Source organism: Phyllobates terribilis, unplaced genomic scaffold, assembly GCF_046119375.1.
Source record: "Phyllobates terribilis strain yellow unplaced genomic scaffold, ASM4611937v1 Scaffold_2__4_contigs__length_985480577, whole genome shotgun sequence".
NCBI classification, from domain to species: Eukaryota; Metazoa; Chordata; class Amphibia; order Anura; family Dendrobatidae; genus Phyllobates; species Phyllobates terribilis.
Genome location: NW_027362762.1, coordinates 736,121,653 through 736,193,741, shown reverse-complemented (window position 1 = coordinate 736,193,741; position 72,089 = coordinate 736,121,653). Strand labels below are relative to the sequence as shown.

Here is a 72,089-nt window from a genome sequence, read left to right as displayed (position 1 = left end):
GGCAGGCAGGTAGGTAACGGAGAAGCGCTCCCAGGTGAGCGGGCAAGAGTCTCTGAGATAGCTGGTGGTCACAGCACGTGACAACGGAGCCTCCGGGCTGGCAAGCAGGCAGGTAACGGAGAAGCGCTCCCAGGTGAGCGGGCAAGCTGGTCCATAGACAGACTGACCGGAGTAGTAAGGCAGACCGTCGGACCTCAGGCAAGCAGGCAGGTAACTGATATGCGCTCCCAGGTGAGCGGGCAGGCTGGTCCTTAGACAGACTGACAGGAGTAGTAAGGCAGACCGTCGGACCTCAGACTGGCAGACAGGTAACAAGTATTCAGGCAGGAATCAGGCAGGTAACTGGCAGGTAACTGGCAGGTAACTGGCAGGTAACTGGCAACGGGACCTGAGGGCTGAAGCACAGGTGAGACACAGGTGCAAACAACATTGCTCGGGCACCTCCATTTTGGAGGAGGTGCCTTTTATATGATGAAGTCCTCCGGCCATTGGCCGGGGACTCTTTAGGGCGGCGCGCGCGGCCCCTTTAAGAGGAGGGGAGCGCGCGCGCGCGCGCCCTAAGCACAGGGGCCGGGAAGGAGCGCGCGCCGAGAGCAGAGCGGGGAGAGGACGCCGGGCACGGAGCAGAGCGGTGAGGGGAGCAGCGTCCCTGCCTAGCAGAGGGCAGGGACGCCAGCGCTACATAAATTATTCTAAAGATCTGGAACAATTTTACCTAAACACAGTGTCAGACTAGTGAGGGCGGTATATGGGGACCCCCTGAGATGGCACACTGCATACAATCCTACCACTATAAACAATAATAATGCAAGAAACTATATCAATTGCTCTTATTATTAGGATATCCGGATATCTTAAAGTTATGGTACCGTTAACCTCGGATGCAGTCTATCACAGGCCTGTGAATCGCGGTGGCTGCAGCTAGTCCCGAAAAACTTTGGCGCCAAAACAAAAACAAAGTTCACAAAACAGCAAAAATTCCTTGTCTTGGCGGATGCCGAGCCCACACGCCGGGGACTTAAGTCCTGTAGCCTAAGATTAAAGTCTGGGAAGATTTCTTCACAAAGTCTTGTCAATATCCTCTCAGTGGAAATAGCACCAGAAATCGTCTTTCCTCCCGAAGTCTCTCACTGTTATCCAGTACACCATACACGTGTTCAGTCACAGAGATGGATTGCTCAGCCTCTTCATCACCCGACAGTGACTCCCTCAGCACAAAGTCTATAATCCACTCAGCATGGACTTTCACAAAACTCCACAGAGCCACACAGCTTCCCCAGCTCAGCACTTGTTCTTGAACAGGGATAGGGGTCAGCAAACTCCACACAGAAGAGAGTAAAGACAGCATCTTCTTGCAGCTCCTTCTCTCAGACTTCCTGTCTAGACTCACACATCAGACGCTCTCAAAATACACACAGTTTCTAGCCCAGCCCCTCCTCTGAGCCCAGCCAGGCAAAAGTCACAGGGTCCTAGAGCTCTCCAGCTGTTATCACATTTCACACTCTCACATCAGTATAGAAGGACTAATAGAACAAGTCCCACACACAGCTAGAAGCCCAAATATTTTTTCAGAGGTAGATGCAGAAAAAATTATATTCAATTTGCAACCTGATGGAGGTCAGTATAGATGGACTAATAGAACAAGTCCCACACACTGCTAGAAGCCCAAATATTTTTTCAGAGGTAGATGCAGAAAAAATTATATTCAATTTGCAACCTGATGGAGGTCAGTATAGATGGACTAATAGAATGATGCTATGCCCAAAAGATTTTACTTCACTAGGTGCAGTAAAAAAATTGGTATTCTATACACAGGTGGTGTAGCTTGCAACACAGATAGGCTACTCCACTGACTAACACACTCTGCAATAGGCCAAAAAGGATTAGCTTTGCTAGATTTAGCCAAATGCTGTGAAAAAAACTTGCACAGCACTGGCACAGACCTGCCTGGCAAAAACTGATAGGAACTGATGTAACCTAGTCCTGAAAAGGACTGCAATTACAATTAGTCTTTACTCCCACAATCTATCTATTTAAGAGCACAGACCTGCCTGATAAAAGTCGTAGGAAATGCTGTAACCTAGTCCTTAAAAGGACTGCAATCACAACTATTCCCTACTCCCAAGCTATCTGTAGATTTGTGCGAAAATTGGCTTGAAATTAACAAGGTATACCGCACACAGCAACAGCGGTGCCGTCTAACACGCAGCTGCAGCAGTGAGAAAATGGTGGCGACGGGGAAAATGGCTGGGTCTTATAGGGCAAGGACATGTGACATACACTGCCAATGACACATGCCCTTGCTTGTGTGAAAAAAAGCACTTCGCTCCGTGTGTGCGCTGCTGATAGGCTGACAGATTGCACCTCCCCACTGTAAATGCGGGAAAGAGAAAAAAAAATGGAGATCTTCATTATTCCTGCAGAGATCCATCCCCTGCCCCTCCCCCCGCCCCGCTGTACACTCAAACTGCGTATTAACATTAATTTTCAACATTACTGAGAAAAAATCCAGTTATGATTTTGGTGCACGAACAGTTATCGAACAAAACCTTGAACAGCCGAATTTTTTGCAAATCGTTCGGGTTCGTCGAACGGCTCGAACACCGCCCAAAACAGCTCGAATTTGAGATTGGCAAACAGTTCAAGTCGAACACCGCTCATCTCTACTCACGATCTATTTAGCACCCCGTACAGCATGTATTGATGGAAATGTACTTATGCTGCATGCATTGCCACAGATGTTGTTTTTCACGATCTGTGCCCGTATTGTACCTGTTCTTGAAGCCCACCCACAGATTTAGCAGTACTTGGTCTATCATATTGGATTTTCCATAGGGATGCAGCAGGTGAACCTAATGACTTGTCAACATACAAAAAAAACAACCAGTTAAATGATAATTTAAAGGGGTTGGCCACTGCTTGTTTATTGATACCCTAGCCTCAGGATAGGTTAACCCAACCTTATTTTCTCTCATCCGAGAAAATCGTCCCGATTTTGCCAATCACATTCTGATCAGAGTGTGATCCGATTCTCTCAGATGAGACAAGATGGAGATTTTTTTTTTCTATCTTCTCCATTCTATCAGTCCGTGAAAATCGGACCGCACTTGGATGTCACCTGAATGCAGTCCAATGTTATTGACTTGCATGGCAGAATGCGATCCGATTTACGGATGCAAATCATTCATGCTGTGATTTTTTTTCTCAGACAGACACGGTCCGAGGAAAAAAATTACACATGTGCATGGCCCCATAGAATAACATTGGTCCAAGTGAGATTCGATGTTTTGTTGGATCGCACTAGGAACGAAAATATGGTTTTCTGAAAAAGCCCTTAGGATAGGTCATAAATATCTGATTGGCAGGGGTGCCAGGTGTCTCACCCCCACCTATCAGCTGTTACTGGCGTTGGATGGGAGTTCTCGGATAGGCAGCTTTGTTCAAAACATGACATACCAACAAGAGACAAAAAGTGCATGTAAAAAAATGCACTTAAAAAAAATGAATGAAAAATCATAAGTAACCTAATTTACTTAATAAGTGCAGAAAATCTGCAACATGAAAAACTCACCTAAAGCTCATTGTAGGAACATAGTCTGAATGAGCGCTAATCAAGGTATAATGTGTAAAAGGGTTTTATCCGAGTGGAAATACACCTTATCAACACAGCATATACAGGTATGATAATGAAATTTACAGTTGTGCTCAAAAGTTTATATACCTCGGCAGAATTTTTCCTTTCTTGGCCTTGTTTCAGAGAATATGAATGTTAGCAAAAAATTTTTCTCCACACATGGTTATTGGCTGGGTGAAGCCGTTTATTGTCAAACTACTGTGTTTTCTCTTTTCAAATCTTAATGTCAACCAAAAACATCCAAATGACCCTGATCAAAAGTTCACATACCCTGGTGATTTTGGCCTGATGGCATGCACAGAATTTGACACAAATGGGTTTGAATGGCTACTATAGGTAACATCCTCACCTTTGACCTGTTTGCTTGTAATCAGTGTATGTGCATAAAAGCTGAGTGAGTTTCTGGGATCCAGACAGACTCTTGCATCTTTCATCCAGCCACTGACGTTTCTGGATTGCGAGTCATGGGGAAAGCAAAAGAATTGTCAATGGATCTACGGGAAAAGGTAGCTGACCTGTTGAACACTTTGGCCACAACTATAAACGTTACATTTGGAGAGAGGTCAACAAGGAACACCATTCCTACAGTAAAGCACGGAGGTGGATTGCTGATGTTTTGGGGATGTGTGAGCTACAAAGGCACAGGAAACTTGGTAAAAGTTGAAGGAAAGATGAATGCAGCACGTTATCAGCAAATTTGCACACATCAGCCTGGAACTTGTGCATGGGACGTACTTGGACTTTCCAACATGACAACGATCCAAAACACAAGGCCAAGTCGACCTGTCATTGGCTACAGCAGAACAAAGTGAAGGTTCTGGAGTGGCCATCTCAGTCTCCTGACCTCAATATTAGTGTTGAGCGAATTTGTTTGGCATTTCAAATTCGGGTTCATGGTTTCGGCTTGTTCGCGACAAAAAAAAAATCGGCTCCGTCCATGAACATCCCTGACTTGCCACGCTGTCACGCAGATAACATCTGCGTGACAGCGTGGCAACTCAGGGATGTTCATGGGCGGAGCCGATTTTTTGGCTCGAACAAGCCGGAACCTCCGAACACGAACCCGAATTTGAAATTCCGAACAAATTCGCTCAACACTACTCTCTATCTTTGAGCCACTCTGAGGAGATCTCAAGCGCACAGTTCATGCTAGACAGCCCAGGTATTTACAGGAACTGGAGGCTTTTTGCCAAGAAGAATGGGCAGCTTTACCATCTGAGAAAATAAAGAACGTCATCCACAACTACCACAAAATACTTCAAGCTGTCATTGATGTTAGAGGGGGCAAAACACGATATTAAGAACTGGGGTATGTGAACTTTTGATCAAGATCATTGGGATGTTTTTGGTTGACATTAAGATTTAAAAAGAGAAAACACAGTAGTTTGACAATAAATGGCTTCACCCAACCAATAACCATGAGTGGAGAAAAAGTTTTTTTGTTATCATTCATATACTCTGACCAAGGCCAAGAAAGGAAAAATTCTGCCGGGGTATGTAAACTTTTGAGCACAATTGTATTACAACAAAACCACCTATGCATCCACAGTGTAAAGGATGGGATACACAGCAGATTTTTTATACAGTACAGACCAAAAATTTGGACACACCTTCTCATTTAAAGATTTTTCTGCATTTTCATGACTATATGAAAATTGTACATTCACACTGAAGGCATCAAAACTATGAATTAACACATGTGGAATTATATACTTAACAAAAAAGTGTGAAACAACTGAAAATATGTCTTATATTCTAGGTTCTTCAAAGTAGCCACCTTTTGCTTTGATGACTGCTTTGCACACTCTTGGCATTCTCTTGATGAGCTTCAAGAGGTAGTCACCGGAAATGGTTTTCAATTCACAGGTGTGCCCTGTCAGGTTTAATAAGTGGGATTTCTTGACTTATAAATGGGTTTGGGACCATCAGTTGTGTTGTGCAGAAGTCTGGTGGATACACAGCTGATAGTCCTACTGAATAGACTGTTATAATTTGTATTATGGCAAGAAAAAAGCAGCTAAGTAAAGAAAAACGAGTGGCCATCATTACTTTAAGAAATGAAGGTCAGTCAGTCCAAAAAATTGGGCAAACTTTGAAAGTGTCTCCAAGTGCAGTTGCAAAAACCATCAAGCGCTACAAAGAAACTGGCTCACATGAGGACCGCCCCAGGAAAGGAAGACCAAGAGTCACCTCTGCTTCTGAGGATAAGTTTATCCGAGTCACCAGCCTCAGAAATCACAGGTTAACAGCAGCTCAGATTAGAGACCAGGTCAATGCCACACAGAGTTCTAGCAGCAGACACATCTCTACAACAACTGTTAAGAGGAGATTTTGTGCAGCAGGCCTTCATGGTAAAATAGCTGCTAGGAAACCACTGCTAAGGACAGGCAACAAGCAGAAGAGACTTGTTTGGGCTAAAGAACGCAAGAAATGGACATTAGACCAGTGAAAATCTGTGCTTTGGTCTGGTGAGTCCAAATTTGAGATCTTTGGTTCCAACCACCGTGTCATTGTGTGACGCAGAAAAGTTGAACGGATGGACTCTACATGCCGGGTTCCCACCGTGAAGCATGGAGGAGGAGGTGTGATGGTGTGGGGGTGCTTTGCTGGTGACACTGTGGGAGATTTATTCAAAATTGAAGGCATACTGAACCAGTATGGCTACCACAGCATCTTGCAGCAGCATGCTATTCCATCCGGTTTGCGTTTAGTTGGACCATCATTTATTTTTCAACAGGACAATGAACCCAAACACACCTCCAGGCTGTGTAAGGGCTATTTGACCAAGAAGGAGAGTGATGGGGTGCTACGCCAGATGACCTGGCCTCCACAGTCACCAGACCTGAACCCAATCGAGATGGTTTGGGGTGAGCTGGACCGCAGAGTGAAGGCAAAAGGGCCAACAAGTGCTAAGCATCTCTGGGAACTCCTTCAAGATTGTTGGAAGACCATTTCCGGTGACTACCTATTGAAGCTCATCAAGAGAATGGCAAGAGTGTGCAAAGCAGTCATCAAAGCAAAAGGTGGCTACTTTGAAGAACCTAGAATATAAGACATATTTTCAGTTGTTTCACACTTTTTTGTTAAGTATATACTTCCACATGTGTTAATTCATAGTTTTGATGCCTTCAGTGTGAATGTACAATTTTCATATAGTCATGAAAATACAGAAAAATCTTTAAATGAGAAGGTGTGTCCAAACTTTTGGTCTGTACTGTACACGACACACACAATTAGACAGAGTTGTAATTTTTTGGCATACGGTAAATATATTAAAAAATATGGTGTGCAGATATAAGGGCTATTCCCTCCACACTCGCAGGAGGACTGACCTCTACTTCATTGCTTATCTATATGCTTCACTCCATTTATTGTCTATGGGACTGCCAGAGAAAGTCAAGCACTATACTACACTGTGTTTCGTTCGTATGGTGAGGTGGTATGGATTATCTCCCCTAATATTCCAGCAAGCTTTCTTCTTGAGTAATAAGTTCTCACGCTGCGAGCGGTGACCTCAGTAAGGTTACCACAGTTCAGTGGCTGTGACCTGCAATAACCTTACCGATGTCACCGCTCGTCACAGCAGATGGGTTCTCGCGCTACGCAGCATGAGAATCGGCAGTGGCTGATGCTTCAGTCTATGGAGTTGGTTCTCTGAACAGGGCTCCATAGACTGGATAAAGAAGATGGAGATCGTCGTCGGACATCCATATAATGGATTAAGCCAGTTCCCTGTGGATTATTTTTGGGGGGTAATAAATGGGTAAAAGAGGGTAATTGTTGGGGAGTGCTTTTTTCAATTAAAGGACTTTTCTGTGTGTGTGTCTATTTTTTTTGACTATAGGGTTAGTAAGGCGGGTGTCTGACAGACGCCTCTCCATTACTAACCCCTGGGCTTGATGTCAACGGATATTACACAGCGGACATCAACCCCAAAACCAATACTCCGATTGCCACCGCTCCAGGGCAATCGGGAAGAGCCGAGGCTAAGCGCTAGAATTGGCGCATCTATTGAATGCACCATTTCTGAGACATCTGAGGGCTACCCTTATAAGGTTGGGAAAGGGCCAATATCCATGGCTCGTGCTAGCCTATTAATAACAGCCTGCAACTGTCTGCTTAGCCTTTGTTGGTTATTAAAAATAGGGTGAGACCCCATTTAATTTTTTTTAGGGTAGCTCCAGCCTCTAATAGCTGTGGGTAAAGCCTGTGTTATTGCTATATAAAGTATAAACGATCAGACAATTGCAGGTTCAAGTCCCCTAAGACGACTAATAAATACAGTAAAAAGAAAAAAAAAGTTTTAAAAAACGTGAAAGTTAAAAATCACACCCAAATTCCCCCTTTAAAAATAAAGATAATTAAAAAAAAATGCACATATGTGATTAAGATAATTAAAAAAAAAAATACACATATGTGATATCGCTACGTCCAGAAACATCCGATCTACCAAAATATAAAAATAATTAACCCGATCAGTAAACATCAGAAACAGAAAACATTTCAAAATACCAAAATTATGCAATGCTGCAAAAAATGCTTGAAGAAGCGATCAATGTTGTCGTATCCCCCCCCCCCCAAAAAAAAGCCATCATACCTTCATTGACCAAAAAAATGAAAGAGTTATAGGTCTTGAAAAATGGCAAACACAATGAAAAAATTTCTTTTTTTTTTCACCACTAAAATAATAGAAACACTGGTCAAGTTTGATATCGCCATAATCGTACTGATGAGGAGAATCATATTACAAGATCATTATTAAAACACAATGTACGCCGTAACGGCTCATTCACATGTCCGGTTTTCAGGTAGGAATGCTATCCGTGGTTTTTATGGATTACACTCATACCTATGATATTCTATGGTTCTGCGCACATGTTCGCAGTCTGCGCACTCGGACCGAGTGTTCCACGGAAAATATTGGAGAAATGTCCGATTTTGATCTGAGGGTCGGATCAAAATCGGCAATGCAAGTCAATGGATCTGTGAAAAAAATCGGACTGTACTTGGATGACATCTGAGTGCAGCCCAATTTGCATGGACAGACTGAATAAAGAAGGTGGAGAAACTTTTTTTTTTTTCTTATTTCTCCACGTATGAGAAAACCGGATGACCCTCGGACCACATTCTGTTCAAACTCTGATGAAAATCAGAATGATTGGTCCTTTTTTTGAACGTGGAAAAATCAGACACGTCAATAAGCCCTAAAAACAGTTCCCAAAAAACAATGTAAGAATTTTTTTTTATTTTTCGCAATTTTACCGGTGGTGTTATTCAAAAGTATAACACATATAGACAGATAAATAAAATAAGTTATGTCTCTTGGAAGAGGGTGAGTAAAAAACAAAAACTTAAAAAAAAAAAAAGAAATTGGCAATGTTGGGAAGGTGTGAAATGAATTTAAATTTATACTGTGTTCATGATTAACTTCACATTTCTAAAGTCCTGATGCCTCTTTATCTGAGGCTATGTGCCCATGATGCAGAAAAACTGCATATTTTTTCCGCTTCTCCCTGGCAGGAAAAACGCATGCGGATTGTACATGCATTTTTCCTGCCAGGTAGAAGCGTTTGTCAAGCGTTTTTGCATGCATTTCTGCATATGGGTTATCAAGCGCTTTTCCAAGCGATTTTAGCATGACTTGGAAAAGTGCTTGACAACTTGTTCACACTTTATAAATTCATGCAACTGGCAATCAGATGGCTGAATGAGCCCCTAGGCATGGTTTGTGACGCGCCCCTGGGCCTGCTGTGTCGCGCAGCGTCTCGCGCACGGGGGCTTACCCGGAACCGGATCAGATGAGGGTTGTAGTCTCCGAGTGGCGGGGACCCGGTCCGTGCCCAGGGAGTCAACTCAGTGTGTGGCAGTCTTGATAGATGTTATTTGAGTGTCGACTACGCCACCCGTTGATTTGCAGCTATGGAGCTGCCGCTGCAGGGCAGACCGCTGAGGCCGGTGTAGAATTGTGCAGCGTGATAGTATAACCCCCAACGGGAGGGGTATGGCCTCAGGGCAGCCGACGTGGAAGATGAGGGTAGCAGGAACCACTCAGAGACGGTGCGGTGTAATTCAGGGTCTTTACTGGTAACAACGATAGACCCTCCCGGAGTACTTGCTAGCGAACGGGGCCTGGTCAGTCCTTGAGCAGATGGGATCTCCCCTGGCCAGGCGGAGTTGTAGGCCTCCCAAACTGACTGTACTCTTCTGGCTACCTTGCTAGAAGCGGATATAAGTAGCCCACGTCCCTGAGTGTACCGTGTGGTGCTCACCCGTATGGCCGGTGACTCGGGGCCTTCTAATGGCTTCCGCTCCACGATGGCGGCGCTGGTCCCACGCGTGTGACCGTGCCTTCGGGTTTCTGGGCCTGAGGACCTGAAATCCCCTGCCGGTCGGCTTCTGCTGCTGGGTAAGAGTTAGTCCCCACAGCCTCGGACGCCGGGTCCGGTAAGAAAGCTTCTCAGTCAGGGCGAGCTCTGCAGCTGCCAGCCCCTGACTCGTAGTAGTATTGCTCCCACTGAGCTCCTGCTGTTTCTTCCTATGACTGTTTCTTGTCTCTACTCTCCTTGACTCCTAACCCTGCTTCAGCCCCGGGTTTATATAGGGGAAGTTCTTCCCCTCCCAAGACTGGGCAGGAGGTGTGGCATGCACAGGATCCCTGACCAAAGGACCTCCCACCTGCTCTCAGACATAACATCTCTATCACTGTGGCAAATAGACCCCTGGGGTGTCACATTTGCACGGCAGCTTTACCCACAACACACGTTGCGTGGCAAGGATCACACTATCCTGTTCCTGCATCGCAGCATAATGTAAATTAATACGGTCGACTTGTGTGTAGTGATCGCAGCAACTTGCACAATGCGACCACATTCAATTACATTATGGTGCGATGTAACAACGGCACAGAGCGATCTTTGAAAACCTGACGCGTTGTGACCAAACAAAATAATTTGGGGTATTTGCCAAGATCAAATACAAAGTTTTATTCATGCTCTGAAAAGTAAATTATTTGGGACTATCACAAAATCCCAACACAAAAAAACAAATACATTTACTCTAATTATTGAAAGATCCAAATCATCGGCATGTTATTTTATATGTCCTTATGAGGGATTGTTATTGTTTCTCCTGTCAATTTTAACCTTGAAAAACAGAACGGTACTTTATTTAACAAAACTCTGCTGCAGTCCTATGTAACGTAAACCCCAAATATTCGACCACGGCAATAAATCAAATCCATAGTACATTATCAGAACTTACTGTAAGCTCCTGCAAGTCTTCAGACCCATGTGTACATGTCCGCCATGTATGCAAGGAGGAAGCTCAATAATGGGAATAGAGTGGAATGCTCCCCTCCCGCACCAAGCTGGACACACAGGGAGGCGCCACATCCCTCCCTATTCCCTACAATTACAGAGTGTCAGTCAGCAGCGTAAAGCACAATAGCTTGGGTAGATCTGGAGGCTGTTTGGCACACTCAACGGGAAGAAGGTGAAATCACATTATATAACTGCCATTGCTTCATTTTTTATTAATGCAATGTGGCAGTTACATTTTTTTATAGAGCAACTAGGATTATGTAAAAGCGTAAAACTATTAGCCGCAGTAAACCTATGGTTAACCGTTAAAGTAAAAAATGGCAAAATGTAACAAAGGATTTTTTACTGTTTAGTTACACGTTTTTGTTTTTTTTTGTACAAATGTACTATTTGTGGAACAGATTTTGAGTTCTGTAGCGGATTTCTGCTGAAATTGCTGCCGATTTTACCAATTTAAGAATGAAATATACAAATTTGGTTGCAAAATTAACGCTGCAAGTTTATAATCATGGTCTAAAAATAAAGCTGGAATGCTATGGTGCTATGGTTATATATGCTATGAGTTTATATACAGTGCAGGGTAGATATTATAAAATAATATTTTTGGACCATTATAATCAGTGGGATACCAGTTGCAAGTTTAGGAAACATGGTGGGGTTAGATACTCCAAACTGGTATAATGCCATTACAGAGTTAATCAGGGACGTTCTATCTCACATTGGGGTCTTCTGAGTTATCTCAGATCAGGAGACAGTAACGTGGGATAGGCCGAGTTCAGAATGGCATCATTTACGGTCCATAAATGAACCCCAACACCGAAGCTGACCATAGCTTTTCCAACACAAACTTACAGTCTCATAAATGTTTCAGCTTGAGGATTCAATTCTGGAGACCCTAACTCAGTGCGGACTATGCAATGTGTATAGAGATAAGGAAACGCACCTGTCTGAACTTGGCCATAGAAACTGCCAGCAGTACAAAGGTCCATGATGCAATAGGCTGGCTTAACACTTCATCTGAAAAAAAGAATGTTTCTTGACTAGCCTTAAAAGGGTATTCCATCCTTAACTATTATTATCTACCCACTAGATAGGTGGTAAATGCTCGATCTGCTGCCCCCAACTGTCAGCAAGACAAGGGGGGAGTGGAGGGTGAGCGGGGTTAAAATGATTGGAAAAGGAGTATTTGCCCTGATGCTCCATTAAAATTCTTTGGAATGAACTAGTCAGATAGAATTTTCTTTCAAAATGGTTATAGCATTTTGTTTCCAAAGATGTCTTTATAGGATTTAATACCTTCCCAACTGGGCAATTTTTCCCCCATTTCTGCCCATTTGTTTTTTAACTTCATTACTTCCAAGAGCCATAACTTTTTATTTTTTTTCATCAATGTAGCCATATGGGGGCTTGTTTTTTGTAAGATGAGTTATAATTTTGAATGGCATCATTTAGACATGGGAAAATAAGTTGACAAGACTCTGGTCCATCGACTAGTGTGTGACTTCTGGTTGGGAGGCCTGCAAATATTCTTACTGTCCTGTGTTTCCGACTTCTCTTTTGAGTCAAGGCTGGTATCATATGCGCCAAATCGAAATGATGATATCACGCCAACCCGGCTACCAGAAAAATAAATCTGAGTGCAATTTAAATTCTGAGTGTGGTGAAATTGCGATAAAAACAAACAAAAAACCCTGCGCAATTTTTTTTTTTTGGGGGGGAGCTTTGTTTTCACAATTTTCATTGTTGGGTAAAAATAACTTGTGAACGTGATTCTCCACGTAAGTAGTATTATGGAGATACAAAACGTGTACAGTGTTTTTTTTCACATTCACCCAAAAAAATAAATTCGGTTTGAATTGCTATTTTCCAAGACCCGTAATGTAACGACCAATGTAACTTTTTAGTCGATGGAGCTGTGTGAAGACTTGTTTTTTCGAGGGGTAAGCTGATGTTAACATTTATACCATTTTTTGGATTCGTAAGAAGTTTTGATCACTTTCTATTGCATTTTTTCACGGATTTGTGGTGACTAGGGATGAGCGAGTATACTCGTTACTATTCGGTACTCGCCGAATAGTACGGTACTCGGGCTACTCATTACTCCCCGAGTTTCCTTGTGATTACTCGCTAGGAGTAACGAGTACAATGTAAGTCAATGGGAAATGCGAGTAAGGCTATGTGCCCACTATGCAGAAATGCTCCAGATTTTTCCTGAGCGTTTCTGCATCTCCCTGGCAGAAAAAACGCATGCGGATTGTACATGCGGATTGTACATGCGTTTTTCCTGCCAGATACATGCGGAAGTGAAGTGTTCTTCACTTGCATTTCCGCATGCAGGTTGTCAATCGCTTTCCAAGCGATTTTAGCATCACTTGGAAAGTGCTTGTCAACTTGGTCACACTATATAAATCCATGCAAATGGCAGGGATTTATATACTGTGACCTTAAAGAATGGTTAAAAATAAAAAATAAATCTATACTTGCAATCTACACTTGCCGGCAGATCGTGGTACAATGCACTCAAGGACCTGCCGTCACATGACTATGACGTCAGCGCAGGTCCTTCAGTCCATCGCGAACTGCCGGCATGGGAGGACGAGCGCACCGCGGGCCATCAGAAGGTAAATATAATATTTATTTTTTATTTTACTCTTTTTTTCACAGGTTCTAGGGTACCCGGGTCCAGAGGAGAGTCTCCTGTCCTCCACACCTGGGTACCATCCGCACATTTAAATGCGTGGAATGCGCATCTACATATGCAGTGATGCGGAATCCATGCGTGTCAATGGCGGCGAAAACGCAGCACTTCCGCAAAATAATTGGTAGTGTTGTGTTTTTTTCCGCAATGATAATCCGCCATGAATTTCTAAGTGAAATATTAAAAAAAACACAACACAGAGAAATAATTTTTTTATTAGAAATTTAAAAAAAAATAATTAGAGACTCCATCTTTATTAAAAAAAATTATCTTCTGTCCGACATAGTCCAATGGAGTCTTCTTCTTTAGCTCAGCTACATCTCTGGAAGAGATTCTCTACCAGAGGTGTAGCTGAGCTGTGCGGCCGTGGGAAAGTTGATGTGAGTTCATGCAGTCAAGCATGAACTCACATGAACCCTCTGAGGGCAAAGCGGCTACTTCAAATGAACAGCTGATCAGCATCAGCTGATACCTCAGCTGTTCATTTGAAATAACCAGAGGGAAAGCCGGCAGTGAAAAACTTCACCGCCGGCTTTCCCGTTCGGTGCTGTGCTCCCGCTCCCTGATGTACGCTCCCCGCTACCCCACCGCCTCCCATCCCAATCCTAAGTTAGGACCGGGTGGGGAGCGAAGCACCAATGAGCAGGGAGCGTACATCAGGGAGCAGGGAGAGCAGCACAGAACGGGAAAGCCGGCGGTGAAGTCTTTTCACTGCCGGCTTCCCCGCCCGGGTCCTTCGCTCCCCTCCCGGTCCTAACTTAGGATCGGGATGGGAGGCGGCGGGGGGAGCGGAGGATCGGGATGGGAGGCTGCGGGGAAGCCAGTATGGGGCTGAGTGATTTTTAAAAGCCAGCGGCTTTTTACCGCCGGCTTTTAAACAATCATGCATCCATTTCAGCCTTTTCCTCAGCCCCCAGACCACTTTATAGGCTCCAGCAGACAATTACTCGGCTTACTCGCTTTTCCCATTGACTTTCATTGGACTCGCTACTCGTAACGAGTATCCGAGTATTGGGACCTACTCGTTACGAGTATAGCGAGTCCAATTATTTCACTACTCGCTCATCCCTAGTGGTGACCCCAAAAAATGCAATGCTGGCATTTCTATCCCTGTTCTCATTACAGTGTTTACCGATCAGGTGTAGTATATATGTTATATAATTTGGTAGATCAGATTTTTTTGGACACAGCGGTACCACGTGTATTTTTTTTAAATTTCCTTTTATGCTGGAATTTAAATTTTATAGTTTTTATATTTTTCAGAACTTTTTATTTTAGTCTGTTACACCACTTAAATGACTTGAACCTGCGATCGTCTGATCACTTGTACTACAATGTATATACTGTAATACCACAGTATTGCATCAAAGTGTGGTGCAGGGGTTAAAGGAGATTGTCCCATGTTCTGTCTTCAGCGGTGCTCCACTTCTCAGCCTCCCGACTTAGTACTTACCAGAAAAGGGTTGGCGTGCTCCAGATGATTGACAGTTCATATTAGCGGCATAGCTCCACCTCTAGACCAAACTGTGCACTCTCCGATGCTGCTATACAAGGCAGCTTTGTCTCTGCAGCATGGGAAGAAATGTTGGGGCACTGAAGCGCAATGGACCCGGCAGACTTAAAGGGGTTATCTGGGACTGGGTTTTCTGCCTATGGGGCTAAGAACTTACTGGCAGGATGTTGCTAAAGACCTGCCTGTTCTTCCTGGCGACAATCTCTCCCAGCTCAGGCAGTCATTATCCTGCTTTCTTTGACCTCACATCAACAGAGCAGCTCTTCTTTTTCCGGGCTGCTCTCTCGACGGAGTGTTGCTGCCAACATCTATCTGATTGACAGTCGGCTCCCTGTAATTAAGCAATAGGGAGCCAGCTGTCAATCAACATGATATTGTCAGTGACGCTTCATCAACAAAATGGAAGAGAAGGAGCTGCTCTGTCATGTGCCGTCACCAGAAGGAAAATTGCCAAAGTAAGTGGTCATTGATCTTTCTGTACCAGAAAAGAGGGCAGAGTCGCAGGGAAGAGTAAACAGAACTCCCTTCTAGTAAATTCTTAGCACCATAGGAAAAAAAAGTCCTGGATAACCCTATTAAGAGAAGTGCTCACAATCTCTATTGGAAAGAGTTTGTAAGCACTACACTCCTTGCCTAGGAGATTGAACACTGTGGATAGCCTCTATGGTTGGTTGGTAACCTAGGTAAAGAGTATTCTAAAATAAAACTACTGTAAAGTGGCGCAGAGTGGTAGTTACGACCAAGCTGCTGTCCAGTTTTGCTCTGGCACTTTACAGACAAGGGGTGTCCCTGTCCCAGTGTGCTGTAGGGTGTGGGGTGCATCATACTCAATTGTAGGCCGCATGGCTTTGCTGTCTCCAGGCCTCCATTCTCAATGACTTTGTAACAGTCAAACATTTACTATACAGTCCAAGTTCATCAGGTGGGTGCAAGTGGGATAGGGTACAGCAATTCACACTTCCTACCTCCTTAGTACAACTCTTCTTCAGCCCAGTCACCTGTTTGTCCTGGACTACCCACAAGCCCCCTGACTCTATTAGCCTCATGGATTCGTTGTCCACTTCGTCAGTGCACCTGGGACCGACCACCTGCCCTCCCATATAATTCCACGTCCACCGTCCTCGAGATGTCAGAAGACCAAGTCTGCTCCTTGGTACTCAACCCAAGCCCTAGGCTCCAGCTCTGTAGGAATGTCCATCAGGGAACTCTGTTTGACCTCCACTGCCTCGAACGGTTGGCCCATGCTGTCCCTAGCAGCCGACCTCACTTCACTGACACTGAACGTCCCCTAACCAGGAAGTGCCCCGCTGGGTTAGCCCTATCCTTAACCATTTCCTACCTTATACGCTAAACCTATATATCTTATGCTATACTCACACTTGTACAGTATGAAAAGTGTTAATGCATAACACCATAATACATTACATTGGACACATGTTACTTTTACATATAAAACCGCACAACAGTATTCACATGGTGCATCTGTTTATCTTCAGAGGTAGGAACAGGGTAAGACAATCCACTTCCCTACATTACAAATCCCTCTTTATTTGAGAGATTTTCAATAAGAGGTAAATACATGTATTAAAATTGAAAAAATCACAACGCTTTTAAAAAAAGAAAGAAAAAAAAACGTTCAAAACCCAAATAAAGTTGGCTTGAAAAAGCAGCAAACGACTGTGCATTCATTCTCTCTTGTGCAATATGTTCCAGTTACAAAATTCCAAATATTGAGGGATAATTGCTGAACCTGTGTATTAAAATTGTAACACAAACCTCATTCCGATTAGTAAACGAAACAAATGAGAAAATCATGTACAGAGTACGAGTCACAGCATAAATTCTTTTTTTATTAGAGGTCACATGCTAAGAAACAAAGTAATAGAAAATTGTGTGAATTGAGATTCTTTGCTTTGAGAACTGGGCGAGGAGGTTCTCCCTTGTGACTGAGTAAAGTAGGTCCATAGTAGACATTACTGTAGTCGGTATTGCTCCACCTACTGGTTATATGCCAGTGCAGCATAAACATTAGATTTAAAAAAAATGTACCTCCAGCTTACTGATAGTTCCTAGCAGCTTAACAACGGTTTGTGTGGCTATATACTGTATCTCCACTCGTTAGGAAGAGCCACTAACATATCAGTGATTATTCCTGTGTATAGAGTAATCAGAAGAGATAGCTGTTGTCCATTTGACCAAAAGTTACCTAAGGTGTACAGGCACCTTTATTCTATATGGTTCTGAATTTTAAAGGGGTTGTAAAGTTTCACCATATTCCCAACTTTGAAAAATAACCAAAACACATACTTCAGCTTTTTATTTTACACTTAAGCTTTGTGCCCACGATGAGCTTTTGGTGCGTTTTTGACACTTCGTACTTCTGCTGTGTCAAAAATGCAGCGTCTTAAAGTTCCTGCATAGTGGATGGGATTTATAGAAATCTCCTGCCCACTGTGCTTCTTTTTAACGCACGCTGCAGTGCTTGTTTCAAATCTGCAACCTGTCAGATTCTCTAGCGGGTACCCTGAGTTTTCTGTGCGGAATTTCCCCATAGATATGCATTAGGTGCGGAAATTCCGCAGGTAAAAAATTAGCATGCGTTTTTTTAACACGTTTTCGCGGCATAAATGCATGTAATCCACATATAAGTATGTCAATAAAGTTTTCTCAAAGTCAAATATCAGAAAGTTTCAAAAACAAAGAAGCTTTGTTTAAAACATGACATACCAACAAAGAGACAAAAAACCGTAGTGTCAAAAATGCGATAAAAACCCTTTAAAACAAGCATACAAAAACGCAATAAAAAAACGCAAGTAACCTAATTTAAATAAGTGCAGAAATTCTGCAACATCAAAAACGACCAAAAGCTCATCGTGGGAACGTGGCCTTAGGCCTCATTCAGACGTCCGTGGGTCACGCATGTGTTGTCTAATTTAGAACACATACCCATTAAGATCCATTGGGCGATCCGTGAAAAATCAAACAAGTCACAGGTCCAAATTACCCATGCAAGTCTGAGTCCTAGAAAATCATTAACAACACATGGATGGCATCAGTGTGCAGTCTGGGTGCTGTCCGTGATGCAAATTGCAATAAATACGAGAAGCTTTGCAATTTTTTCATTGATGAAAATCACTGACCAAACACTGATGAAATGCTAATGCAGACATCTGAATGAGGCCTAAGCCGGGACCTTAGCCATTCACACCATGTTGTCCTCCACAGTGTATACATAAACCTCTGCTACAAGAAAATACATATACGCACACTCACTCAGCTGTGACACACACACATCTTGTTTGCTCCTCTTCTCTGTTCTTTGTGCCAGTGATGACCTGACAATATCAAATAACCAAGGTCCTGACATGATCTCCAGTCTTTTCATAGATTGAATGGTGGAGGAAGGACCTGTTGGCTCTCTGCTCCACTGTTATATTCAGCTGTATCTGTGCCCTGAGAACCACACACCTTGAGGATTCTCCAGTGTTGCCATTGAGAATACATTTTCAAGCAGAAAGAAGAAAGGTGGCACTCGCCATAGGTATGCAGGAACAACAGTCTTTATTGGGCTAAAGACATACAGGAGCAGCGGTTAGAGGAGGAGGAGGAGTGCAGGGGCGCGTGCAGGACTGCGGCCGCTTTGCGCTGGAATGCTCTTCTACGGGTCCGTGTGTGTGGGGGTATGCTGCCCATGTGATATCGAGGTAAGCAGCGTCTCCACACCTGTAGCATTGCTAATACAAATGCAGTTAATGCAGCGTTTAAAAACGTTACAATAAAAGCTATAGACAAATAGAGCTAGCAAACACACATTATGAACATCAATGGTCATTTCTTTAAATTTCTTCTTTGTTTAAATAAATACCGACATGTCTATTTTATAATTTAGTCCAAGGGGACCTAAAACATTGCTGTCAAGAATTAATCTACCTTCTTTCTGTAGTAATAATAGATTATGATTACTTCCACGACGTGGATATTCTATTTAATTAAACCAGGAAAAAATATATTTTTTTAGGGCCTGAATTATGAACTTCTCTCGTGTTTGATTAAAGATGGTGCTCCTTTTCCTGCAATAATACAGCTACAATGTTCACGGAATCTAACAAATACCGGTCTAACTGTCTTGCCTATATAAAAAAAAATTGCAAAGATGGAACAGGCCATATACTACATGAGTTGTTTTACATGTTATAATTGCGTTGACTTTCCAGGTGATAGAGCCTCATTGGATGTGTACAGTGACATGTACGTTCGGAAATTTTTTTTGGCTTTTTTTTAAGCAAAATACATTTCTAACATGTCCAATCCAAACATCAAACATATACATATGTATTCACGTTACGTGGATGACTTGTTTGTTGTATGGACTGGTACGAAAATATATTTAGAAAGAATCAGTAGTATATAAATATATACAGCATATAAAAAAATTATTTAGGATGAGTGGTCCTATGTTGTATAAAAAACCTGTGGTAATAATAATTCAGTATTGTATAGTACTTCAGCACTAAAGGTGGTAACACTCAGCAAAGAGTTCTCATGTTCTCTACGGTAGAGCGGAGTAAGCTCTGTTGAAATCGGTGGGTTTATAAAGCAGGGCCCAGAATGCAACAGTGGAAACAGGTGGAACAACAGTATATTTCTTTTATTTAGCAACTAATATTAATAGTAAAACACATATTATTTGGTAACAATTTCTTTACAATGTTTAACAGTAAAATAAGCAGTAAATGACATTGATTCTGTTATCAGAATACACTAGAATTCAGGGGCTGGTAGTATAAAGTGATATACTGGAGGGAAGGGGAACTAGATTGTCATTAACTATACTGGGTGAGGGGCAGTCTTTTAAATCTTTGGCAATGCTCTGTTCCTATCACAACTTGCTGCCCCTTTCCCCTGTCAGTCTCTATCCACTTTCGTGATACCGCTCTGGCGTCTGCTGGTCTCCGTCTGACTACTGTCTTTCCCTCTATCCGTGCCCGATACCGTATGTCCCTGTCAGAGGTAACGGCCCAATTCGCGCTTCCTTCCTGGTCACCGACTCGACCGTAAATCTCCAATCTGACACCTCTGGAGCTTCTGCGAGGTCCTGTCACTGGCGCACACATCTGAGAACTGTGCTGCTGCAACCTGTTCCCGTCCTGTCAACCAACGTCACCTGGGTGAGTAACCTTGACTGGGGTCGCTCAGATCTTTGGGTCATGAACGTCGACTTCTGGGCTGGGAACCTTGACTGGCGTCGCTCAGGTCTTGACCGTCGACATCTGGGCTGGGAACCTTGACTGGTGTCGCTTGGGTCTTGACCGTTGACGTCTGGGCTGGGAACCTTGACTGGTGTCGCTCAGGTCTTGACAGTCGATGTCTGGGCTGGGAACCTTGACTGGTGTCGCTCGGGTCTTGACCGTCGAAGTCTGGGCTGGGAACCTTGACTGGCGTCGCTCGGGTCTTTAGGGTTTGACCGTCAACGTCTGGGCTGGGAACCTTGACTGGCATCGCTCGGGTCTTCGGGGCTTGACCGTCAATGTCTGGGCTGGGAACCTTGACTGGCGTCGCTCAGGTCTTGACCGTCGACGTCTGGGCTGGGAACCTTGACTGGCGTCGCTCAGGTCTTGACCGTCGACGTCTGGGCTGGGAACCATGACTGGCATCGCTCGGGTCTTGACCGTTGACGTCTGGGCTGGGAACCTTGACTGGCGTCGCTAGGGGCTTGACTGTCGATGTCTGGGCTGGGAACCTTGACTGGCGTCGCTGGGGTCTTCGCTGCTTGACTGTTGATGTCTGGGCGGATACGCGGCACTTTTCTTCCTGACAGGAGCTCTGGACGCTGCTGTTGCTCCTCCTCTCTCCTCGGTGCCAGAATCACCTCAGAACTTGCGCACGAGCTGTTTTTCCCCTCAGCTGGTTTCCCTGACAATGCTGTACCCAGAGCCCTGATCTAACTCCTCTCCTCTGTTACTCATCCACGCTGTTCTGGTTTCTCAGTGTCTTGCCTCCTTACAGGTTCAGCGTACATTATGTGTAATAGGACGTTTGGGGCTTGTTCACATGTTTTTTTTTTTCTGTTTTTTTTAAGTATATCTGTTCGTGCCCAAAAAAAAAACACTGAGCATTTTCCGATATTAAAATGAGATTTCTAAAAGCTCATTCACACAATATAATTTTTTCCTTTTTTTTTCTACTTGTGGTGCAGTTTTGAAAGCATTTTTTTGCTGTATTATTTTCCCCCTCACACTTGCGTAATACTTTTACAAAGTACTTTATATATTATAATGCTATATATGGTAACTATATTTTTTTATAATTTGGATTAGATTTCGGCAAAAAGCTGAAAAAAGTTTAGAGGGACAACGGGTAAACTATAAGTACATCAGTAAGTTCTTGCAATACAATGCTTGGGCTTGAGATAAAGGGTTCACTTCTGGAGGCAGGCGGGGGATGGGGAGAGTGGCAGGAGAGCTGTAAGTGCAGTGTCCACTCCTCTGTACCCGCGACTCTTAGCATATAATCTCAAGTATAGATTCCTCTAAAACGGCAAAACTTATTTCTACAAGAAAGGTAAGGATTTACTCAGCATTAAAGAGCCTTTACATACCTGCCATTAGCATGGGGTATAAAATCCTGATAAGTTCTCTTTAAGTGAAAGGCCGGCAGTAGCTCCCTACATAGCGCTGATGTGCAGGGTAAATCTATGAAAGGAATGCATCGCCCTGGGTCCTTCATTCTCCATATCAGTGGAGGGTCTTCGATGTCAGATGCTTAGTAATATGCCATCACTTACTGTGTTGGGAATTCTCCTTATAACAGTATGTAGTTAGCGCCCTCTAGTGTCAGCGGCAAGTAAATAGTCCGCTATATTTTAAATGTAGAACTTTAAATGCTGTAAGAATAAATTAAGAAATTTTTGCTAAATCTTTCAACCCTGACTCATTGGTTTGTTTAAAGATGGCGAGGAATTTACAAAGTAATGACCCATACATCTTTTACAAAGTCCAGTAATATATATTCTATATAAAATATTTCTATAATTATTTATTATACACATTGGGAAAAACTCGACTGTCTTAAAGGGAGCACAAAAATACAAGTATGCTGTAATGATGAAAAACAATCTGTAAGAGCTACATACAATGGCAACATATATAAAAGAGGTTATAATGTTACATAATCTATTTGCCCTGAGTGCATTAATATTGAAATAAATCGTGTTGCAATTGCTCAAGACAAGTAATAATTTACGTATTAATGTTTAGCATCTGCAAGAAAAATTGGCATAATTCACCTAGATTTCATTAACAAGGTACAGATATAGCAGAACTATAACTCTGGTATGAATATTAAGTTGCTCGTAAGCAGTTTATTATTTTTTTCCTAGTCATTGATTTGCGATGGCTACTGCCATGCATCGCACGCTTCCCACTTGTTGATTGATACCCAATGCAATTGAGCAAGAGTTGGTTAAGCAACATCTTAATGGTTAGACTCGGGCGCAGTGTAAGGATGCATGCGGAAATACAGAAGAGAACTATGGCAAAGCTACAGGGCGTATAGAATAATCGCGACTAATCTATGATTGTCTTTAAACATCTGCTCAGTTACTTAACTGTATGAGATTCCTAGAGGTATTGAGAAGATGTAGGCAAATGTATGGAGACTGCTCACCCCTAAAGTTATAAAAAAAAAATGCTGTAATGCTAGTTTTATCTGATCTTTGTGACACCGCAGCATTTTTGGCATTAGAAATGAAATATGATTTTTCTTTTTTTATTGCATTGTTTAATTTATTCCTCCACTAAATGTATCATTAATAAGTAATATCATTTTAAAGGATGTTTCCTGTTTCAGAAAAGCCCTTTCCCACGGCTGCAGTTTGTTAGTCCTGCGCAGAGTCTCCAACACAGCTCCGAGTGTCTATTGTCTGCAGCATCGGTGTCATGTCACAGCGCTGCAGAAAAGGGGAGCTCAGCGGCTCATGGCAGCTCAGTAATTGACTGCAGTGCTGTCTACATGATATCGGTGCTCCGCCATGAGCAGAAGCAGAAACTCTGCTCAGGACCCGTTGGGGGGGGGGTGGGAGGTGTTAATAAAAGACAGGTGTATATAATAAACAAAAAAAAAGCGTCACCTGGGAAATTGGGATTTTCTGAAACTGGAAAACCCCTCTAAGTGGCGGGCCCAATGCAGAGTACACAGAAAAAGTCTTCAGGTCTAAAACCAACATATTAGGAGATCTGATAGGTTCCCTTTATGAATAAGCATAGATATTTTATAGGTTAAATGTCAAGTCTTGCGGATAGGGAGAAATTGTAGAAATTTGATCATGTTCTTAGAGCTTTGTTGCAGACTAAAGAAGAGCAGAAGTTAGCACATCATAAGCTAATCACCGTGAATATTTCTGCAAAGTGAGTTTTTGAGTTAATTTTGCATGTACAAGATGCTTCCATGCTTGTCTACAGTGCTCCTGACCCTGAACTCCATGCCCTGCAAAAATAGTAAAATGTAGTCAATTCAAGCATGTTTTATAACTGAATGTTTTGACCTTTTTAACCTGTTTGGAACCACCGGCTGCAGGCACAAAATTTAGTTGCCAACCAATCTCTGTTGCAAAATTTCCAACATCTGCTGTAAAATCTACGCTTCAGCTAAGGAAACATAAATACAGATATGTAACTTTTTACAAATATACTTAAAGGTGATGTACAGCAACACAAAAAGCCTTTCTAAATAGTAGTATAGCCAGTCAGTGCATTTTGCTAATTCACTTTAATTACCACTTGTGTCCAAATCAGCCACAGGTCACATGACTAAACTATTTGGATTTTTTGGCACTTATATAGCTATCACGTTTGGATGCCCCATGTTCTGGGTTGTCCTTATCCTCAAATGAGCATGCATCAATTCACTTTCACAATGTGTTCTCAGTTGTAGAGAAGGAAAGTTCAGCCTAAATAGCGTAGAGACTCATTAGACATCTGCGGATGCGCCAAAGGATCCGAATAGTGCAGTCATGTGACCTGTGGCTGAATAAGCCAAATGGGATACTGGGGTAATCCAAACTATATTGTTGAATACATGTGCTGGCTACATTAAAGAAGCACTCCTCCCGTCAAACTTTTTATCCTTTTAATAAATTGTAATCATCATCATATTATATAGCACTGTGTACTTACAATTGCTCATTTTGCCCTTCTACCCAGCTAATTCTCCTCTTTTTCATTAGGTCTATGACATCACGTGATTAAAAACTAACCAGCTACATCTTTCTAAACTTTATGTAGAAGTATAGTCATAGAATCATAGAATGTTAAGAGTTGGAAGGGACATGGAGGGTCATCGTGTCCAACCCCCTACTCAATGCAGGATTCACTAAACCATCTCAGACAGATGTCTGTCCAGCCTCTGTTTGAAGACTTCCATTGAAGGAGAATTCACCACCTCTCGAGGCAGCCTGTTCCACTCATTGATTACTCTCAGTGTCAAAAAGTTTTTTCTAATATCTAATCTGTATCTTCTCCCTTTCAGTATAATTCCATTGCTTCTCGTGTTTGCAAATGAGAATAAGGATGATCCCTCTACACTGTGACATCCCTTCAGATAGTTGTAGACCGCTATTAAGTCTCCTCTCTGCCTTCTTTTTTGCAAGCTAAACTTTCCCAGATCCTTTAACCGTTGCTCGTAAGACATAGTTTGCAGTCCACTCACCTTCCTGGTAGGTGTTCTCTGAACTTGTTCCAGTTTTTTAATGTCTTTTTTAAAATGTGGTGCCCAGAACTGGACACAGTATTCCAGATGAGGCCTGACCAAGGAGGAGTAGAGAGTGATAATTACTTCACGTGTTCTAGACTCTGTGCTTCTCTAAATACATCCCAGAACTGTTTGCCTTTTTTGCTACTGCATCACAGGGTTGACTCATGGGCAGTCTGTGATCTATTAGTATACCCAAGTCTTTTCACACATGCTGTTGCTTGGTTCTATTCCTCCCATTCTATAGATAAAATTTTTTTTTCTTACCCAAATGTAGAATCTTGCATTTCTACCTGTTAAATACCATTATATTAGTTGCGGCCCATTGTTCAAGCTTATCTAGATCCTTCTGAATCCTTTGTCTTCTCTAGTGTAAGCTACCCCTCTTAGCTTTGCATAGTCTGCAAATTTGATTAGTTTACCTTCCGCACCCTTATCTAAATCATTTATAAAAATGTTGAACACTGGGGCCAGGACAGAGCCTTGTAGTACCCCACTTGAAACACTCTTCCAATTGGATGTGCAACCATTTATTACCACTCTTCGAGTACGATCACTGAGCCAGTTATGAATCCACCTAACCGTAGCCTTGGCAATCCCATACTTAGTCATTTTTTCAATAAAGATAATATTGGATACTTTATCAAATGCTTTGCTGAAGTCGAGATATACTAGTTATATGAAAAAGTTTGGGCACCCCTATTAACCTTAATGTTTTATAAAAATTGGTGTTTTTGCAACAGCTATTTCAGTTTGATATATGTAATAACTGTTGGACACAGTAATGTTTCTGCCTTGAAATGAGGTTTATTGTACTAACAGAAAATGTGCAATCTGCATTCAAACAAAATTTGACAGGTGCATAAGTATGGGCACCCTTATCATTTTCTTGTTTTAAATACTCCTACCTACTTTTTACTGATTTACTAAAGCACTTTTTTTGGTTTTGTAACCTCATTGAGCTTTGAACTTCATAGCCAGGTGTATGCAATCATGAGAAACCATTTCACCCTTTTCATCCTGTAAAAATCCTACAGCATCTTTGACTTCTCTTTTGCTCTTGACATACACCCAAAATCCTTTTTTTATTGCTTTTGTTCTCCCTTGCAAGCCTCACTTCATTACTGGCTGTAGCTCTTCTAACGCTTGCCCTGCATTCCCTGCAGATAGCATTACATTCTTCTTTAGATATGCCCCCCTATTTCCATATACATTTATTTTTTCCTTTTTAGTAAATGTTTAAGGTCTTTGTTAATCCATCCGGGTCTCTTTTAAATGCTTCCAATTCTTTCGTCTTTTCGTGATTGGTATTGATCGTGCAGTGAGAATTTCATTTAGCAAAATCTCCCATCCTTCTTCCTTGAGAACATCCAGCCATTGGACCTTTCCTAGCTAATTAAAATCTGCCTTTCTGAAGTCCAACCTTAAAGTCTGAGTCTTTTGCAAGTCTTCCTCCTCTTCTAATCCAAAATTCAAGGATAGCATGATCGCTGCCTCCTATTTTCCCTGTATGAGTCATAAGTCAGTGCAAAAGTCCCCAGCTGGGGGAGGAGAGGAGCAGCAGGGTCAGGAGTTGAAGAGGGGAATGATAAATGCAGGGACAAGAGACTTCCTGTTTCTACACAGAGCAGAGGAAAAATAAGAACTTACTGGGTAGAAAGGCAAATTGAGCAATTGTAAGTGCACAGTGCTATACAATATGATTGCAATATATGAAGAGGATAAAAACTTTGATGGAAGTGCAGCTTTAATGGTTAGAAAGGCTCTTCATAAAGTTGGACAGCACCTTTTTAAGTACTCTCTCTCAAAACAGTATTGCAACATTTTAGGAAAACCCTTGAAATGCTGCAATTCACATTACATCCACTCATATATCATCTTCCTCTTCCGACAGAGTAATGTAAAATCGTTGGGTAAAATTTTTTTTCTTCTAAACTGGGATTTGAAAAAATATACAGTATATAGACCTGAAGTATGCTATGCAGATTCAACTATACACTCAAAGATATACATGAAATATTGGAATAAGAATGTTTAATACAGAGATTAGCAATTGACTGATGACTTTAGGATCCAGGTGACCACTCCATGGGTCAATATAGATATATAAATAAATATTTTTTTTTACTATCTATGTTTAATTGGGAAAGCAATAAGAACTGCTATAGTCAAAAACGTCTCAAAAAGATTATGCCCCAGCAGCAAATTTGTAGGCGATGCAGCTATTAATCTGTCACAATATATCGTATCTTCTAAAAGTCTTCTTTTAGGCTGATGATTGTAAGGTGGGGTGTTAGATTAATTGGGGTCATATGCAGAAGGAATGTAAAGTGTGCATGAAAATGTTAGCTTTTTAGGGTGCCAGTAAGCTGTGGTGCACCATCTCTCATGATTGGCCGCTTAATCATATATTGTAGTTATTTAGACCTCAAGTGTTTATAAAAGTGCAGAAAGTACAACAAGATATTTGGCAATGTGCGAATTACACAGAAATGTCAATGAATACACTAATAAATAAATGAAATTGTTCCCCTAGATCTTCGTATGAATCCTCCGGTGCCTAATAAGGTGAGAACTTCGGAAAAAGCATTTTCCACATTCTGTACAAGAGTAGGGCCTCTCTCCAGTGTGGACTTTTTGGTGTCGGACGAGATCGGAGCTGTGGCGGAAGCTCTTTCCGCATTCATTGCAGACATAGGGCCGCTCTCCGGTGTGCACTCTCCTATGTATGATCAGATTGGAGCTGTTGATAAAGCTTTTCCCGCACTCTTTGCACACGTACGGCCGTTCTCCCGTGTGGATTCTCTGGTGCATGACTAGATATGCACTACTGATAAAGCTTTTTCCGCACTCCTTACAGACATGGGGTCTTTCACCTGTGTGTGTTCTGTGATGGATGATGAGGCTGGCATTTTGGGTAAAACTCTTGCCACATACTGTGCAGATATATGATTTGACCGGCTTTGTTTTAGGTTCTGGGATTGCTTTAGGTTGTAGAGAGTCATAAGCAGCATCAACATTCGTACCTCTACCACTCATGAAATGTTTCCTCCGTGTACGAGGTTTCTGTGCTTTCATGGTGGACGGTTTATGAAATGGTGCCCCCTTTTCTGTGCAGTGTTCATCTCTTAGTTGATCATTTAGGGAATTTGCACTGTCATATTTTAGGGTTGACATACGAGGTTTCTTCAAAATGCTTATGGAATTGGGTGGGCTTTCTACTTCAACAGCTTCTGGGGTCGACTTAATAAATGACCCACTGTGTACACCTCTAATATGAAGCGCATGTCTTTCTCTGAGGTTATAATCTTGCTGTCCACTTCCATTATCTTCTAATATAGTATTATCTGAAGAGCTGACCGCAGTCCAGCTGGCTTCCACAATTTTGTCACTTATACATCTACCTATAAAAAAAACAAAAACACAAAGTGATTTTCCATTTTAAAAATGGTTCCATATGTAAGATGTGGCACCATGTCATACACCTTCTCAATATCGGATCTAGTTGTAGATATTCCATCATGAACAGGCATTTTTTTTAGCTTTAATGCTCTACAACAGGGATGTCAATCTCAAACACAGAGGGCCAAAATGAAAAACTTTGACAAAGTCGCGGGCCAACCAATATACAGTATAATGGGCCCCACACAGTCCTCCAAACAGTATAATGGCCCCACATAGCTTTCCATACAGTATAATGTGCCCCACATAGTCCTCCATACAGAATAATGGCCCCACATAGGTTTGGTGGTTCTGGTGTCGCAGGCCATATTTGGGCCGCGGGCCAGAGTTTGACATGTATGCTCTACAGCAGGGTTCCCCAACTCCAGTCCTCAAGGCCCACCAACAGGTTATTTTTTCAGGATTTCCCTACTATTGAACAGGTGATAATTGCATCACCTGCACAGGCAATAATTCCATCACCTGTGCAATACTAAGGAAATCCTGAAAACATGACCTGTTGGTGGGCCTTGAGGACTGGAGTTGGGAAACCCTGATCTAGAGCATATGTAGACAAGCATATAAATAGGTCATGTGTAAGGATGGGCAGACCGACGGAGGTTCGGGTTCTGGTACCTGACCCAAACTTTATCTATAAGTTCTGTTTGGGTACCCGAACTTCAACCAGATCCCAAACCCCATTGAAAATAAAGCATGCCTGAACTCTGAAATAAAAGAAAAATCTCTCTGTCCGATACGAACGCCGAACATTTCAGGTTGGGTTCACCCATTTCTAGTAGTGTGCGGTCTGATTTTTGACCTCATGTTGTTCAGGGCTGTTCTGTTTATCACTCTCAGTCCTACTGTCCTTGAGTGAAAAAACAAACATCGTAGCATGCACTACTTTTCTGCGTTTTTTTTTTATTTTAATAGATGCATTTCGATTATAAACCTTGGAAACTGTATCTGATCATTTACTTTTTAATGTAGATCGTAATCTTTTTATTTATATAGCGCCAACATATTCCACAGCGCTTTACAATTCAGACAATTTACAGACATTATAGGCACTGTCCCCATTGGGGCTCAAAATCTATATTCCCTATCAGTATGTCTTTGGCGTGTGTAGCTGTATGAAAACTGGCAAGTGGACATAAACGGAAACAGATGGCACACAGATAAAAATCTGATAAATTTTCTGTATTAACCCCTTCGCAACCCTGGGATTTTCCGTTTTTGCATTTTCGTTTTTTGCTCCCCTTGTTCCCAGAGTCATAGCGTTTTTATTTTTTGGTCAATATGGTCTTGTGAGGGCTTATTTTTTGCGGGACGAGTTGTACTTTTCAACGCCATTATTAGTTTTACCATATCGTGTACGGAAAAACGGGAAAAAAATTCCAAGTGCGGTGAAATTGCAAAAAAAGTGCAATACCACAGATGTTTTTTTTTTTATTTTTTTTTACCACGTTCACTGAATGCTAAAACTGACCTGCGATTATTATTCTTCAGGTCATTACGAGTTCTTAGATACCCAACATGTATAGATTATTTTTTATTTAAGTGGTGAAATAAAATTCCAAAGTTTGGTTAAAAAAAAAAAAAATGGCGCCATATTTCAAGACCCGTTGCGTCTCCATTTTTCGGGATCTGGGGCCGGGTGAGGGCTTATTTTTTGCGCACCGAGCTGAAGTTTTTATTGATACCATTTTGAGGTAGATCCGATGTTTTAATCGCTCGTTATTGCATTTTATTGCAATGTTGCGGCGACCAAAAAACGTAATTCTGGCGTTTAGAATTTTTTTCTCGTTACACCGTTTACCGATCGGATTCTTTTTTTATATTGATAGATCGGCGATTCTGAACGCGACGATACCAAATATGTGTATGTGTTTTTTTTTTATTTTGAATGGGGCGAAAGGGGGGTGATTTAAACTTTTATATTCTTTTAATTTTTTTAATAGTTTTAAAAACATTTTTTTTCACTTTTTGCTTGCTTCTATAGTCTCCATAGGAGTCTAGAAGCAGCACTTGTCTGAACGCCTCTGCTACATACAGATGATCAGCAGATCACCTGTATGTAGCAGAAATGTTCCTGTGCTATGAGCGCCGACCACTAGGTGGCGCTCATAGCGACCAGATCATGACAACCACTGGAGTCTGCTGCAGACTGAGGGTTGTCATGCCCACCCATCGGTAACCCGCGACCAGGTGACGGGGTCACCGATGGGCGGGGTAAGTGACGCGCTTCCGGCGCGGCGCTGTTAAATGCCGCTTTCAGATTGACAGCGGCATTTAACATGTTAATAGGCGCGGGTGGATCGCGATTCCACCCGCGGCTGTTGCGGGCACATGTCAGCTGTAATAATCAGCTGACATGTGCCCGGTTCAGTGCGGGCTCAGCGCCGGAGCCCTCACTGGACCGGGGGAATACAGCCTGTGCGTACTAATACGGCACAGGCTGTAAAGTGGTTAGACTTGGACGACTTTTCATATGCTCGCCTGCAGCCGTCCTTGGACATAGATTTTTAACTTTTCCGTTAACGTATATTCATAAGATGGCTTGTTTGTGTAGGAGTGTTAAAAAAGAAAACAAAACCCCTCAATTCCACCATTTGTGTTTCATCTTTATGACGTTCATAGTACGGCAACATAATTCTCCAGTTCAGTGCAAATACAGAGATGTCAAACATGTATAGAATTTTTTTTTTTTTTTTTTCCATTTATTTTTAACCACTAAAATCCAACCCACATAATAGTGTCATTCAGTACACAAATACCCAAATAAATCCTATATTCAGCAACATGCAATGACCAAACAAAAAAGGGGTAAGATTAAACTACTGGGTGGACTAAGGGCGGTCAAGGTATAAATGTCAGAGTGCTCCTGTAGTACAATCTTTGTGGGATCCTCTAGGACAGGGTTCCCCAACTCCAGTCCTCAAGGCCCACCAACAGGTCATGTTTTCAGGATTTCCTTAGTATTGCACAGGTGATAATTCCATCATCAGCACAGGCAATAGTTACATCACCTGTGCAATACTAAGGAAATCCTGAAAACATGACCTGTTGGTGGGCCTTGAGGACTGGAGTTGGGGAACCCTGCTCTAGGAAACTGGATCCCAGGAAAATTTCCACAATGCCTCCTAATCATGTCTATTAAATTATATCAGCAGGTGATATTCTGGCTGTGGACAGTTGATCAACAATCTGTAACATTTTTGTTTTTTCGCTTTTGGTATATTTATTTTCATTGTTCCATTTTAGGACAAGAGGGTATTGGGTGGGTTGTTGTTAAACTGTTATAATGAATTTCATGATTTTAAATAAATAAAACTGTAACCATCAATTCAAGAGAGCTTTTAGTGCTTTTTTAACTCCGCATAAATTGACCTGCATTGCTTCCAATCCGCCACATGCCAATTTCTCTTGCCCGTACACTAAATTTTATGTGCAGATTTTTCCTCATAGACTTGAGTCAGATGTAGAATATCGGCAGGTTAGAGTGTTTCTGTGGCAGAAACTCATCAAAAACACATGGAATCCATACCCAAGTATGTCAAACTTTTGTCAAAGCCAGGAAGCATCAAAAACAAAGCAGAAGAATTAGCTGGGTAGAAGGTGTGATAACACAGCTTTTCTTCTTAATTATGAAAGACATACTTTCTGATGGCAAGATCATTATACCTTTATTTTTTTGTTGACTGTTTAACCTGTGTTCTTCTTTGGTTGATTAACACATACTATTGTTTGAATAATCCTGAATGTTGACACTTGAGTTAAGATGTACTGCAACTTATTGTCTGCAAATCTTGCAAGATAGGGTCAGCAATACTGTTTGATAATATGCTGATTACGTATTATACCAGCTAAAGGGAGTTGTTGATTTGCTGAGCAGTGGAGGACAAACTATGCATATTGATTAAATGCTCAAACAATGAGTAATGAGCCCCTTCCACCTTCATCCCTGACCCTTGACCTGTGAATGATGGCTGCAAGGACAATTGTGATGTATAAAAAGGGGGCTCTCTGTCTCTATGCAGGTCATTCTACAGCATGTCAGCTTAGGGGACTTTGGCCCCAGCTGGAGGAATACAGATCGGCTCCATTGACCACTGTTGAACCCTCAGAGACGTCTTGAAGAATCAAGGTTGGGACAATCGGGTGACGTGGCCCCAGACTTCACTGCTCTTGGCAAGTTTCCTAAGCTTGCCGCTACCTCCTCTCTGTGGGGGCCTGCCAGAAGCAGGGGGCCACTGGTTGATGTAGTTGGCCCTGGAAGTCCCAAAGTCACAGCTGTTCTATCCCAGGCGGGCGGAGCGGAAGGGTGAGACTGTGTAATGTTATACCATCTTGGGTATTTGCTGGGACTGTTCTATGTATTTGTCTGCTTTGTGGTTAAATAAAGTATTGCCATGCTGTTTTACCCACACCCTGCGTTGTCAGAGTAGCGTTTCGCCCACAGAAGACCCCGGGTCTTCACATATTGGTGGCAGTGGTGGGATACTACTGAGCCAGCAGAGCTGGGGAAGCTGCAGGGGACTGATGTTCGCACACACCGTCCAAAGAGCTCCACAACCAGGGAGGCATATAGACAGACCCAGAAGATCATAGGTGAGGCATACACAGCAGGTTTAAGATGCTACCATGTCCAACCCCACCAGTCCGGCTTTGGGAGGAGGACCGGAGAAGATATACAGCAGTAACAAGAAACAGCAACTACAGAAACTGTGTCAGCTTCAACAGATTGAATACCAGGCCACCGACACTCATCGGATTTAATTCAGGAACCACAGGATGCAGAGGACGGCATGTGTGGACGCAATGGATACCAGTCTATGTTTGGCAATTACGGGTGGAGTTTATTTGCAAGGAAGAAATGGAATATGCTCTGAGGAAACTGGATGATACAAAGTTTTGTTCTCATGAAGGTGAGACCTCTTACATTCGTGTCTGTGCTTAAAGACATGCAGAGGGACTGTCTCCAATAAGTGGAGAAGGATGATTGGGATCCTATCACGTCTGACTAATTAAGATTGGGGGAGCAATGTGATGATGCAGCTTAAAATCTTTATCAGCCAGACGTTTAGATTTGTTAATCCAAGAGAAATACACTATTGTGTTTCTGTTGACTTATAATCGTATGTGTATTTCTGTGGCTGGTCAAGAATGTCATACTATTTATATAACACTGAATGTTGACTTATCTTCATTTGGAAACAATGATGTTGATTTGAAGAGCCAACTGTATACCAACTATGTAAATTGCTCAAACAATGAGATCGGAGTGCTGCCCTTTCCCCCAACCTGTGACTGATGACCTTACACAGATCTACAGGGTGGGCCATTTATATGGATACACCTAAATTAAATGGGAATGGTTGGTGATATCAACTTCCTGCTTGTGGCACATTAGTATATGGGAGGGGGAAAACTTTTCCAGATGGGTGGTGACCATGGCAGCCATTTTGAAGTCGGCCATTTTGGATCCAACTTTATTTTTTTCAATGGGAAGAGGGTCATGTGACACATCAAACTTATTGAGAATTTCATAAGAAAAACAATGGTATGCTTTGTTTTAACGTAACTTATAAATGGCCCACCCTGTATAATATAACCTAAGATGCGTCCCTCTGTTCGAAGCCTCTATAGACTGTGCACGCGCAACTCGCCTGCGCAGTCTGTCTCCAGACAGAAGACCGCATCCAGCCGCTACAGGTAAGAGGAGTGTTTGGCGCCGGAGATAGCGGTATGCGTAGTCACTGAACACATACCGCGGTCACCGGCGCCATAAAGGACATACTTACCTGACCCAGAGGAGTGTTGCGGCGCATCTGTTCTGGCTGGAGGTGGACTGTGGCGTCGGAATCGGCACATGCGCATAGCGCACTATCCGGCGCCATTTTACTGAAGACATATTTGCAATGCGGTATGGGCACGCGCGTACTCCGGTGCCACACTCCTCCCCCGGCCTCCGGCAGAATGGGATGCAGCGCTGGAGCACAGGGAAGAAAGGTGAGTAGAAGTTTGTTTTTTTTTGTTTATGTGGGGTACCATGCTTACCAGGATATGGATGAGGGGCCATACATACCAGGATATGGATTAGGGGCCATACATACCAGGATAGGGATGAGGGGGTACCGTGCATACCAGGATAGGGATGAAGGGTGCCATACATACCAGGATTGGGGGATGAGGGGTACCATACATACCAGAATTGGGGGATGAGGGGTGCCATGCATACCAGAATTGGGGGATGAGGGGTGCCATGCATACCAGAATTGGGGGATGAGGGGTGCCATGCATACTAGAATTGGGGGATGAGGGGTGCCATGCATACCAGAATAAGGATGATGGGTGCCTTGCATACTGGGATGGGGGGGTGCCATGCATACCGGGATGGGGGATATTAACAGAATTGAGGGACATCTATAATATAACCTGGGATGTGTCCTTCTATCCGAAGCCTCTATAGGCTGCACATGTGCGACGCGCCTGCGCAGTCTGGCTCCAGAGCATCAAGGAGCATCAGAAAGACTTTACAAGGAGAATGAGAGACATCCGTCAGGACAGTAGACGGATTGCATGGCGGCTCCATCCAAAGAGACACAGATTTGGATTCTACATGATTCCGGTCTAAGGGTATCGGCCCTGACTGGAAAGATTCGGATCTGCTCCATTAACCATCAGAGAGCCCATGGATACATTTGGGGAGAGCACATTGTGACGATGAAGTCACCTGGCCCCATGGATATGTTTAGGGTTGCCAGGAGGGACCCACCAGTCGTCTGGAACTCATGGAGGCATTCGGAGAAGCCAGATTGGGACCCGCCGGTCATCTGGCCCCATGGAAACTCTCGGAGAGGCCAAGGTGGGACTCTTGGGTCTCCTGGCCTTGTACCTCGATGGACTGCTAGCTGTTAGAACCTTGCTGTTAGGTTTTTTTTCCTTTGCTGGTCACATGACCTTGTTGGCCTATTTAGTCCTGCTCCGCCCTTCTGGCTTTGCTGGACTTCATTGTATATCTACTTTCTAGCTAGCCTGTGCTCTGTATCTAACTCTGTTAGTTTGCTTGGTCTACGGACCTCTATGTTCTATCTATTTTGTTTGTTCGTCTGTCTGCTACTATTTCTGTTAGGAGGTGTCCCATATTCCTCCCAGTCCTTAGTACTTGTAGGGATTCCTTCCCCACATCTATAGGTCTCCGTACAGACTAGATTAGGACTTTAGCAGGTCTGATCGCAGGATCAGGTTCCCTGTTACATCGTAGGGATTCAGCTGAGTCCTATAGTAGGGACAGATCTCCTCTCTTTCCTTAGCTTTGGTAGCAGAACATAACAGTAAGTCCAGCCAGCAAATTCTCTAAGGAAAGATTTTTCTGTTCCATCATGGTGTCGGTTCAGGATTTGGCTCATCGCCTGCAGGGACTCTCTCTGGAGGTGGCCGAGCTCCGTCAGCACGTGAGTAACTGTCCTGGAGCACATTTCTTGGAGCCTAAGGTATGTTTGCCGGATTTATTTTTTGGTGAACACCGAGAATTTTTTTCATTTAAAAATGCTTGCTTATTGTATTTTCGTTTGAGACCTAAGTCCTCTGGGGATGAATCCCAGCGCGTAGGGTTCATAATGTCACTTTTGCGCAAAGAGCCTCAGGAGTGGGCCTTTTCTTTGCAACCTAGTGATTCATGCTTCAGATCAGTGGATAGTTTTTTTTCTGCTTTGGGACTATTATATGATGATCCTGACCGTGTCGCATCAGCTGAGACTGAGTTGAGACGTTTAAAACAAGGATCGGGTAATGTGGAAAAATATTGTACACATTTTCGTCGTTGGTCCACTCAAACAGGGTGGAACGATTCTGCTCTGAAAAGTCTATTTCTTGCTGGGCTCAGTGAAAGGGTTAAAGACCTGCTAATTGCTTATCCTACACCTGAGGATTTGCAACAGGCTATGCAATTAGCTATACGGGTGGATAGAAGACTGCGTGCTAGGGTTAATGAGAGCAAATCCTCTGCTATGTCAGTTTCTGGTTATGATAATGTGTGTATTAACAGTGGTGAACCGATGGAGATTGGATCGGTGGCACCTCGCTCTCAAGAAAAAGACCGTCGTTTTTCGGAAGGCTTGTGTTTCTATTGCGGAAAATCTGGTCATTTGATTAAAGGCTGTGAGCTTCGTATGAAGAAAGAAAAAAAAATGGTCAGTCACGCCCGTATTGCCTGTTTAAATTCCAAGGGTGTATTTTTAGCTGCTTCCACGACTGCTCAGAAAAAATTGATGGAATTTCGGGTGTTTGTTGATTGCGGGTCTACACTGAATGTAATTGATGGGGGATTCGTGGAAAAACTCAATTTAAAACCTGAACCTTTATCATCCCCCATTGCTGTGGTTTCTGTGGATGGCTCCCCTTTGAAGAATATTACTCTCAAGGTCAGTGAATTTCCTCTCACTATTAATGGTGTTCACCATGAGAAATTGGATTTGGTAGTGTTGAATAACTTGCCTTCTCCAGTAATATTGGGTTTGCCCTGGTTAAAATTTCACAATCCTGTACTGGATTGGTCTACCAGTGAAATTAAATCCTGGAGCCATAAATGTTATGACAAGTGTTGTAACGGGCGTATTGCAGCTTTGGATAGGGGAGAATTGCCTGTTCCTATTCAGGATTTTTGGAGAGTTTTTTCTGAGAAAGAATCGCAGGTTTTGCCTCCCCATAGAGACTATGATTGTTCTATTGAATTTGTCCCTGGAGCGACTCTTCCTAAGAGTCGTTTATTTAACCTTACTATTCCTGAGAGGAAGGCTTTGGAGGAATACATACAGACAAGCTTGGCCGCCGGTCACATTAGGCCCTCTAAGTCTCCTGTGGCGGTTGGATTTTTTTTTGTAAAAAAAAAGGACGGCGGTTTACGTCCTTGTCTGGATTTTCGTGAGATTAACAAAATTACGGTACGCAATCCTTACCCACTGCCATTGATTCCTGATCTGTTTAACCAGTTATTGGGGGCCAAGTGGTTCTCTAAAATTGACCTTAAGGGGGCATACAATCTGTGGGTCATTTTGAGAATCTGGTTATGCCTTTTGGTCTTACTAATGCTCCTGCATTTTTTCAGAATCTGATTAATGACATCCTTAGACCTTTGATTGGTAAAAATGTGGTTGTGTATTTGGATGACATTTTGATTTATTCGCCAGATCTGGAGTCTCATTGGCGGAGCGTGCGTGAGGTATTACAGTTATTAATGGACAATTCGCTTTTTGCTAAGCTGGAGAAATGTGAGTTCGCTGTACAGAGAATTAGTTTTTTGGGCTACATTATCTCCAGCAAAGGTTTTGAGATGGATCCGGTTAAGGTTCAGGCTGTGCAGGAATGGCCTAGGCCTATTGGTTTGAAATCGATACAGAGGTTTTTGGGTTTCGCCAATTACTATAGAAAGTTCATAAAAAATTTTTCTAGTATTGTCAAACCTCTGACTGATCTCACCAGGAAAGGTGCTGATGCGGTTCAGTGGTCTTCTGAGGCCATTGAAGCTTTTGTGTATCTCAAGGAGAGGTTCACCTCTGCTCCCATCCTTATGCAGCCTGATGTTACTAGGCCGTTTTTGGTTGAGGTTGATGCTTCCTCTGTGGGGGTTGGCGCAGTATTGTCTCAGGATAACGGGGATGGATTACATCCCTGTGCCTTTTTTTCAAAAAAATTTTCGGAGACTGAATTGAATTACGATATTGGTAATCGGGAATTATTGGCTATTAAACTCGCATTTGAACACTGGCGCCACTTCTTGGAAGGTGCGGAATTTCCCGTTCAGGTTCTTACGGATCATAAAAATCTGATATATCTTGATGCTGCCAAGCGCCTGAATGCCCGTCAGGCTAGGTGGGCACTGTTTTTCTCGCGGTTTAATTTCTCCGTTACTTACATCCCTGGTTCTAAGAATGTTAAGGCGGATGCCTTGTCTCGCAGTTTTTCTCCCATAGTCGGTGCTGAGAAAGAGGAAAACATTTTACAAGAAGGTGTTGTGATAGCTGCTTTAGACTCCGTTTTGGAAGATGAGATTCTTAAAGCTCAGGAGAATGCCCCATCTAACACTCCTCATGGGAGGTTGTTTGTGCCTGGGACCTTTAGGAGAGATTTGTTTGTTGAGTGTCACGAATCTCGGTTGGCAGGTCATCCCGGAATCTCTGAGACCAAGAGACTGGTGGGTCGCAGTTTTTGGTGGCCTGGATGGCAGAAGGAAGTCATTAAGTGGGTGCGCCAATGTACTATATGTGCTAGATCTAAGTCCTCACATACTCCTGCTGCGGGGTTGCTTTGTCCTTTGGAGGTCCCCAGTGCTCCTTGGACACATTTGGCTATGGACTTTATAACTGACCTTCCCCCCTCTGAGGGTTTTACTGTCATCTGGGTGGTCGTGGACCGTTTTAGCAAGATGTGTCACTTGGTTCCCTTCGTCAAACTGCCCTGCGCTAAAACTCTCGCTAAGGCCTTTGTCAAGGAAATTGTCAGACTTCATGGCGTTCCTACTGACATTGTTTCTGATAGGGGTCCTCAGTTCGTGGCTCGTTTTTGGCGTGCCTTTTGTGACAGGTTGGGAATTCATTTGTCGTTTTCGTCCGGATATCATCCTGAATCTAATGGCCAGACAGAAAGGAAAAACCAGGATGTTGAGCAGTTCTTGCGTTGTTTTGTGGCAGACAATCAAGAGGGGTGGTCTGAGTTTCTGCCACTTGCCGAATTTGCTCTGAACAATCATACATCTTCTTCTGCTGGTTGTTCGCCTTTTTTTTGTTGTTCTGGGAGACATCCGTCGTTTGGGTCGTTCTCCAAGTTGGAATCTGCCGTGCCTGAGGAGGAGAATTTTTCCGGTGATTTGGAAAGAGTTTGGACGGATGTGCGTGGTAATCTTCAGGAGGCCAACAGAAAATCTAAAGACTACTTTGATAGGAAACGACAGGAGGTTTTGTTCGCTGTTGGTGACAAGGTTTGGTTGTCCTCTAGGAATCTGCGGTTGAGGATTCCTTCTAAGAAATTGGGTCCCAAGTTTGCAGGGCCCTTTAAGGTGCTTCAGGTTGTCAACCAATCTGCTGTTAGGTTGGAGGTTCCTACCTCCTGGAGAATTAATCCGGTCTTTCATGTCTCTCTGTTAAAAAAAGCTGTTGTGTCGGATGGTGACGCCTCTGCCTCTGTTCCTCCGGTGGTGGAGGACGGGGAATATGAAATTTCTCGCATCCTTGACTCTAGACGGTATAGAGGTAGTTTGCAGTATCTTGTGGCCTGGAAAGGTTTCGGACCCGAGGATAACTCTTGGGTGAGGTCAGATGATGTTTCCGCGTCCAGACTTATCAGAGCGTTTCACAGGAGATTTCCTGATAAGCCTGGTCCTAGGGGATCCGGAGGATCCTCTTAGAAGAGGGGGTACTGTTAGAACCTTGCTGTTAGGTTTTTTTTCCTTTGCTGGTCACATGACCTTGTTGGCCTATTTAGTCCTGCTCCGCCCTTCTGGCTTTGCTGGACTTCATTGTATATCTACTTTCTAGCTAGCCTGTGCTCTGTATCTAACTCTGTTAGTTTGCTTGGTCTACGGACCTCTATGTTCTATCTATTTTGTTTGTTCGTCTGTCTGCTACTATTTCTGTTAGGAGGTGTCCCATATTCCTCCCAGTCCTTAGTACTTGTAGGGATTCCCTCCCCACATCTATAGGTCTCCGTACAGACTAGATTAGGACTTTAGCAGGTCTGATCGCAGGATCAGGTTCCCTGTTACATCGTAGGGATTCAGCTGAGTCCTATAGTAGGGACAGATCTCCTCTCTTTCCTTAGCTTTGGTAGCAGAACATAACACTAGCTTCCTAAGCTTGCCGCTACTTTCTCTCTGTGGAGGCCCGCCAGAAGCAGGGGCCACTGGTTGAGGTAGTTGGCCCTGGAAGTCCCAAAGTCGCAGCTGTTCTATCCCAGGAAGGCGGAGCGGAAAGGTGAGATTGTGTAATGTTGTACCATCTTGGGTATTTGCTGGGACTGTTCTACATGTTTATTGTCGCTTTGTAGTTCAATAAAAGTATTGCCACGGTGTTTTACCTGCACCCTGTGTTGTCTGAGTAGTGTTATTCCCATGGAAGACCCTGGGTCTTCACAGAAGGGCAAAATGAGCAATTGAAAGTACACAGTGCCATATAATATGATGATTGCAATATATTAAGAGGATAACATTTTGATGGGAGTGCTTCTTTAATAGGTGCAGAAAATCTGCAACATCAAAAGCTCATTGTGGGAACTTAGCTGTAAACTCTATGGGCGGTCTAGATCTGGCTAAGTGACTGATTTGTATAAGGGAAAGATGATGACGTGAGTTTTTTCTACATTTTCAAATTTTCTAACTTTTTTTTTTTTATTTAAAATTTTTTCCATACCGACGTATGTCCACAGATGAAAAGAACTAGGAAAAACACATTAAATAAAAATCTATAGGCCCTATAAAATTATTTATGTGTGGACGCACAAGAAAACAATACTCACTTGTGGAAGAACTAGTTTTGTAGTTCCACTTTTGGGAATACAAATTGCTTCTCACACACAGCTCCTCTCCTCTGTGAATACGTGACACTATTTCTGGCTTCACGTAAATGTAACCTGATGGCAGAAATACATTGATGGGGTTAATTAAAAAAATAAAATACAATTCATCACCAACACAGTGCTTGTCATAGAATAAAACTGGCATCTAGGTGAGATCTAAACACCAGCATCAGAGAAAAGTGGAGAACCGCCAGACCTAATGGATTAATTAGTTTTAGAGCATTTTTAAAAACTGAAAACTGTGTGCGGCAGCCCTGAAGAAAAGCAACTTCTCCTACCCACTAAGGTTGGGCTCTGGTGGGTCGTTGTCATCTCACTTTTGCTAGATTTCTTTTGTCTCTCTTCGTGTGACTCCAGCTCCTCTACTGAAAAACGCACTGTGAGATTATCAGACTTCACCGATTCCTGCAACATAAATGGAGAGAAACCATAAAGTGGAAAACCTAAGCAGTCTGTGGTGTCATTCTCTAGTTATCAATCCTGACTGCTCCTAATCTGTAACAGGGGTGGGCGATAAAGCCCTGAATCTCACTTTTTTTTTTTTCACAATAAAAAAAAATGCTCCTCCAAACTCTATCTGAACATTCTTAAAAAATGAAGAAGGAATTCGGCAAGAGTGAAATGCAAGCACCCGACTGGAGGAGCGACAAGTCTGCGAGACCACTCGGAGCAAGAATGTTTCATTGCTGTCGCTGAGGTTCATTGCACCCTCACTTCTCATGAACCAAAGTAAGTACAGTCCAAATTTCAGTACGGTCGACTGTCTCTTATAGAAGTTACAGCAATTTTTCCAGGTAAAGTAACGAGTGCATCACTCTGTACTTTATTAGTGGTAAATTTTGCTCAAAGAAAATTTTGAAGTAATACCACACAAAATAGTTGGGAATCTATCACCCCCTGGAACTTATCTGACCTCTAATATGGGCATACAGGTGATAGAAATGTAAATCTATTCCTACCTGTATACCTCATATTAGAGGTCTTGTTGCAGTGAAAGGTCGTTTTATTCTTTCAAGTTTCTGACGCTTGCAGGCCGGGGTACGGGAAGATATCCCCGCCTCCTGTTTAAATTATAATTTTTCCCCCCTCCCCTGTATGTCACAGTGCCCTGTGACATGCAGTTTCATAGGCCATATCCTGCGCCTGCGCAATTTACCTTGTCGGCAAGGCGCACTTTATCCTCCCGTCTATGTTCAGGTATGTTGTGCGCAGGCGAGTCACTGTGACTTCCGCTCCAGTGACCTTCGGCGTGCGCAACACTAAGGTATGGCTCCCCACTTCCTCCCGGCATAGTCATTGTTAGGAACCATATTGTATATGTGTATACATATGTATGTGTTTATGTACATGTGTGTACATATATACAATATACAGTGGGTACAGAAAGTATTCAGACCCCTTTAAATCTTTCACTCTTTGTTTCATTGCAGCCATTTGGTAAATTTTAAAAAGTTCATTTTTTTTCTCATTAATATACACTCTGCACCCCATCTTGACTGCAAAAAAACAGAAATGCAGACATTTGTGCAAATTTATTAAAAAAAAAGAAAAACTGAAATATCACATGGTCATATGTATTCAGACCTTTTGCTCAGTATTGAGTAGAAGCACCCTATTGAGCTAGTACAGCCATGAGTTTTCTTGGGAATGATGCAACAAGTTTTCCACACCTGGATTTGGGGATCCTCTGCCATTCTTCCTTGCAGATCCTCTCCAGTTCCGTCAGGTTGGATGGTGAACGTTGGTGGACAGCCATTTTCAGGTCTCTCCAGAGATGCTCAATTGGGTTTAGGTCAGGGCTCTGGCTGGACCAGCCAAGAATGGTCACAGAGTTGTTCTGGGGCTTTGGTTAGGCCAGTCAAGAATGGTCACAGAGTTGTTCTGAAGCCGCTCCTTTGTTATTTTAGCTGTGTGCTTAGGGTCATTGTCTTGTTGGAAGATGAACCTTCGGCCAAGTCTGAGGTCCAGAGCACTCTGGAAGAGGTTTTTATCCAGGATATCTCTGTACTTGGCCGCATTCATGTTTCCTTCAATTGCAACCAGTTGTCCTGTCCCTGCAGCTGAAAAACACCCCCATAGCATGATGCTGCCACCACCATGTTTCACTGTTGGGATTGTATTGGGCAGGTGATGAGCAGTGCCTGGTTTTCTCCACGCATACCACTTAGAATTATCATCAAAAAGTTCTATCTTCGTCTCATCAGACCAGAGAATCCTATTTCTCATAATCTGGGAGTCCTTCATGCGTTTTTGAGCAAACTCTATGCAGGCTTTCATATGTCTTGCACTGAGGAGAGGCTTCCGTCAGGCCACTCTGGCATAAAGGCCCGACTGGTGGAGGGCTGCAGTGATAGTTGCCTTTGTGGAACTTAATCCCATATCCCTACTGCATCTCTGGAGCTCAGCCACAGTGATCTTGGGGTACTTCTTTACCTCTCTTACTAAGGCTCTTCTCCCACGATTGCTCAGTTTGGCTGGTCGGCCAGGTCTAGGAAGACTTCTGGTGGTACCAAACTTCTTCCATTTAAGGAGTATGGAGGCCACTGTGCTCTTAGGAACCTTGAGTACTGCAGAAATTATTTTGTAACCTTGGCCAGATCTGTGCCTTACCACAATTCTGTCTCTGAGCTCCTTGGGCAGTTCCTTTGAGCTCATGATTCGCATTTGGTCTGACATGCACTGTGCACTGTGAAGTCTTATACAGACAGGTGTGTGCATTTCCAAATCAAGTCCTATCAGTTTAATTAAAAGCTGGACTCCAATGAAGGATTAGAACCATCTCAAGGAGGTGCACAAGGAAATGGACAGCATGTGACTTAAATATGAGTGTTTGAGCAAAGGATCTGAATACTTATGACCATGTGATATTTCTGTTTCTTTTTTAATAAATTTGCAAACATTTCTACATTTCTGTTTTTTTCAGTCAAGATGGGGTGCAGAGTGTACATTAATGAGAAAAAAAATGAACTTTTTAGAATTTACCAAATGGCTGCAATGAAACAAAGAGTGAAAAATTTAAAGGGGTCTGAATACTTTCCGTACCCACTGTATGTATAAGTGCCAGGGGGTGACAGATTCCCTTTAATAAATAACATTTCCAGTAGGTCTACTTCATGTCAGCAGCATTTTTTGAAATGTCTTTATTTTTTTTGTTAGGATGTTAGAACGCCTAAAAGTTTAGCATCAATTTTTCATTTTCTCAATGAAATTTACAAAACCAGTGTTTTCAGGGAACACTTCACCCACAATGAGTTTGTTTTTTTTCTGCTGCTTATTTATGCTTTCCAAAAGCTTCACGGAAAATAATGCAAGGTGGATCGGGAAAACTCCATTTTTTTTTTTACTAAAATGTTGCCTTTGTCAAATTTTTTTTTTCATTTTCGCAAGGGTAACAGGAAAAAAGGACCTCTTAATTTGTTGTGCAATTTCTATTGAGAACAAGGATAGCTCGCATCTGGTTACACGCTATTTGGACACATGGGAGAGCTTGAAAGGAGACTTTTTGAGCACAATTTTGGCTGTAATAGAGTGTGGGTGCAATGTCTCATCTGGAGAACCCCTGAGGAGCCAAGACAGCAGAAACCCCCACAAGTGACCACATTTTGGAAACTTACGCGCCCTCTAAGAATTAATTTTGTGGTGTAGTGAGCACTTTGAAATCACAGGTGATTCACAAAGTTTAGTATAAAAGTGGGCTGTAAAAATGAAATTGTTTTTCCACTAAAATGTTGCTTTAGCCTCATCTTAATTTTCACAAGGAATAATTAATAAAAAAAAATAGACCTTAATTTGTTATGCAATGTCTCCTGAACACAGCAATGCAGTTATGCAGTTTATGATTGGAAATTAATGATTAGAAGGGAAGAAGCGCCAATACTCTTTTGGAGTGAAACTTTGGTTGGAATAGATTTTAGATGGCATTTGCAGAGCCTGTGAGGTGCCAAAACAGCAGAAACTCCCCACAAATGACCCAAATTGGGATACTACATCCCTCAAGAAATTCATCTAGAGGTGCAGTGAGCATTTTGCACCCACAGGTGAGTTACAGACTTTTATAACATTAGGATGTGAAATGGAAAAATTTTAATCTTTTAACTAAAATATTGCTTTAGCCCCAATTTTTTCTTTTTTAAAGGAGGTAATAGGAGAAAGTGGACCCCACAATTTGTAATGCAATCTCCCAATATGTGGTCAGGAACTACTGTTCGGGCACACTGCAAAGCTCAAAAGGGAAGGAGCGCCATTTTACTGGAATGGTACGTGAGTGTCCTGTCACATTGGAAGAGACCCAGAAGTACAAGAACAGCAGAACTCACCCCAAAAGTAATTCCTTTGCCATTTTCAGAGATCAATAACATTTTGGGATCTGGAAGTGAGTGCGGGCTTATATTTTGCCCCCTGAGCAGACATTTTTACTGATACTATATTGGGGTAAATACGATGTTTTGATCGCCTCTTAATGCACTGAATTGCAATTTTACAGCAGCCAAAAACACGTAATTCTGGCATTTTAAAAACATTTCTCATTATGCCAATTACTGATCGGATTCTTTTTATTTTATGTTTTGATAGATCGGATTTTTCAGTGACACCAAATATTTTTTAATTGCTTTATTTTTAATGGGTGTAATTTGAACCTGCGTATTTGATCAGTATTTTACCTCAGTATTTGTAAGTCAAAACCAGGAGTGGAACAATCAGAGGAAAAGTATAATAGAAACACGTCACCACTTCTGTATTTATCACCCACTCCTGGTTTTGGCTTACAAATACTGATGTAAAATACTGTCCAAATACTGAATTTGTGGACATGGCCTTAGGAGACTTGAAGCTGCAATCGATTGTACTATATATAGCAGGGCTTCAGCTCTGCTATGTATAGCTAAAATCATGGTCTCCTATGAACACCAGCTACAAGCTGGCTTTAATAGGAGGATCGTAATGACTGCCATGAGGGTCTTCAGCAGACCCCAGGCTGTCACGTCAATAATGCAATAACGTCACGAGCGCGCTGAGGGGCGCGTGGAACGACGCGCTTCTTTGACGTGTTAAATGCCACTGTCAGAGATTGACAGCGGTACTAAACAGGTTAACAGCGGCAGGCGGAGCTCCACCCCACATGTGGCTGTTAGAGGCACATTGTGGCTGATTAAATCGTCCATCATCTGCTAGGAAAGATGCGGGCTCTGAGTGCGAGCCCACATCAAAGTCAGGGACACAACATATGACGTAACTGTATACCATTTGTCGTGAAGGGGATAAATTACTATTCTGTCGTTTTGTTTGCTTCTTTCACCACTGGTTAGGTACCAGTAATGTATGTTACATGTGTGTAGTAAGATACTTATTGGTCACCATCTTCTACGATTTCCAGCGCCTCTTTAGTCCTTCTCCGCCATAATGTAAGCACAGCTCTGACTGGCAGGATATCACTGCCAGTCTATGACAGTCTAGGTCTGAGTCTCAAAGACTTACAGTACAATGAGAAGTGACTTCCGGTCTGCACAGCAAACACTGGAGTGAGCCAGCAGGTCATGGCTGCGATCACATGCTTCAGAAGAGCACTGACATGGCAGATGTATTTTACTACACACATGGAACATACCTTACTGATACCTAATAATGTACCACTGTGGCATTTTTTTTTTTTTTTAAAAGTTGAGTTCCTGGCAGTGAACATGTGGGCACAGCTACTCTGCCAGCATGATCACCAAGATTTAACTGCACGGCATAATGTGGAAGTATCAAGAAACCAGGGCTGTGGAGTCGGTAAGCCAAACCTCCGACTCCTCAATTTCCATGACACCGACTCCACGACTCCGACTCCCTCATACACGGCTCATGTTTAAGTGATAAATTTACTGTAGCACAGATTCATCTCAGCTAAAAGTCTAGACCCTTAGATCAGGAATAGGACAGACATTTCTAGGACTTTTCATAACTTCCCCAAATTCTTATGAAAAAATATTCCCCACAAACTGCATTGAACTACTGTACCCAATTTATTATATATTTTAGGAGTCAGAGTCAGTCCATTTTATACCGATTCCGACACCACCAAAATGGACTCCGACTCCACAGCCCTGCAGGAAACAGCTGCAGGTTTCAGCATTTCATTAAGTAGAATTGGATTATAGTAGTGTTACATAAAGTCTGCGTAGACCAGGTCTTAAAGGTAAAATTCTGATATACCACTATATATTAAAGTATTCAGAAAAACTGTTAACCAATAGGAAATCAAGTTAAAGGGGACCTTCACCAGTTTCAGCAAGTGAAACTGGCCACATTATGGAATAGTGACTGCAGAGCACAATAAAACAGTTTATTTTTTCATTTCTTCTCTCCTGCAGAGAGATGTTAGCTTGTAAAGTTTAGGTGATCATTTATCATTTAGAGATTTATCTCTGGGGGAGTGTACTTCTTTCTCTACATGAGGTTGACCAATCATAATCATAAGACATCACGCAGGGAAAGAAGTACACACCCTGATCTCTGCAGCTCCTGTGTAGTGTAGAGAAGAGCTGAGTGTTGTTACATACACCACCAGATCTCCTTTCAGAGCAGTCAGGCGGAGGGACGGAGAATACAGCGGAGCTGAGTGTAATTTCAAACACTTCCAGATCTCCTCAGAGCAGTCAGTGTGAATGGAACAAGGATTAAGCAGAGTTGAGTGTCATTACAAACATGTCTGCAGCTCTTCCATCACAGGTCTGCCCCTCCCCCCACATTGATACTCTAGTGAGAGGATATCTGAAGGTGTTGGTAATTACACTCAGCTCTACTCAATACTACACAGTAGCTGAATTAGATTCATGCGAAGAAAAGGGAGTTTTCTTTGTCCCCCACATGACGCCTTCTGCTTATGATTGGTCAATATCATGCAAGGGATAAAGTACACATCCCCAGAAACAAATCTCTGGTAATGCCCAGTTGAACTTATCATAAATTAAAACCTAAATTGTACAAGCTAATGGTTTTGTTTCAGTGGGAGAACAACTTCCTTTTCATGTATCCAGGCTTTTGAATAAATTAATTACAACAGAAGGCAATGGAAAGGCTAAAAAGACGTCCAGAAGCCCCTTACAATCTGAAACGTTTTATTGAAGGGGTGCTCCGGGGAGCTAAAAAAAATTCTGTACTGTCCCTGCCCTCAAACTATAAAGATGAGATGCTGAATGCAGTTCTATTATCTTTATAACCCTTGTAATTCTGGGTGAAAGGAGCTGCTCCTCACTGTCCGCCCCCCCCTCCAGTCTGGGACATTAAGTCATTCAGCAGTGTGAAGCTCCCAGCTTTCTAAATGAATAAATTACGTGTTTTGCAAAATGTTGTAGAAAATGCAAAAAATAACTGGCGTACATAAAATCACTCTGAGGTGGAGAAGGGCGGACTGCATTAGGGATGTGCCAAATTCTGTGACTTTTTTAAAAAGTAGCATTCCATGAGTCTCCCTGAAACATCTGGAAAAGCCACATTGATGTAAAAATCAGACAACTAAACCACCAGAGATAGCTAGAAAAAGGCACAAGTTATGATGAATTAGTTGCAATTCAAAAAGTCACTCATTTAAAGGAATTCATGCCAAAAAGCCACTGGAGAACAGGCAGTATTAAATCAGCCCATAGTGTGGATACTGTAGCAGTGACATAGTCCCTATACAGGTGGTGGGTAGCAGAAACCAGGCAGAGCCTGAATAGTTCACATGACATTGCAGCACATCACAAAATGGGACATTTACCTAAATTCTCATTAGTTCCATATATAAAACACAGTGTAAATTACCTGTAAAGATGCACTGCTTATCTCCTCGTCCGAAAGGTGATTATCGATGTCAGCGTGTGTTTCACACTCAGCCATTTGGAGGGCCAGCTGGAGGAAACGAAGAATAAGAATCACTGCGGTTCTTCTACAGCAAATCGTAGTTAATAAAGGCTGACATTACTAAATGCAGGATTATTACTGAGGGCATCAATGCACTGGAAGAAGCCGTCCATCTGCATGTCCAGTCTGATTTACATATGGCTCCTTCGCTAGATTTCTCAGGGTTGGCCCATCAGATCTCTACAGCCATCCTCTCCTTCCATATGTAAGCAGCAGAGCGAGGCTCCTTTAGGCTGTGTGCACACGTTGCGTTTTTTTCCAGTGCAGATTTGTCACAAAATCTGAAGGATTTTCTAGTGCCAGCAAAGTGAATGAGATTCCTGGAGTCTTATAGGCACGTTGCATTTTTTTCAAGCAGATTTAAATCTGCAGCATATCAATTCTTTCAGCGTTTTTGCTGCAGATTGCACCTATATTAATGAGGGGGGGAAAATCTGCACCAAAAACATAAGGAAAAAATGTGTGTTTTTGCTGCTGCGTTTTTGCTGCCAAGGAAATTTCTGCACCAAATACTTAACATGTGCACATACCCTAAAAGGGAACCTAGGAGAAGCTTCAGGATGCCCAAACTAACTTCAACTGCACCTTCCTAGCCGCAAAGCAGGAACTCTACTTTTAATCTTTATGTAAATGAGGATGTAAGTGCACTGAGGGCGGGCCAATCCCCAGCTGACCAATTAATTCTTCACATCCTTCTTTGTCTAGCTCCACCCCCATGTGCTTGATTGACATATGTTTAGTGGGCAGAGCAGTGCTGAATAAACATTAATCATGTGGTGGTGGTGATAGGGGGAGAATAATTCCAGAATCGGTGCACGCGGACATACTGACACACAGCTAGAATTAGGCGCTCTCCAAGCTCGTGTAAAGGTGCTCAGCAATTGCAGGAGGAATTTCTTATAAATTGAGGATAACGCAGCTGTGAATATTTCCTGGAGTGCAATGGGGATTCCTGGGAATAAGTTTTTCATCTCCATCAGTTTACAGCAGGATAACATTCTAAATACCGGCGTCACTGAACCCTCCCCAGGTCCAGCAACTACAGTGCATGTGACTGCGGCAGCCAACCACTGATGGTACCGAGCCCAGTGATTGGCTGCAGCGGTCAGGCGCAGATTACTGATGGAGGAGGCATCGCTGGTCCATGAAGGATGAGTTTGGCTGATTTTATTAGTTTAACCTACAAGAAGCTAATGGCGGTGTGGAACTTATTCCCAGAAAAGCCCTTTACTGCCGGAGCAGATAACGATGCTGTCACTGACAGTCCAATGCTGCTGGCACCAGACGTGTCCTGCCCCCGACACAGCGATCTGCACAGAAACGCAGAGATCAGACGCAGGCATCGTGACGGACGTGATACAGACACAAGTGACACTCAGCAAAAGTTACAGCTCATGTGACCGGTCATAAAACCGCAGCCTCCGCGATCCCGGGCCTAATTCATTACACAACACTGCCGTCCATGTAAACGCAGAACCCAACACGGAGGAGGCCGCTCTACCCCTGAGTAATGCAGAACACGGTAATGAGCCAGCCGGCGCCATCATCACCCGTCACTGCCCTACCTGACAGCCCTGACACACCACGGCGAGATGACAGCTCAGCTCCGCAGATGCTACAGCTAGTGGTTAAAGGACCTTTAGTGATGTCAAGACCATGTGATCAGTCACGTGTGTGGGAGGACGCGCCATGACTTGTGTACTAGTGTGATGACTAGGGGAGGTTGCTTTGTGTGTGTGCGCAGGGATAGCCTGTAAAGCATAAGTGTGCGTGTACAGTGTGCCTGTAGCTGAGGGAGGGGTGGTGTACAGTGTGCCTGTAGCTGAGGGAGGGGTGGTGTACAGTGTGCCTGTAGCTGAGGGAGGGGTGGTGTACAGTGTGCCTGTAGATGGGGGTGGGGTGTACAGTGTTCGTAGCTGAGGGGGGGTGTACAGTGTGCCTGGGGGGAGGGGTGTACAGTGTGCCTGTAGATGGAGGTGGGGTGTACAGTGTTCGTAGCTGAGGGGGGGTGTACAGTGAGCCTGGGGGGGGGCTGTACAATCTGCCCGTAGATGAGGGAGGGGGGGTGTATAGTGTACCTGTAGCTGATGGGGGGTGTATAGTGTGCCTGGGGGGGGTGTACAGTGTGCCTGGGGGGGGGGTGTACAATGTGCCCGTAGCTGAGGGGGGGGGGTGTATAGTGTGCCTGTAGCTGAGGTGGGTGTACAGTGTGCCTGTAGCTGAGGGGGGGTGTACAGTGTGCCTGTAGCTGAGGGAGGGGGGGTGTACAGTGTTCCTGTAGCTGGGGGGGGTGTACAATGTGCCCGTAGCTGAGGGGGGGGGTGTACTGTACAGTGTGCCTGTAGCTGAGGGGGGTGTACGGTGTTCCTGTAGCTGAGGGGGGGGTGTACAGTGTGCCTGTAGCTGAGGGGGGGTGTACAATGTGCCCGTAGCTGAGGGAGGGGGGTGTACAGTGTTCCTGTAGCTGAGGGGGGGGGGTGTACAGTGTTCCTGTAGCTGAGGGGGGGTGCACAATGTTCCTGTAGCTGAGGGGGGTGTACTGTGTTCCTGTAGCTGAGGGGGGTGTACTGTGTTCCTGTAGCTGAGGGGGGGTGTACAATGTGCCCGTAGCTGAGGGGGGGGGTGTACAGTGTTCCTGTAGCTGAGCGGTTGGTGTACAATGTGCCCATAGCTGAGGGGGGGGTGTACAGTGTGCCTGTAGCAGAGGGGGGCGTACAATGTGCCCTTAGCTGAGGGGGGGTTGTGTGTACAGTGTGCCTGCAGCTGGGGGGGTGTGTACAGTGTTCCTGTAGCTGAGGGGGGTGGGGTGGGGGTGTACAGTGTGCCTGTAGCTGAGGCTTGTGTGTGCAATGTGCCTGCAGCTGAAGGGGGGGTGTACAGTGTGCCTGTAGCTGAGGGAGGGTTGTGTGTGTACAGTGTGCCTGCAGCTGAAGGGGGGTGTACAGTGTGCCTGTAGCTGAGGGGGGGGTGTACATTTTTCCTGTAGCTGAGGGGGGGGTGTATGGTGTTCCTGTAGCTGAGGGGGGAGGGTGTACAGTGTGCCTGTAGCTGAGGGGGGAGGGTGTACAGTGTGCCTGTAGCTGGGGGGGTGTACATTGTGCCCGTTCCTGAGGGGGGGGTGTATAGTGTGCCTGTAGCTGGGGGGGTGTACAATGTGCCTGTAGCTGAGGGGGGTGGTGTATAGTGTGCCTGTAGCTGAGGGGGGGTGTACAATGTGCCTGTAGCTGAGAGAGGGAGGGAGTGTACAGTGTGCCTGTAGCTGAGGGGGGGAGTGTACAGTGTGCCTGTAGCTGAGGGGGGGTGTACAGTGTGCCTGTATCTGAGAGAGGGGGGGGAGTGTACAGTGTTCCTGTAGCTGAGGGGGGGTGTACAATGTGCCCGTAGCTGAGGGGGGGGTGTACAGTGTGCCTGTAGCTGAGGGGGGTGTACGGTGTTCCTGTAGCTGAGGGGGGGTGTACAGTGTGCCTGTAGCTGAGGGGGGGTGTACAATGTGCCCGTAGCTGAGGGATGGGGGGTGTACAGTGTTCCTGAAGCTGAGGGGGGGGGGTGTACAGTGTTCCTGTAGCTGAGAGGGGGGGGGTGTACAGTGTTCCTGTAGCTGAGGGGGTGTGTACTGTGTTCCTGTAGCTGAGGGGGGTGTACAATGTGCCCGTAGCTGAGGGGGGGGGGGGGTGTACAGTGTTCCTGTAGCTGAGGGGGGGGGTGTACACTGTTCCTGTAGCTGAGGGGGGGTGCACAGTGTTCCTGTAGCTGAGCAGTTGGTGTACAATGTGCCCATAGCTGAGGGGGGGTGTACAGTGTTCTTGTAGCTGAGGGGGGAGTGTACAATGTGCCCGTAGCTGAGGGGGGAGTACAGTGTGCCTGTAGCTGAGGGGGGTGTACGGTGTTCCTGTAGCTGAGGGGGGGGGGTGTACAGTGTGCCTGTAGCTGAGGGGGGGTGTACAATGTGCCCATAGCTGAGGGGGGGGGGTGTACCGTGTTCCTGTAGCTGAGGGGGGGGTGTACAGTGTTCCTGTAGCTGAGGGGGGGTGCACAGTGTTCCTGTAGCTGAGGGGGGGTGTACTGTGTTCCTGTAGCTGAGGGGGGGTGCACAATATGCCCATGGCTGAGGGGGGGTGTACAGTGTGCCTGTAGCTGAGGGGGGGGGTGTACAGTGTGCCCGTAGCTGAGGGGGGGGCGTACAATGTGCCTGTAGCTGAGGGGGGGTTGTGTGTACAGTGTGCCTGCAGCTGAGGGAGGGGGGGTGTACAGTGTTCCTGTAGCTGAGGGGGTGGGGGTGCACAGTGTGCCTGTAGCTGAGGCTTGTGTGTGTGCAGTGTGCCTGTAGCTGAGGGGGGGTTGTGTGTGTACAGTGTTCCTGCAGCTGAAGGGGGGGTGTACAGTATGCCTGTAGCTGAGGGGGGGTGTACAGTGTTCCTGTAGCTGAGGGGGGGTGTACTGTGTTCCTGTAGCTGAGGGGGGAGGGTGTACAGTGTGCCTGTAGCTGGGGGGGGTGTACAATGTGCCCTTTGCTGAGGGGGGGGTGTATAGTGTTCCTGTAGCTGAGGGGGGGCGTACAGTGTGCCTGTAGCTGAGGTGGGGTGTACAATGTGCCTGTAGCTGAGGGGGGGGGGAAATTGTGCCCGTAGCTGAGGGGGGGTGTACAATGTGCCTGTAGCTGAGGGGGGGGGTGTACTGTGTGCCTGTAGCTGAGGGGGGGTGTACAGTGTGCCCGTAGCTGAGGGGGGGTGTACAGTGTGGCCGTAGCTGAGGGGGGGGTTCCAGTGTGCCTGTAGCTGAGGTGGGGTGTACAGTGTGCCTGTAGCTGAGGGGGGGGTGTACAGTGTTTCTGTAGCTGAGGGGGGGTGCACAGTGTTCCTGTAGCTGAGGGGGGGTGTACTGTGTTCCTGTAGCCGAGGGGGGGTGTACAATGTGCCCGTAGCTGAGGAGGGGGGTTGTACAGTGTTCCTGTAGCTGAGCAGTTGGTGTACAATGTGCCCATATCTGAGGGGGGGGGTGTACAGTGTTCTTGTAGCTGAGGGGGGAGTGTACAATGTGCCCGTAGCTGAGGGGGGGTGTACAGTGTGCCTGTAGCTGAGGGGGGTGTACGGTGTTCCTGTAGCTGAGGGGGGGGTGTACAGTGTGCCTGTAGCTGAGGGGGGGGTGTACAATGTGCCCATAGCTGAGGGAGGGGGGGTGTACCGTGTTCCTGTAGCTGAGGGGGGGGTGTACAGTGTTCCTGTAGCTGAGGGGGGGTGCACAGTGTTCCTGTAGCTGAGGGGTGCACAGTGTTCCTGTAGCTGAGGGGGGGTGTACTGTGTTCCTGTAGCTGAGGGGGGGTGTACAATGTGCCCATGGCTGAGGGGGGGTGTACAGTGTGCCTGTAGCTGAGGGGGGGGTGTACAGTGTGCCCGTAGCTGAGGGGGGGGCGTACAATGTGCCCGTAGCTGAGGGGGGGTTGTGTGTACAGTGTGCCTGCAGCTGAGGGAGGGGGGGTGTACAGTGTTCCTGTAGCTGAGGGGGTGGGGGTGCACAGTGTGCCTGTAGCTGAGGCTTGTGTGTGTGCAGTGTGCCTGTAGCTGAGGGGGGGTTGTGTTTGTACAGTGTTCCTGCAGCTGAAGGGGGGGTGTACAGTATGCCTGTAGCTGAGGGGGGGTGTACAGTGTTCCTGTAGCTGAGGGGGGGTGTACGGTGTTGCTGTAGCTGAGGGGGTAGGGTGTACAGTGTGCCTGTAGCTGGGGGGGGGGTGTACAATGTGCCCTTAGCTGAGGGGGGGTGTACAATGTGCCTGTAGCTGAGCGGGGGGTGTACTGTGTGCCTGTAGCTGAGGGGGGTGTACAGTGTGCCCGTAGCTGAGGGGGGGTGTACAGTGTGCCCGTAGCTGGGGGGGGGTTACAGTGTGCCTGTAGCTGAGGGGGGGTGTACAGTGTGCCTGTAGCTGAGGCGTGTGTGTGTACAGTGTGCTTGTAGCTGAGGGGGGGTTGTGTGTGTACAGTGTGCCTGCAGCTGAGGGGGGGGGTGTACAGTGTGCCCGTAGCTAAGGGGGGGTGTACAGTGTGCCCGTATCTGAGGGGGGGGGTTACAGTGTGCCTGTAGCTGAGGGGGGGTGTACAGTGTGCCTGTAGCTGAGGCGTGTGTGTGTACAGTGTGCTTGTAGCTGAGGGGGGGTTGTGTGTGTACAGTGTGCCTGCAGCTGAGGGGGGGGTGTACAGTGTGCCCGTAGCTAAGGGGGGGTGTACAGTGTGCCTGTAGCTGAGGGGGGGGTATATAGTGTTCCCGTAGCTGAGGGGGGGTGTACAGTGTGCCTGTAGCTGAGGGGGGGAGGTGTACAGTGTGCTTGTAGATGAGGGGGGGGTGTACAGTGTGCCTGTAGCAGAGGTGTGTGTGTGTACGGTGCCTGTAGCAGAGGAGGGATTGGGTGTACAGAGTGCCTGTAGCTGAGGGGTGTGTGTGTGTACGGTGCCCGTAGCAGAGGAGTGTGTGTGTGTACGGTGCCCGTAGCAGAGGAGTGTGTGTGTGTACGGTGCCCGTAGCAGAGGAGTGTGTGTGTGTGTACGGTGCCCGTAGCAGTGGAGTGTGTGTGTGTGTACGGTGCCCGCAGCAGAGGAGTCTGTGTGTGTGTACGGTGCCCGCAGCAGAGGAGTCTGTGTGTGTGTACAGTGCCCGCAGCAGAGGAGTGTGTGTACGGTGCCCGCAGCAGAGGAGTGTGTGTGTACGGTGCCCGCAGCAGAGGAGTGTGTGTGTGTACGGTGCCCATAGCAGAGGAGTGTGTGTGTGTACGGTGCCCGTAGCTGAGGAGTGTGTGTGTGTACGGTGCCTGTAGCAGAGGAGTGTGTGTGTGTACGGTGCCCGTAGCAGAGGAGTGTGTGTGTGTGTATGGTGCCCGTAGCAGAGGAGTGTGTGTGTGTGTGTGTGTGTACGGTGCCCGTAGCAGAGGAGTGTGTGTGTATACAGTGCCCGTAGCAGAGCAGTGTGTGTGTGTGTGTACAGTGCCCGTAGCAGAGGAGTGTGTGTGTACGGTGCCCTTAGCAGAGGAGTGTGTGTGTGTACGGTACCCGTAGCAGAGGAGTGTGTGTGTGTATGGTGCCCGTAGCAGAGAAGTGTGTGTGTGTATACGGTGCCCGTAGCAGAGCAGTGTGTGTGTACGGTGCCCGTAGCAGAGGAGTGTGTGTGTACGGTGCCCTTAGCAGAGGAGTATGTGTGTACGGTGCCCGTAGCAGAGGAGTGTGTGTGTGTTTGTACGGTGCCCGTAGCAGAGCAGTGTGTGTGTGTGTGTGTGTGTGTACGGTGCCCTTAGCAGAGGAGTGTGTGTGTGTACGGTGCCCGCAGCAGAGGAATGTGTGTGTGTGTGCTTGTACAGTGCCCACAGCAGAGGAGTGTGTGTGTTTGTACGGTGCCCACAGCAGAGGTGTGTGTGTTTGTACGGTGCCCGTAGCAGAGGTGTGTGTTTCTACAGTGCCCATAGCAGAGGTGTACATTGTGCCTGTAGCTGAGAGAGGGGGGGAGGAGTGTACAGTGTGCCTGTAGCTGAGGGGGGGTGTACAGTGCTCCTGGGGGGGGGTGTACAGTGTTCCTGGGGGGGTGTACAGTGTTCCTGTAGCTGAGGGGGGGTGTACAATGTGCCCGTAGCTGAGGGGGGGGTGGTGTACAGTGTTCCTGTAGCTGAGGGGGGGTGTATGGTGTTCCTGTAGCTGAGGGAGGGGGGTGTACAATGTTCCTGTAGCTGAGGGGGGGGGTGTACAGTGCTCCTGTAGCTGAGGGGGGGGGTGCACAGTGTTCCTGTAGCGGGGGGGTGTACAATGTGCCCATTGCTGAAGGGGGGAGTGTACAGTGTTCCTGTAGCTGAGCGGTTGGTGTACAATGTGCCCATAGCTGAGGGGGGGGTGGTGTATAGTGTGCCTGTAGCTGAGGGGGGGTGTACAGTGTGCCTGTAGCTGAAGGAGGGGGGGAGTGTACAGTGTGCCTGTAGCTGAGGGGGGGTGTACAGTGTTCCTGGGGGGGGGGTGTACAGTGTTCCTGTAGCTGAGGGGGGGGGTGTACAATGTGCCCGTAGCTGAGGGAGGGGGGTGTACAGTGTTCCTTTAGCTGAGGGGGGGGGGACAGTGTTCCTGTAGCTGAGGGGGGGTGTACTGTGTTCCTGTAGCTGAGGGGGTGGGGGTGTACAGTGTGCCTGTAGCTGAGGCTTGTGTGTGTGCAGTGTGCCTGTAGAGGAGTGTGTGTGTGTGTGTACGGTGCCCGTAGCACAGGAGTGTGTGTGTGTGTGTGTACGGTGCCCGTAGCAGAGGTGTGTGTGTGTGTGTACGGTGCCCGTAGCAGAGGAGTGTGTGTGTGTATACAGTGCCCGTAGCAGAGCAGTGTGTGTGTGTGTACAGTGCCCGTAGCAGAGGAGTGTGTGTGTACGGTGCCCTTAGCAGAGGAGTGTGTGTACGGTGCCTGTAGCAGAGGAGTGTGTGTGTGTACGGTGCCTGTAGCAGAGGAGTGTGTGTGTGTATGGTGCCCGTAGCAGAGGAGTGTGTGTGTGTATACGGTGCCCGTAGCAGAGCAGTATGTGTACGGTGCCCGTAGCAGAGGAGTGTGTGTGTACGGTGCCCGTAGCAGAGGAGTGTGTGTGTACGGTGCCCGTAGCAGAGGAGTGTGTGTGTGTACGGTGCCCGTAACAGAGGAGTGTGAGTGTGTGTGTGTACGTTGACCGTAGCTGAGGGGTGTGTGTGTACGGTGCCCGCAGCAGAGGAGTGTGTGTGTGTTTGTACGGTGCCCACAGCAGAGGAGTGTGTGTGTGTTTGTACGGTGCCCACAGCAGAGGTGTGTGTGTTTGTACGGTGCCCGTAGCAGAGGTGTGTGTATTTGTACGGTGCGTCCATAAAAGTCCTGTCTATCAAAATATAAAAATAATTTTACCCGTTCAGTAGCACTGTAAACAGAAAAAAATTCAAAATGCCAAAATTGCGTGTTTTTTTGGTCACCGCAATACTGCACAAAATGCTAACATGGTATCAATAAAAAGGCTGTCTTGCCCTGCACATGGCTCCATAGACAAAAAATGAAAACAGTTACGGAACTTGGAGAATGGCGACACATTCCCCCTCTCCCTCCATTAATTTTTTTTTCTCAGATTTCTCATTTTTTTCATCACTAAAACAAAAATAAAAAAAATGGACAAGTTTGGTATTGCCATAATCGTTGATGAGGATAATCATATTGCCAGGTAATTTTTACTACACAATGTACGCTGTAAGAACAATTCCTGAAAAAAAAAATCAAAATTGAGGGGTTTTTTTGCCATATCACTGCACTTGGAATTCTTTTCCCGGTTTCCAGTACACTATGTGGTAAAATAAATGAGGTAATTCAAAAGTACAAATCGTCCTGCAAAAATTAAGTCCTCGTACATGTACGTGGACAGAAAAATATAAAGCTATGGCTGTTGGAAAAAGGGGAGGACAAAATGGAAATTGGCCATGCCGGGAAGCCACAGTGTACATGTGCACCTGTATATCCCACTTATACTATCGGGTGCGCTGGCCCTTTTCTTTTTGGTTTACTTTATTACAACTTTGCTGGAGTGCGCACGCATGCAAAATGACAGGTGCGACCGATTTATTCAGGAACATATCTCTGGCAGGCAAGACGTCGGGTTGAGTGGTTAGACTCTCTCACATGGTTTTCAACATGACCGTAACTTTATCCACACAATGTGCTACCTAAATGGCATCAAAATTTGTCACACAATTTCTACTGAACGTGGAAATACCTCATATATGGCTGTACTATACTGCTTAGCCACACAGCAAGACTCGGGAGGGATGGAACGCTATTTGCCTCCTGGAGCGCAGATTTTCCTAAAATAGTTTGCGGACTCCATATACAGAGCCCCTAAGTGCTAGAAGAGCAGAATCCATCCACTCCCCCCTCCGAAATGACCCCATTTTAGAAATCATAACCCTTTGGGAATGTATCTCAGGTGTAGTGATGATTTGACTTTGTGGGTTTTCCAGAAACAAGCAGCAGTGGATGTTGCTGAATGAAAATTGCTAACTGCCGTTGTAGTGTCCAGTACATTGTGAGGACCACTACGTTGTAGTGCCCAGTATGTTGTAGTGCCCAGTACATTATGCCCAGCTCGTGCTTCTGAAGACATGCACCCGTAAATTAAGTAGGCACTCATTGCTACAGAAATGCCAAATGTGGACGCTAAATGTGGTTTAGGCACACTGTGGAGCTCAGAAGGGAGGGGGGAATTTGGATTTGGGAGCGCAGAATTCGCTGAATTTCTTTAGGGGGGCAAGGAGCCATTTAGCTTTTCCAGAGCCTTTTTGCTACCGGTAACGTGGACGCCCCCTATTTTTCCATTGCCAGATGACATACCTGAGTGAGGACTTGATTTTTTTGTGGATTGAGATGAAGCTTTTGTTGGGAACATTTTATATAATATTTTGGATCACCTTTATTTTACGCAAAGCACTTGCATCACGGTTTCCATCTAAATCTCCAAATGACGTGAGTCAGATGAAATCCCCGAGGGATCCATTCACTATAATGACGCAGCAGAGTTACTCTGGACCCCGTCTGGCCTCTGTTCAGCGTTGACCTTGTTTTCAGAAGTGCACAAAATTGTGGCGGACCGTACTTTTATGCACGCTTAAAAAGATTGACACCGTCAGATCATGGATTAAGCTATAAAGAGCAAAAGGGTCCTCACTCATACATCTAATTTAAAAAGATTATTTCTTTATTGATACAAAAGATAAAACATATAAATTAGGGGAGTGCCTATATACTGTAGAGACAAAAATGAAAAATGAACAAACTTGCATCCAGAGTAACTAAATATAATCCACAATATGTATATACAATAAATTATTAATTCACAATTGTTACAGAAAAGAAGCTTGTCATACTAGAGCACACATGATTATGTAATACAGACCTGTATAGTATACCTAAAATTTTAAAGTGCTAATGCATTTGGGCCTCATACTAAATTGAAAAGTCATGATTTGATAGATGCACCTCATGATTTGTAAGTAAAATCCATGTTCTACCAATAATCTAAATATATATTACAGGAGATATATAAAAAAAAATCAATTCATAACCAATTACAGTACAGGGGGACAGTATAACACCATATGAGAAGGGTAGGTATAAAAAAAATGCATACTGCAAAAGTGTAAGTTGCAAGTGGGGCTATTTTAGTCTGTTAGTTGCACAATATACAGGTGCATCTCACTAAATTAGAATATCAAAAAGTTAATTTATTTCATTCTTCAATACGAAAAGTGAAACTGATTTATTATATAGAGTCATTACAAAAAGAGTGATCTAGTTCAAGTGTTTATTTCTGTTAATGTTGAGGATTATGGCTTACAGCCAATGAAAACACAAAAATAATTCAGTAAATTAAAATAATTAACAACACCTGCAAATGCTTCCTAAGCATTTAAAAAGGCCCCTTAGTCGGTTTTAGTAGGCTCCACAATCATGGGGAAGACTGCTGACTTGACAGATGTCCAGAAGGCAGTCATTGACACACTCCACAAGGTCCCAGAGTTCCAATTTTCATTTGGAAATCAAGGTCCCAGAGTCTGGAGGAAGAGTGGAGAGGCACACAATCCAAGCTGCTTGAGGTCTAGTGTGAAGTTTCCACAATTGGTGATTGGGGAGCCATGTCATCTGCTGGTGTAGGTGCACTGCACTGTGTTTTATCAAGACCAAAGTCATCGCAGCTGTCTACCAGGAAATTTTAGAGCACTCTATGCTACCCTCTGCCGACAGGCTTTTTGGAGATGAAAATTTCATTCTCCAGTAGGACTTCGCACCTGTCCACACTGCCAAAAGTACCAATACCTTGATTAAAAACAACAGTATTGTAGCATCGGCCTCCTGCCGGGCAGAGACGCTGTTCCCCTCACCTCCACGGTCCAGGTCCGGCGTCCTCCCGCTCTCATGCTTCTATGGCGCGAACCGCGCCCAGCTTCCTTGCACTGTGCTTAGGGCGCGCGCGCTCCCTCCCTCTTAAAGGGGCCGCGCGCGCCGTCCTATAGAGTCCTCGGCCAATGGCCGGAGGACTGCCTCTATATAAGGCACCTCCTTCAAAATGGAGGTGCCTGTGCAAGGTTGTTGTTCTGTGTACTAACACTTGCTTCAGCCCTCAGGTCCCGCTGCCTGTCAGTCCTGCTCGCCAGTCTGTCTACTGTCCAGCCCGCCAGTCTGTCTATAGTTCTGCCCGCCAGACTGCTTACCTGTAAGCGCCTGCTAGTTACCTGCCGTGCCCGCCAGCCTGCTTACCTGGAAGCACCTGTCTGGCTATCTGCCGCACCCGCCTGCTTATCTACCCAGACCACCCGTCAGCCTTCCTGCCGTGTTCATCCGCTGTACCGGTCAGTTCCTGCCATCTGACCCATGGGAGTCACCTGCTCTCACACAAGGTCGGTCCCAGAGTGGCACCTGGTCCCCCTGCTCGGTCCCTTCCTGGTTCACGGAGTCGATTGAGCCGCCGTGTGACCTTGGTCAGGCCGAGTAGGCACTTAGTCACACCCCTCTGGTGCTTCCTTGCACTGAAGCACAGAGGTTTCACCACCCGGACCCGTAACAAGTATCGCTGTGCTTGATTGGCCAGCAAACTCACCTGCCCTTAGCCCCATAGAGAATCTATGGGGTATTGTCAAGAGGAAGATGAGAGACACCAGACCCAATAATGCAGACGAGCTGAAGGATGCTATCAAAGCAACCTGGGCTTTCATAACACCTTAGGAGTGCTACAGGGTGATCACCTCCATGCCACGCCACATTGATGCAGTAATTGATGCAAAAGGAGCCCCGACCAAGTATTGAGTGCATTTACTGAACATACATTTCAGTAGGCCAACATTTTGGATTTTAAAAACATTTTTCAAGCTGTTATAAAGTATTCTAATTTACTGAGATAATGACTGTAAAGATCTGAGGTTGTGTGTTGTTAGTAATCACCTAGGCAGGTTAATGATGCAACAATATTTTATTAATCACATCCATGGCAATGCCGCAACTCCAAGTAAATGGCCAAAATACAGTTCTCTGAGTCCTTAAGCTCTCAACCTGCGATCAGTAGTTCCACTGGCTTTGTATCAGGTCATACTCACTGTCTCCCAACTTTTGTTGGCCCACCAGCAACTTTCTGGAGAAAATGAGTGTATTTAAGGATCCAGCAAGGGTGTGGTAATTAGCAGCAGAAGGTGAAGATCACCGCTGGGTCCTAGAGAGAGAGGGATAATGAAAGGATCAGGAAGATGTTTGCGAGACCAAACACAGCGACCTTCTACAACCAGATCCCGTATAACTGTCTGTCAAACCTGACACACCTGTGACCACTAGATATCAGAGGGAGAACAGAATTGGGCTTTGCCAAGGTGCCAAATTGCATCTGAGGTCTTATAGATTGCTGGAGCCAGTCCACAGTAAAAAAAAGCAGCCATATAGTGTACGGGAACCTTTGCACAGACATTTCTTAGCCAGGGCTGCTTCTCAGTGAGAGTTGTATTTCACCACAGCCATATTCTTTAGGTTGGTGAAAGGACTGGCATAGAGGGAAGCCGTATATACTCCGGCTGTCATTTCTCCCAGGAACTCCTCTAATGCAGCTTGTTCCATAAGCAATTGCAGCCCACCATCAGCTCACACTTCTCGGTGGTCCTTTGACACACAGAGGCTTTTTCTAACCCTGCGTCCTATCCCTGCACCACCTTTTGCAGGTCTGGGGTCCCTCTCTATCTGGTGCAACTTGATTTTTGGGACTTTTGGGAGTATACAGCCCACATGGGAGTGATTCCTAATTATTTCAACTACATGTCCCTCTCCCTGTCTTAATTTTAGCACCATGTCCTGACCCTCGGGGTGAACCTTCTGTTTAGACCTATTTATATGCAATATGAGGGATTATATGTCCGCTTGTCCTATCTATTTGTCATTGTTACTAAAGTGATGTACTGTCTTTTAATATTTATACCATAAAGTTTTTCTATGCCATTCTACTCAGCTGTTCTCCCAATTTCTAAGAGTTGACAATGGCCTGATCTGCAATGCGTTTTGGGAAATAACGTGCATGAGCAAAGCCACCGTTTAGGCCACTGAAGGTCATCATTAAGCAAAACAAAACTCATACAGCTTTCCCACAGAGTGAAAGAGGGGTATCAAGACTTTCAAGACATCCAAGACTTCCCTGTTCTTACCAAGAGGACGACTGTCCATGTTCTCTTCATTCTCCTCCTCCTCATTATCATCCAATCCGCATTGAGATGAGATGAGGCTGGGCTGTGTAGCATCACCCTGTATAGTTCCTTGCTTCGCCTGCAATGCCTCCTCTTTAATTGTGAGCAGCGCTTCAGTAGACAGAGAAGCAGGATGGTGATGCTAATTAGGGCGACATCACCGCTCACCTCATTGGTGGCGTCCCCAAAGTTTTGGAGGACGGCACAGATGTCAGACATCCATGCCCACTCATGAGCTCTTATGTGCGGAGGCTGACCTGAGCTCCAGTGGGCGTGTTGAAGCTGGTACTCAACAACTACCCTCTGCTGCTCACAAATCCTTCCCAACATCTGCAACGTTGATTTCCAACAAGTGGTGACATCGCACACCAGTCGGTGAGCTGGAAGCTGCAAATGCTGCTGAAGCACTGCCAGGGAGGCGTAAGCTGTAGCTAACTTTCTAAAATGGGCACACACGCTGCGTAATTTCACAAGCAGCTCTGGCAGATCTGAGTAGGTTTTGAGAAACCGCTGAGCCACTAAGTTGAGCACATTTAGTGATCACTCATCACTAATGTGTACCCCTGTATGGAGAACAATATCTGCACCAACTAATTTAAAGATGAAATGTAGCCTGCTTTATATACCTTTCTAACCGCACATTTAGCGTCTCCCACTCCCACGCTACCTCCTCACCCCGCCCCCTCTCTGTTGGAGTCCCTCAAGGCTCTGTCCTAGGACCCCTACTCTTCTCAATCTATACCCTTGGCCTGGGACAGCTCAAAAAATCCTATGGCTTCCAGTACCATCTGTACGCTGATGACACCCAGATCTACCTCTCTGGCCCAGACGTCACCTCTCTGCTGTCCAGAATCCCAGCATGTCTATCAGCCATATCCTCCTTCTTCTCCTCCCTCCCGCTACCTCAAGCTCAATGTGGACAAAACTGAACTCATTATCTTTCCACCATCTCGCATATCCTTCCCACCTGATCATTCTATCACAATAAATGACATCACTCTTTCCGCTGTACCGACAATCCGCTGCCTCGGAGTAACCCTTGACTCTGCAGTGTCCTTCAAACCCCACATCCAAGCTCTCACCACCTCCTGTCGCCTCCAGCTCAAAAATATTTCCATAATCTGTCCTTTCCTCAACCCTAACTCTACTAAACTGCTTGTGCATGCCCTCATAATCTCCCGCCTCGACTATTGCAACAACCTCCTCTGTGGCCTCCCTGCTAACACTCTCGCCCGCCTCCAGTCTATCCTCAACTCTGCTGCACGACTTGTTCATCTCTCGCCTCGCTACTCCTCTGCTAAGCCCCTTTGCAAATCGCTTCACTGGCTCCCATTCCCCCAGCGTATCCAGTTCAAACTACTAACACTGACCTACAAAGCCATCCATAACCTCTCTCCTCCGTACAACTCTGAACTAATCTCCCAATATATTCCCTCACGTAACCTCCGGTCCTCCCAAGGCCTCCTTCTCTCCTCCACACTTATCCGTTCCTCAGCCAGTCGCCTCCAGATTTCTCCCGAATATCCCCCATCCTCTGGAATTCTGTGCCTCAACACGTCCGATTATCCACCACATCCGGATCCTTCAGACGGAACCTGAAAACCCATCTCTTCAAGAAAGCCTACAGCCTGCAATGACCCTGCTGCCTCCTCAACAACACCGAAGCTACTGCAACCCCCAACCTACTGTCTCCTCCCCACTCCTTTAGAATGTAAGCCCGCAAGGGCAAGGTCCTCTTCCCTCCGTACCAGTCTATCATTGTTAGTTTGTTTACTGTAAGTGATATTTTTACTTGGTATGTAACCCCTTCTTTTGTACAGTACCATGGAATCAATGGTGCTATATAAATAATAATAATAATAATAATAATAATACCATGGTGGTAAGAAAACAAATTTCAATTTTATCATGTGTACCCCTGTGAGAACAATATCTGCACCAAAGAATTTAAAGATGAAATGTAGCCTGCTTTATATACCACAGTAGTAAGAAAACCAATTTTGATTTTATCATGTGTACCCCTGTGAGAACAATATCTGCACAAAATAATTAATTTCACTAGAGTATAACTAGTATAATGGGGACCGACACCTTTTCCACTACAGCCTGCCCAGCAGATGGAGACCCAATCAGGAGTCTCCACATTTCCAAAAATTAGGGCCTGACACCACTGAAGTGGCATCAATTTCAGTAGAATAGAACTAGTATAATGGGGACTGACACTTCTTCCACTACAGCCAACCCAGTAGATGGAGACTCAATCAGGAGTCTTTACATTTTAAAAAATTAGGGGCAGACACCACCGAAGTGGCATCAATTTCCCCAGAGTAGAAATAGTATAATGGAGACCGACACCTCTTCCACTACAGCCAACCCAGAAGATGAAGACCCAACCAGGAGTGTTCACATTTCCAAAAATTAGTGTTAACATCTGCAGCAGGAGCAACAGCAGGCACAGAAGCCACACTAAAAATATCATAGACTGCAATTACGCGCACAAAAACTACAACATTGCCCAGTCTTTACAGTCTGCGATTGGGGTGCAAAAGTCCTTGGAGATCCATGACTTGTTCATCTTGATGAAAGTTAGGTAGTCTACACTTTCAGGGGACAGCTGACTGCGCTTATCCGTCAGGACACCACCAGCAGCCCTGAAGACACGTTCTGAGAGAACTCTGGCTGCCGGGCATGATAAAACCTCCAAAGCGTGACAGGCGAGCTCAGGCCACTCTTCAATTTTTGAAGACCAAAATGTTATAGGGTCGAAACCCTCCCTGATGGTATTGACATTGAGCTTGAGATACTTCTGTACCAGCCTCTCCAGTCGTTAACCACGTGTCAGACTTGTACTCTGTTGTGCTGGTGCACGAGCTGGTCTAAAAAATGTGTGAAAGGAAATTGCTTCTGCCACTTACACTGCTGCTGCTGCTGATGTTTTTGCATTGATGAATTGACGTTCCTCAGGTTGGAAGTCTAGAGCTGCAATGCACACTGTGTGCCTCACTGCTGTCTTGGGGAAAACCTCCCTTAAGGTTGTGTAAAAGCGTGTTTCGATATTCCAGTATGCGCAGGTCCTTTTCCAAGGCGGGAAGCATATGGCAAAATTTACTCTTATAATGTGGATCTAACAGAGTGGCAACCCAATAGTCAGCACTATTTCGAATCCTAACTATATGGAGATCATGTTGCAGATGGTGCAGCAAGAAGGCGTTCGTGTGTCGGGCTCTTCCATGCATTCCAAGCCCATGGTGTGCTGGTGGCTGGGTAAAGCCCCCGTCTCACATAGCGAGATCGCTAGTGAGATCGCTGCTGTGTCACGGTTTTGGTGACGCAACAGCGACCTCACCAGCGATGTCGCTATGTGTGACACTTTGCAGCGATCAGGCCCCTGCTGTGAGGTCGCTGATCGCTGCAAAGTGTCCTGGACCATTTTTTGGTCGTTGCCCTCCCGCTGGTCAGCACACATCGCTGTGTGTGACCAGCGGGAGCAGCGATCAGGCTGGTAACCATGATAAACATCGGGTTACTAGGGGCACACGCGCACCTAGTAACCTGTTGTTTATCATGGTTATGAGCCTGCTAAAGTGAGCGGTAACCTGTCGCTCACCGTAGCAGAGTGGTAACCATGATAAACAACGGGTTACTAGGGGCACGTGTGCCCCTAGTAACCCGATGTTTATCATGGTTACCAGCCTGCTCCTGCTTCAGCAGGCTGGTAACTAGGAGCAGGACATCGTGGAAAGATTCTTTCCACGATGTCGCTGCTCCCCTGATCGTTGGTGAGCCTGCCTGTTTGACAGCTCACCAGCGACCACATTGCGACACAGCAACGATCCCTGACAGGTCGTATCGTAGTCTGGATCATTGCAGCGTCGCTAAGTGTGACGGGGCCTTAACACTGCTGCTTGTTTCCTCAGTGCCCTCCCGCCCACCACGAACAACAGAGAGGGGATGATTATCCTCTTCATCTCCTCACTGTTGATCGCCCATCACCGCTTTCTCCTCCATTTGTTCCTCAGCTCCTGCACCTTCACTAACAGTTTGTCTAGCATCACCAGCCCCCCTCCATCACTGTAATCCACCCTCCCTTGGCACCCGCCTGTGTAACCACCGTCTAGCTTAGAGAAATTGTTATCTCTTCCTCATCCTCATCTTCCTTATCTGCTTCCTCCTTTTACTGTGAGACCACCACCTTCTCCCGCAGGTTATTCAAAGTCTGTTCCAGCATGTACAGTAGATGAATGGAATAGTGATGCTGATGTCTGCGTCTTTTGTGCTAACCATCTTAGTAGCCATTTCAAAACAGTGTAGAAAGGTGCAGAGGTCCTTAATCTGTGCCCACTCCACAAACGTGATTTGCACCACGTCCGTACTGCGTTGGCCAGGCCATACAACATGAGATACTGCTTCAGGGCTCATCGCTGCTGACACAGTCTCTTCAACATGTGCAGAGTTGAAATCCACCGTGTCGGTACATTGTATATCAACCAGTTAACTGGCAGGGACAAAGAGCTCTGTATCGATGCAAGTCGATGACCTGAGGGCTGCAAACAGCGGAAGTGAGCACACAGCTTCCGGGTTTTCTGCAGCAGCACATTCAGGCCGGGATAGTCGCAGAGAAATTTCTGTACCACCAGTTTGAGGACATGAGCCATGCAAGGCACGTGTGTGAGCTTGCCCCGGTGTAGGGCCACCACCAGATTCACACAGTTATCGTACACTGTCTTCCCTGGCTCCAGATTCAGCAGAGGCCGCCATTGCTCAAACTCGGCCTGGATAGCTGTCCACTACTCTTCAGCTGTATGACTACAATCTCCAAAGCATATTAATTTTAAGACTGTCTGATGAGCCCTGGCTGTGCAGTACGAAGGTGGTGGGAATTCGCTCTGCACTGTTGGAACACATGTCTCATTAAGGCTGACGTTTACGGCGCAGGTGGAGGCCCCAGTGGAGGTGGAGGAGGCAGAAGCGGTGGAGGAAGTTTTAAATACAGACGTTTGTCCCGCAAGCCTTGGGGATTCCAAGACTTGTGGAGCAGCCCCTTCCCCACCTGCCCCCACAGCCACCTGAGTCACCCAGTGCCCAGTCAATGAGATGTAACGCCCCTTGCCATGCTTACTCATCCAGGTGTCTGTGGTGAAATGCACCCTGGCAGATGTAGATTTAGTCAAGAAATGGGTGATGTTGTGTGCGGCATGCTGGTGTAGCGCAGGCACAGTTTTCTTAGAGAAGTAATGGCGACTGGGCAACTTGTCATCAGCTTTCGAAAACCATCTGTATCCACCAGGTGGAAAGGCAGCATTTCTGTGGCTAACAGATTGGAGATGGTGGAGTTCAACCTCTTAGCTTGCTCATGTGTAGGAGGAAACAATCTTTTATGTGACCACAACTGCATAACCGAGGGTTGGCTGCAGTGCTGAGAGAGGGCGGAGTAGGGTGAACACGACAAATTGCTGGACCGTGAGTGAGGGTGCATTGAGAAAGTTGGGGTGTGCTCGGTGAAGCAAAAACAACAAGCATGTCCACTTCCATTACAAATGACGGGCTCTTACTCAGCCTTACTGGAGCATGTACACACGTGCAGGTTCTGCCTTGTAGACCTGCACAACAACACTTGGCACGGTGACGGAGGAGGAAGATGTAAATGTGGTCAGCATTACTTACAAGTATGCAGGAGAAGTGTACATGAGCCCTGTGGCTGCACCTCGACGACGCCGTTTCACCACACTTCTTCGAAGGGGGCGTTAACAAACTATGACAAATCTTAAACTCCATTTAACATGGGCAAGGTGTGTGTCAATGGACGGGGAAGTGGACGTTATGGTGATGGTGATAGTGCACACAGAGGCCGTGGGCAAGACGAAACTGCACCTGCTGAGGGAGCACAACAAACACCCACATCATGTTGAACTACCTTCCTGTCCCAACTTCTAGGGGGCCGCAGAACACCACTATTGAAGCCAGAGCAGTGTGAAAAGGTTGTTGTTTGGATAGCAGATAATGCTTCCAATCAGTTTGCCACCACCACCACCCTGTGTTTCACATGGTCCAGTCTCAGTAGATGCGAGTCTGGATCACATCATTATTATTATTACTTTATCGCCATTTATTCCATGGTGCTTTACATGTGAAAAAGGGGTGTACGTCGCAAAAACAATTACAATAATCTTGAACAAAAATGTGCCAGTGACTGGTAAATGAGAGGAGAGGACGCTGCAAGACCCACATAATTTATTTAAGGGTGTTTCTGGTTAGAGACGAGCAAATATTTCAATATTTGTTTCGGATTATTATTGCCGTTTTTACAATATTTGCCAATGTAATTGTTGAATATTCGCCAAACATTGCCAAATGCCATTGGATTCAATAGGTGCCAAAACTAAACGTATACACAACACCTTGAAATGGGACCAAAAGCTGCCAAAACACATCAATTTAGGGTCAGTCACCAGGAAAGTGCCATCAATTGAGCAAGAGTACAAGAAGTATAATTATTATTATTCATTATTCCATTGCGCTTTACATGTGAAAAGAAGTCACTCACTGGTACAAGAGCAGAGAGGACCCTGCCCGTGAGGGCACACAAACAGTCTATAAGGGATGGGTGAGGATACAGTAGGTGAGGGTACAGCTGGTCGTGCAGCGGTATGGTGAAGCGAGGGTTACTGCTGATTTTAGGCTTGTCAGAAGAGGTGGGTCTTCTGCTTCCTTTTAAAGGTTTCAACAGTAGGTGAGAGTCTGATATGTTGGGGTACAAAGTTCAAGAGCTGAAGGGATGCACAGGAAAAATCTTGTATGCGATTGTGGGAAGAGGAGAGAATACGGGAGTAGAGATGGAGCTCTTGTGAGGATCGGAGGTTGTGTGCTGGTATGTACTGGGAGACTAGGTCACAGATTTATGGAGCAGATAGGTTGTGGATGGCTTTGCATGTCATGGTTATGGTTTTGAACTGAAGTCTCTGGCCAATGGGAGCCAGTGAAGGGATCATAGATTGCAATCTTATAGATTGCTGGAGCCAGTCCACAGTAAAAAAAAAAGCGGCCATAGAGTGTCCAGGAACCTTCCCACACACTTTTCTTAGCCAGGGCTGCTTATCGGCAGGGTTTTATGGGTCCACTCGAGAATCCTCGGGTGGGCTCTAACTTCTCCATCAGGAGAGTTCATGATAGCACAAACTTTGCAGCTGCTATGGGGCTCTTGAGCAGGGGAGAAAGGTGGGCCCTGAAAATCAAATCTTCTGGTGGGCTCAATGTTTTTCACTGACACTGCTTCTCGGTGAGAGTTGTATTTCACCACAGCCATATTCTTAAGCTCAGTGAAAGGACTGGCATAGGGGGAAACCGTATCTACTCCGGCTGTCATTTCTCCGCCACCAGGTTCCGCCCATTGTCACACACGACCATGCCTGGCTGTATGTTCAGCGATGAGAGCCACTGATCAGGCTGCTGTGTTACAGCTTTCAACAGCTCTGTCTCAGTGGGCGGTTTGTCACCTAAGCATTAAGCATATTATCTTCAGCAGAGCCTGTTGCCGCTTGGCCAAGGCAGTGCTGCAGTGCTTCCATCTTGTGATTGATGTGGTCATTTTGTAGATGGAGGCCGAAGCGGAGGAGGAGGAGCAGGAGCTGAACAATGTGATTACATTGAGGTTACATTGGCAAGTCTGGTTTTTATACTAAAGAAAGATCCTACTGTGTTTTTATTTTTTATTTTTTTTATGTCTCTTCAAATGTGTATTGGAGTGCGTCCTAATTTTTGTCAGCCCTTGAAATTGTTGCAAATACAGTAACAGTATAGGAGACACACTCCTTAATAATGGGAAGGACAATTCAAATAGATTCTATGTTCTATAATATTAACTGTCTTATATGAAATTCTTTAACGGGTGAGGTATTGCAGTATGGATAGCGTATTACACCGATCCAGCCAGGTATTATTGCCTTATACTGTGTGCTGCTGCCCAAAAAAATGTAAAATCTATTGTATTCCCTATCGATAACACTGTCAGATGCGTTTACAATAGGGACAGGTGCTGTCTTCCACAGTCCATAACTTTTTTTTTTTATTATTTATTTGGTCTTATATACAATATTATATATTTCTTAACATTTTTTCCATTTTACCTTGTTTTTTTTGTGTTTTTTTTTTGTCAGTCCGCAAAAGTGGTTTAATACTCTGACAACATTGTTCACAGATATGCTATTTGTAAGCGGCCAACTGAGAATAGGTTTGAACCCTCGACTGCAATACTTTAAATAGAGTGTAATATTTGACACGCTCACAATAATTGCTGGATTATTAGTGCAGTCATATGGGATAACGTTTGATGGCCACGGTTTCAGGCAGTTGCCTAATAGTATGGTATTTGTCAGTGACCAAGTGTCAATTGGTTCAACAAAACACAGGTGGCTGAATTTAAAAGGAGTGGAATATTTGGCACGCTCCACAAAATTTCTGCATTACAGCAGTCATATGCATCACGTGCGTCTGATCATTGAAAAAAGTTCCTCTGCTTCCACAATACAGTAATATGAATAAAACGAAAAAAATCTGGCTGTATTCTGCGAAAAAGCAAATGGAGCTGTAAAATGGTGTACACTGACACACTGCAACAATCTATAAATGGAGGACAATATTGTATGTGATACGTCTGACAGAGAACCACGGTTTTAAATAGCAGGCCTATAATTTACTAATATTATTCTACACAGAGACCTAGTGTGAATAACTTAACCGACACACTGCAACGAAATGAAAATGGAAGAAATATCTGATTTTGGAACACTCTTATAGGTGACATGTCTGACAGAGAACCACGGTTTTAAATAGCAGGCCTGTAATTTGCTAATACTATTCTTCACATACACCTAGTGTGAATAGCTTGACCGACACACTGCAACAGAGGGGAAAAGGAGGCCAATATTTTTCACGTTCAGTTTAAATTTCTGGATTTTTATCGCTGAAATACGGAACAGATCTGGCTTTATTCTGCAGTGAGATGGACAAGCAAATGGAGCAGAAAAATGGCGTACCCTGGATTGCTTATTAAGCAAATAACCAG

General features: G+C 45.0%; 1 protein-coding gene across 1 annotated transcript; it reads right to left on the bottom strand.

Annotated features, from left to right (window-relative positions):
- Window positions 1–19,793: 19,793 nt before the first annotated feature.
- On the bottom strand, window positions 19,794–50,511 carry LOC141227134 (uncharacterized). The gene is made up of 5 exons (XM_073667204.1): window positions 50,369–50,511; window positions 48,705–48,791; window positions 41,201–41,327; window positions 40,863–40,976; window positions 19,794–28,315 (listed from the first exon to the last, which is right to left on the bottom strand). The coding sequence occupies exons 2-5, from the start codon at window positions 48,777–48,779 to the stop codon at window positions 27,444–27,446; spliced, it is 1,188 nt and encodes a 395-aa protein (XP_073523305.1). The 5' UTR covers window positions 48,780–48,791; window positions 50,369–50,511; the 3' UTR covers window positions 19,794–27,443.
- Window positions 50,512–72,089: the final 21,578 nt, after the last annotated feature.

Excerpts from the sequence above, each read along its gene's own strand:
- LOC141227134 (XM_073667204.1), bottom strand. The coding sequence starts at position 48,779 with ATGGCTGAGTGTGAAACACACGCTGACATCGATAATCACCTTTCGGAC. Across the intron at positions 41,328-48,704 it reads TAAGCAGTGCATCTTTACAG|GAATCGGTGAAGTCTGATAA; the intron begins GTAATTTACACT and ends TTTATGTTGCAG. Across the intron at positions 28,316-40,862 it reads CAAAACTAGTTCTTCCACAA|GTAGATGTATAAGTGACAAA; the intron begins GTGAGTATTGTT and ends TTTTTTTTATAG.